General features: G+C 38.3%; 3 protein-coding genes across 5 annotated transcripts; 2 read left to right on the plus strand and 1 right to left on the minus strand.

Moving 5' to 3' along the window:
• Positions 1-5,439: 5,439 nt before the first annotated feature.
• Positions 5,440-29,837, plus strand: LOC119745165. The gene is made up of 13 exons (XM_038221390.1): positions 5,440-5,758; positions 12,402-12,547; positions 13,745-13,883; positions 15,243-15,335; positions 16,113-16,153; positions 17,493-17,976; positions 19,211-19,352; positions 19,824-20,114; positions 20,741-21,092; positions 23,177-23,507; positions 24,216-24,299; positions 24,970-25,092; positions 26,339-29,837. Exons 1-13 carry the CDS (start codon positions 5,440-5,442, stop codon positions 26,527-26,529), a joined length of 2,736 nt encoding a protein of 911 aa, XP_038077318.1. The 3' UTR covers positions 26,530-29,837.
• Positions 29,838-36,294: 6,457 nt separating this feature from the next.
• On the minus strand, positions 36,295-53,477 carry LOC119746499. The gene is made up of 15 exons (XM_038223471.1): positions 53,380-53,477; positions 53,127-53,216; positions 52,008-52,201; positions 51,471-51,631; positions 49,763-49,940; positions 47,630-47,795; positions 46,722-46,922; positions 44,842-45,082; positions 44,263-44,361; positions 43,453-43,653; positions 42,991-43,032; positions 42,766-42,840; positions 41,649-41,724; positions 40,415-40,483; positions 36,295-38,375 (listed from the first exon to the last, which is right to left on the minus strand). Exons 4-15 carry the CDS (start codon positions 51,551-51,553, stop codon positions 38,286-38,288), a joined length of 1,521 nt encoding a protein of 506 aa, XP_038079399.1. The 5' UTR covers positions 51,554-51,631; positions 52,008-52,201; positions 53,127-53,216; positions 53,380-53,477; the 3' UTR covers positions 36,295-38,285.
• An 8,476-nt stretch (positions 53,478-61,953) lies between these two features.
• Positions 61,954-70,712, plus strand: LOC119744848 (carboxypeptidase A2-like). 3 transcript variants are annotated; one of them, XM_038221021.1, is made up of 7 exons: positions 61,954-62,039; positions 63,981-64,866; positions 65,221-65,322; positions 66,768-66,940; positions 67,519-67,614; positions 68,903-69,001; positions 70,430-70,712. In XM_038221021.1, exons 2-7 carry the CDS (start codon positions 64,104-64,106, stop codon positions 70,610-70,612), a joined length of 1,416 nt encoding a protein of 471 aa, XP_038076949.1. In that variant the 5' UTR covers positions 61,954-62,039; positions 63,981-64,103; the 3' UTR covers positions 70,613-70,712. The 3 variants fall into 3 exon arrangements, with proteins under 3 accessions (XP_038076949.1, XP_038076951.1, XP_038076950.1); XM_038221023.1 differs by having other exon boundaries at positions 63,991-64,866; XM_038221022.1 differs by having other exon boundaries at positions 64,003-64,866.
• The last annotated feature ends 1,377 nt before the right edge of the window (positions 70,713-72,089 follow it).

The raw sequence follows: 72,089 nt of genomic DNA on the forward strand, positions 1-72,089 counted from the left end.
ACGTCTGGTTCTCTAAATATTTTTTTAAAAGGAAAATGATTAAAAAAACCTAGCCCGTTAAAGTTTGCACTTTAAGTTAATTCTTTTGTAGATTCCGGGGAAATTTAATACGAATTATGCTCGGTTTTTTCTTATTTTTAAATGAATATGATCAGGATTAACAACATCCCTTAAATAATAGCGTCAAAATATATTCCAAAATATATTCTAGAGTAAAAAATGTTCACAAAATAATGTAGGCCATGCGTTTTATTTTTTAAATACACGAAGAAGTAATCGTCCTCCCTTTTATATTGTCCCGGCCTCAGTAATACGATTTAGTATGTCTTGTTCTCTCGATTTATTTTTAAAGTAAAACGATTTCAAACACCCTAGCCCATTAAGTTTTGAACCCTCAGTTAATTCTTTTGTAGATTCCAGGGGAAATTTTAATACGAATTCTGCTTAGTTTTTCCTAATTTTAAAAGGAATACGAATAAGATTATCAACAGCCCTTTGACTTCAAACTTAATTTCAAAATGTATTCCGAAATAATTATATTCTAGAGTAACATTTACAAGAAAATGTAGGCCATGCAGTTTTATTTTTTAAATAAGCGAAGAATAAAATCGTACTACGAAAAAAAAACATCGGGAGCCCTACATTTAATGAATTATTTGGACTTGGAATATCATCCCCCAATCGTTTATTTATGTGCATGTACACAACACGGAGGTGAAATTTCACGTTCAATTCAGTTTCCCACATTTTTCGCAAAAAGTTTTCCCCTGTCTCTGAGGAAAAAAAAATGCCCAAATAAAATCTCAGCTCCGAAAAGCCTTTCCAGAGAATGATTGATAGCCGCATTGTTCAAATTGATACAATGCCACTCTTGTTCGTTACAAAGCATATATATTTGGGTTCAGCTGTAAGCCACCGAACTTTAAGGCCTTTGAGAACTTGCCGCCAGTAATTGGAAGATTCTTAGATGATAAACAGTGATGATAAGTATCTCAGCCAATGAAATGAGCCGGTTCCCGGCAAATAAATATGCCATTGGTTGCTTTCATCACGGATCGTCTGATTCATGAATATGACTTCCTTCCACGCGCAACTGGGAGTGATTAGCTATCTGAGCCACAGGTGCATGGCTGCATGCCCATCACATTCCAACCTGGTTGCTTAGAAATACTGTTGCTAGGAGGCTCCCCTGTGACGCCTGGGAGTGGACTGCCGGTTGCGCAGCCAGAAATCTTGTATGTGATTATTTTGAAACCTTGTACGTGAAAGCGGCAGCTCAGGAATGCTGCCGCTTTCGGGAAATTTGTGCAGGCAAAGTTTTTAATATTTTGGAAATTGGAATTTGGATGCAGTTTGCATTTCCGTTAAATTAAAGGTTGTTTTTTTGGTTTTCTTTTTAAGAAAATCGGAGCCCCCCCCCCCCCCAAAAAAAATACAAATAAACGATTTTCCTCAGGCCTTGACATTTCTTGAAGTGATTCGACAACACTTGCAGAATGCAGACGATTCATTTCGTCTTAAATTATTTTATAGCCTGCAGACTTCAAAAGAACATGGAAAAACTGGTAGTTAAACTTAAAGTGTATACAAGTGTACTAACAAAGTAAGTATATATGTGACCGCAGTTACCACACATTATACCGGGCAATGTGTTCTCCTCCACTGTCTTTAATTTTTTTTTCACAATGTCCCCGTACATACGGTGCATCTTTTTCCAGGGGGTGAGTCGGTCAGGAGGCGAGTCGGTCAGGGGGCGAGTCGGCTAGGAGGCGGGTTGGCGAGGGGGCGAGTCGGCTAGGGGGCGAGTCGGTCAGGGGGCGAGTCGGTCAGGGGGCGAGTAGGTAAGGGGCGAGTCGGTGAGGGGCGAGTCGGCCAGGGGGCCGGGGAGTTGACCTGACACCAAATGGATGACCACCAAAAAGCACGATGTGCCAGCTGGCTTGCTCCCGTCTAACGTTACAACTTTAGTATCGATTCTCAAATATTTTTGGTTGATCTTTACAAAAATCAGTATCTTTCCAAGTCACAAACACACTACTCACTAGGCGTGTAACTGTGAGAAGAGTCGATACTGTTTTTGTGATTGATTCGATAGTTCTGATATAAATATTCGGAAGACCACCTAGTCTGGTACCTTAACCACAATTTACCTCGACTGTCAACAGAACCCCAACTAGGGAGATATATAAGCAAACAGACGTATGACACTCAACCATTGATCTCCATATACACAGACTGGATAGGACATCGCGCCGTGTTTGTGCACGAATGCGCGGCCGAACAATGGCGGCGCGTTTACTGTCAGACGGGTAAACGCGCATTGTGCTTTCGGTAATCCTTACTTTTAGGACACCTCTATTTTGTATGAGTTCTGTTCAAGACTTTTGTAGATGACTGTTCAGTACCAAAGTGACTTTTGCAGGCTAAAGAAGTCTTTTTTCTTCAGACAAACTCATATGTTAGTTATAATTTGGAAAGCACTTTCGAAGAAAATGTGACTTTCCTACCTTTTTTTGCAGTTCACCATCTTGCTTTTTAAATTCATTTTCTGTTTTTTATCGTCGTCTTTAACCCCTCATAAATCAAAACCCTGCCCTCTTTCTACAAAATCAAACCTGCTGATATTCAAGAGGTGTCATTGCCAAATGTTCAAATGTGTCAATAAATATCAGAATGTCACTTTTGAGTGTCATTTAGTCAGCTGTTTTGGTGAGTCTTTCAACCTTATATAGGAAAGGGGTCCTAAAAGTAAGGATTACCGTGCTTTCACTTTGTTTACTTTGGAAAATGGATTGTTTAGTGTAATTTTTCTTACAGGAGGGAGTTCAAGCGCTCCTCCAAAACAATCTTTAAAAAAACCCTGAACGATGAAGAGTTACCCTCCAAACAGCTTTTCCACACTTTCTTGATATACACTTTCTTATTATGCATTTTCAAAATTCAAGAACCCCCCATTTCCTTTTCCCTTATTTTTTTTTAAAATCCCTTCTCCTCTCAAAAATGATTGTAAGTAAATTGCCATTTCATTTTTGGCACATTGGTCATTAGAGCACACTGAATTACTCCATCAATGAAATGAATAATTGTATTAATAATATGCCGAAATGACATCATATTTTTTTAACTGAACACTCACACGAGAAATTGTATGGAGATTCATTCAAATGATTGATATATTTATTAAAAACCCTGAACATAAACCAATTACAATCTAAAAGGTAAAAAAAACCTTAATTTTACAAAGTAATCAGTAAAAATTTCTTCCCGTCCCTAGATTGATCAGGGAATGACATCGTTTACCTCTTTGTGATAGTTTGTGAAAGGAGATGAATCACAAACCAAAATAGTACTATATAATTTTGTCAAAGAATAAATTCAAGCTACGCACGGTCTTGCAATTAAATGTTTAGCTATACTTCTGAAAATAAATATAATTACTTGTAAGTGTAATGGGAATCGTTTTTGTGAGCGAATATGACGGTGTTTATGGCTATAGCTAGTAATCTTATATAACGACGTACACAACATAATTTCAAACCGTTAAAGTGCTCATTGCTTTCTTCACCATACAAACTGTCAATAATGTGACAGTCATCTTGGGAGCTTATAAAAATACTTGCATTGAACTCCACAACTTCTTTCCAAAACCAAAATCAATCAATGTTAACAGTTCCACATCGTAAAAATTGATTAAGTCAAACGCGCAGATGCATATCACATCGCATGTTCCATTCAGTGGATGATACAGTCGATTCCATCCCTCCGTGAAGTTCTCCATTTTCGTCCGGCTCGGTCCTGCAGCTGGTGGTTTTTGCTATATGGCTTTGCTGAAGTTCTTTGTTTGATATGAAGGTCAATCGGCCAGTTGTGCAGTAAGTTAGCATAAACCATCTCCTCGGTTTCTCTTTATAAAGAAAAGAATAGAAACATTCCGGTAGGCGTTAAGCCAAGGCAGACATAATTCAATCAGATTTTGCATATAAAAGTTATTCGAATAAACTATCTTAAACAAGTCAACTTTTGTTCATTGCCATTGCCGGGTCAATCATGCACGTTTAGGCCTAGGTATGTCTTTTAAAGAAAAATAATGCCGACCACTGAGCATGACAGGCCTAAATCGCATGGAATTTGAACAGAATATCTCGCTAGCTACCACACAGGCCCGTCCCCTCAAACTCAGAGCGACATAATTTGCTTTGTCATTCCCATTTTCATATTTCTCCATGCCATGTTGTATAGGCCTCGTTAAAAAAACAACTTACTTGCGAATAATTGTCCTATTCTTCAACGCTCCTTACTTCCCGACTCCAGCAATCTAATGCTGAGCACACCTTGACTATACTCCTCGTCGATTTTGATCAATTTAGATCTCTGTTTCTTTTATTCTTCCAAAAATGACAAAGAAAGCGAAGAAAACCCAACTTCATTTCTTAATCCTCCATTCGAAAGTGTACACAATTCGAAATGCGAATTTGTGTTCTTTACCCTTTTCAAAATACGCGCGCGCGGACGCACGTTCGTACGCGATGTCCTATCCAGTCTGTGTATATGGAGATCAATGCACTCAACCACCGTCCACAACCATGCACGTTCAATGATATTTGTCACTGGTTCCCTATTACCCATGGTGGTTATTTACGAATACGTGTTGTTGGAACCAGCGGATGGGTTATAGTCTCTCATTCGTGCCGTTTTGCACCACAGTCACGCGGATATGCTAAAATTGGGCGGTCCCATAGAGCTGTATACAGCTCTATGGGCGGTCCTCATCTAGATGTAGGCGGAGCTTACAGTGCATTACAATAAAAAAAATTGACCGTTTTAGCCGATTTTCGGCTAGATTTGACAATTTTTTTTGTGGAAAACCGATCAAGTATTAAAAAAAGCAAGTTAAAGAATGCAAATTACTGCAGATTTCTGTAGTAGTCTTTTAAATTGTAGCCCAAAAAAAGCAATCAACAGATTTTTTTTGAAGGGTTCATTACTTAATTCAAGCAATATGCTCCAATATTGAAGCGGTTGATGAAGAATGTACAATTACTGCAGGCTAGATATGGAAGCAAAATTGTATCTTTAAGGAAATTTAACGTGTTTTTTTCAAAGGATATGTAAAAACATGTATGTCAGATAGTGAGTATATTGTTTATACTGTGTTTTGTGTAATTCTGGTTGATTTGTTAGATTTTGTTTAATCTAGCATAATTTTGAAATGCATCTGGCAGAATTTCGCGATTTTCATCTGGTCACCTACACTACAGCATAGCCTAATGTACATTTTGTACATGTACATGTACATGTACATGTACATAATGTACATAAACAAACGGCGGTACATGTGTACGTTTATATAGTACCCGGGGGCCGGCCGTACCTGTATACCACCACCCACGTGTAACTTGCCAGTGGAGTCCGCGTCGCGACGCGTTTAGCCAGCGAAAGATGGCGGAGCCTAGTGAGAAGGATGTCAACAATGCCTTGAATCGCGAAAGATATCGTGAAAAGTGGCATGACTACAATTTACGATCGCGATATTTGGACGAATTGTCGACCCCAGGTGATGTCAGCAAATTACCTAGGTTAAAGCGGTCGCGCAGCGACAGATACACAAAAGGAACTAGCGGCACTAGCAGCAACACGGGCAGCAGCACTACTGCCAGTAGGCCGAGGCCTACGAACGCAGCTACCCATGAAGGCGGAACCCATCAAGGTGATGGCAACGATGTACCGCTTCATGGCGGCTCGGAAGAAAATCGTTGTCGTGAGTATGAAACACTACACTAGTAATAGGCTTACCTATAGCTGTAATACCATGGAGCTGTAGTTATTTGGCATGCGTGTAAGCCCGTAATGCATGCTAGGCAGTTTAAACATGCACAGGGCCTCACACGTGTACTGTTGTGCACTGTTAATTTTAACCATGTAAAATCATAAATGAATACAACTTACAAGGCAATGGACAACCATGCACAAGGCTTCATACTTGTGTAGTGTCACAACCATGTAAAAGTAATGCAAGGCAATGGACAACTATGCAAAAGGCTTCATACATGTGTAGTGTCACAACCATGTACAAGTAATGCAAGGCAATGGACAACCATATGCACAAGGCTTCATACATGTGTAGTGTCACAACCATGTACAAGTAATGCAAGGCAATGGACAACCATATGCACAAGGCTTCATACACGTGTAGTGTCACAACCATGTACATTGTACATGTACAAGTAATGCTAAGCAATGGCCAACCATGCACAAGGCTTCATACACGTGTAGTGTCTCAACCATGTACAAGTAATGCAAGGCAATGGACAACCATGCACAAGGCTTCATACACGTGTAGTGTCACAACCATGTACAAGTAATGCAAGGCAATGGACAACCATGCACAACCATGCACAAGGCTTCACACACGTGTAGTGTCACAACCATGTACACGTACATTGTACATACATACAAGTAATGCTAAGCAATGGCCAACCATGCACTAGCTAGGCTTCATACACGTGTAGTGTCACAACCATGTACATGTACAAGTAATGCAAGGCAATGGACAACCATGCACAAGGCTTCATACACGTGTAGTGTCACAACCATGTACAAGTAATGCAAGGCAATGGACAACCATGCACAAGGCTTCATACACGTGTAGTGTCACAACCATGTACATTGTACATGTACAAGTAATGCTAAGCAATGGCCAACCATGCACAAGGCTTCATACACGTGTAGTGTCTCAACCATGTACAAGTAATGCAAGGCAATGGACAACCATGCACAAGGCTTCATACACGTGTAGTGTCACAACCATGTACAAGTAATGCAAGGCAATGGACAACCATGCACAAGGCTTCATACACGTGTAGTGTCACAACCATGTACAAGTAATGCAAGGCAATGGACAACCATGCACAACCATGCACAAGGCTTCACACACGTGTAGTGTCACAACCATGTACACGTACATTGTACATACATACAAGTAATGCTAAGCAATGGCCAACCATGCACTAGGCTTCATACACGTGTAGTGTCACAACCATGTACATGTACAAGTAATGCAAGGCAATGGACAACCATGCACTAGGCTTCATACACGTGTAGTGTTACAACCATGTACAAGTAATGCAAGGCAATGGACAACCATGCACAAGGCTTCATACATGTGTAGTGTCACAACCATGTACAAGTACATTGTACATGTACAAGTAATGCTAAGCAATGGACAAATATGCACAAGGCTTCATACAGTTCACCGTTGTTTCCAGGGGGCGACGTTAGGCTTGTGCGCATGTCCGTGCTTCAGCTTGTATAGAACGCCCTCTTGTGACTGAATTGTGTCCAGTCTTTTGCGTAAAAAAGCTCACCAGAGGACATCTTTTCAATCGGTTTTTTTATATTACAAATATTTTTTGGATATTCCAGATAAGGCCAAAACAAAAGTCTCCGGTTTCTGGTATGCGCGCGCGTTGCCGTAGCCATGCGCGTCGGCAAAATGAAAAAAAAACCGCCAAACTCACTGGTTTGACTGAAATCCTGCTGCTGCACAATTTTAACGTGTTTTTAGATTGGGTTATGGTCGAGAATAAGCTTTATGTGGCCTCTCTGGACTCCCATATATTTGCACTAGTCGGGCACCATTTGCAGTCATCAGCCGACATTTGAAGCACAAAAATCAGGTAAAAAAAAAAAAAAAGTCGCGTCGCCACACCACTTTTTGGGCAAGCTCCATACCAGAAACCGGAGACTTTTTTGGGGGGGCCTAACACTAAATCGACAGAAAAAGACTATTAATTTTTCGGCAAAGACATTTTATTACCCTTTTTAAATGTCTCAATTGGAACGAAAATAACATTCACGTTTTGTGGGATTTTTCGTGGTCAGGGTAAGTAAATTCCAAATCAAATAAAGTATCATTGGAAAGACTAATAAAAGGAGAATACCACTGTGGAAGATTTTTGAGAGCAAACCCTGATGGAACCATGTACGTAGCTATTAAATACATACGGTACACTAAATGTAAACAAACGGCGCTGTATGTGCACAAATCCAGTAGCAGACACTACGCGTAAATCCCTGGCCGTTCCTGTGAAATGTATACATGCGGGGCACCAGTCAATCAGGCGTTGGCGTCGTTGTTTGAATTGCGAACTCAGAGAACTGTGTTAAATTGTGCAGTTGAGTTCAGTGCGAAAACCACACTCCGGTTTCACTTTCAGTAATCCCACCACCCTAGAATCCCCACATTTGTAGGTGAATTGAGGGGTTTGCTCTTTTGAAATCACCGTTAATACAAACTTTTAAGTTTAATTGATGATTTCATGGCAGTCTTAATATTAGTTTAACTTACTTGATTGTCCAAAAAAAAGCTTTGTTTTGGACCCTTTTTTTCGCTCAGTAAAGAGGCCTTCGTTGGTTTTTTTTTCGCGAAAATGACGACATGGCATTTACAGAGATGCCAACCATTACCCTTTTGGAGTAATTATTAGGATTTTAAGGCACGTTACTACTCTTAAAAATTCCAGCTGTCCTATACGCCAACATTGTGGTTACTCTGAAAAGTACTGTGGTTACTCTTAAACTTGACTGTTGTCCTAGGTACATTAGCATAACTCTTTGCAGGAAGAATCATTACTATTTTGTAGTCTGTAAAGTTGGTATCTCTGCATTTAAAATTGTCGATGTTGATGCTAAATATATTTATTTTTGAATCTACTTTGGGACAATTCTCATGGCTTCAATAAATATTCTGCGCATCATGAGCAGTTTTTTGGAAGGCCGTTCTCAGTGTTTTATTCTATGAATTACGAGCTCATGAATATTAATTTTACGGCACAGCCCGGAAAAACTGGCGCATGCGCAAAAACCTAATGTCGCGCTGTGAGCCTCTGGAACAGCGGTGACACGTAGTGTCTCAACCATGCTAAAGTTATGTTAGGCAATAGAAAACTATGCACAACTTCAGTCCTATTATTAGCAAACACATGTAGTGTCATAACCAAGTACACTATTATGCAATGGATAGCCATGCATTATCATACACACATACTGTACACCATAGAGCTAAACAACATGTATTACAACATGTACAGTAGCTAGCTAGCTAGTGTTGCAACCATGTATCTAATTCTACCTCCATACAACCAAGTAAATTATGACAATGGAACCTTAGGAATGTTGTTGTAGTGTACTCTAACTTGGCACTGCATGCTACATGGCACACTTTGAATTTTTTTTGTCTCTTCTCTAGTGCCTTGCTAGAGTAATATTTTTACCATACCTCAAAGCTCTTTGCCCAAATTTCACACTAACTACTAAGTAAAATTTTATCATGCTCTCTACATTTATAAAACTTGAGTTTATGTACCCGCTACAAATTTCCAGATGAATTTGTTTCGGCATGATTTTACAATTTTATTTTGAAGTGAACAAATACACATTTAGAATGCAGCAAAATATTAATAATTCTTTTCTAACACACTTGAATAAGTTGAAGTAGAGTTCATGTGAGTGCAGAGATAATAATGATTTATCACAATTTATTAACTTTAAAGACATTCTTAAAAGCTAACAGTAACATGGGATTTTTTGAGATTTTATTGTCTTTTTCTTCATGTACATCCTGCCATTTTATTTTTGTGTTTTTGGAAGACCACTGTGGGAGTTTCTGTTCTTTTGTCCCTCAGGGGGGCTCTCCACATTCCAGTCCTCTGCTAAAGCAATTACCTCTAGCCCACTTGCAATACATCATTATTATTCATTACCTCTTGCACAGGAGTAGTTTATCTGATATCACCTCTCTGTTTATTCCTAATCCCCTGTGCATGCATGGTTTGCAGGAATGTGTCTGCAGCCAAACATCCTGTGGCCTTGATTTTTGTTTTAACCACCCATCCATCATGTGGTGTGCTTGGGAACACCTTAGTACAATCATGGATCTGTGTTTTATAGCTCCATGGTACAATCATAGAGCTAGGGTCCTAGCTCTATGGTACAATGCATGCAGTGTATTGCTAGTGTATGGTGTAAACAAAGGTAATCTGCTGCCTACTTGGCCACTACAGGGAACTCTGTGGACACTACAGAGCAGTGAAATTCATGCATCCCATAAAAACATGGCTTTTTGTACATTGTGTTTCTCAGAAAATATGCTCAGTATGATTGAAATGTTCAATGATAATGGAAGAAAAAAATTCTAAACTTCATGTCAGTGAAAAAAATTGCCATTATTATTGATGCCGAAACGTCAATACTGTTGTTAGTGGTAAAAGCTGACCTTAAAGTCCGGAAGAAATTTTTTGAAAACATCCCCAAATCAATGTATTCATTTCAATATCTAGGAATCCCTTTAAATGGATATTTCATAAGTAGTTGAACACTATATCATCTCAGTGCAATTCCGTATTTCAGCTTAATCTGTTGTTGCAAAAAAAATACAAATGCTTGTGCTTAAACACTGCTTATGTTCTACACCTTGAACTATCGCCAAAGAAAATTGTGATTTTTTGCTGACTAAGCAATTGACAACCTTTCACAAGGCTTCATACATGTACATGTGTAGTGTCACAACCATAATTATCCAAGTAATGCTAAGCAAGGACAACTATGCACAAGGCTTCATACATGTGTAGTGTCACAACCATGTACAAGTAATGCTAGGCAATGGACAACCATGCACAAGGCTTCATACACGTGTAGTGTCACAACCATGTACAAGTAATGCAAGGCAATGGACAACCATGCACAAGGCTTCATACACGTGTAGTGTCACAACCATGTACAAGTAATGCTAGGCAATGGACAACCATGCACAAGGCTTCATACACGTGTAGTGTCACAACCATGTACAAGTAATGCAAGGCAATGGACAACCATGCACAAGGCTTCATACACGTGTAGTGTCACAACCATGTACATTGTACATGTACAAGTAATGCTAAGCAATGGCCAACCATGCACAAGGCTTCATACACGTGTAGTGTCTCAACCATGTACAAGTAATGCAAGGCAATGGACAACCATGCACAAGGCTTCATACACGTGTAGTGTCACAACCATGTACAAGTAATGCAAGGCAATGGACAACCATGCACAACCATGCACAAGGCTTCACACACGTGTAGTGTCACAACCATGTACACGTACATTGTACATACATACAAGTAATGCTAAGCAATGGCCAACCATGCACTAGCTAGGCTTCATACACGTGTAGTGTCACAACCATGTACATGTACAAGTAATGCAAGGCAATGGACAACCATGCACAAGGCTTCATACACGTGTAGTGTCACAACCATGTACAAGTAATGCAAGGCAATGGACAACCATGCACAAGGCTTCATACACGTGTAGTGTCACAACCATGTACAAGTAATGCAAGGCAATGGACAACCATGCACAAGGCTTCATACACGTGTAGTGTCTCAACCATGTACAAGTAATGCAAGGCAATGGACAACCATGCACAAGGCTTCATACACGTGTAGTGTCACAACCATGTACAAGTAATGCAAGGCAATGGACAACCATGCACAAGGCTTCATACACGTGTAGTGTCACAACCATGTACAAGTAATGCAAGGCAATGGACAACCATGCACAAGGCTTCACACACGTGTAGTGTCACAACCATGTACAAGTAATGCAATGCAATGGACAACCATGCACAAGGCTTCATACACGTGTAGTGTCACAACCATGTACAAGTAATGCAAGGCAATGGACAACCATGCACAAGGCTTCACACACGTGTAGTGTCACAACCATGTACAAGTAATGCTAGGCAATGGACAACCATGCACAAGGCTTCATACACGTGTAGTGTCACAACCATGTACAAGTAATGCAATGCAATGGACAACCATGCACAAGGCTTCATACACGTGTAGTGTCACAACCATGTACAAGTACAAGTAATGCAAGGCAATGGACAACCATGCACAAGGCTTCACACACGTGTAGTGTCACAACCATGTACACGTACATTGTACATACATACAAGTAATGCTAAGCAATGGCCAACCATGCACAAGGCTTCATACACGTGTAGTGTCACAACCATGTACATGTACAAGTAATGCAAGGCAATGGACAACCATGCACTAGGCTTCATACACGTGTAGTGTCTCAACCATGTACAAGTAATGCTAAGCAATGGCCAACCATGCACAAGGCTTCATACACGTGTAGTGTCTCAACCATGTACAAGTAATGCAAGGCAATGGACAACCATGCACAAGGCTTCATACATGTGTAGTGTCACAACCATGTACATGTACAAGTAATGCAAGGCAATGGACAACCATGCACAAGGCTTCATACAGGTGTACAAGCACTGAGCATTGCATCATTTGACTGTATTAACTACCATTAGACTGGAACTTGTTCTTTTTAAATTTCAGAATATGGCCACGGTGAAGTAGAGGTACTTGAGGCACCTGAAATCTACCGTCAGTTGCTGTTAGAAACTAACTCCATCTCCCCATGTGATGAGCACTTCACAAAGTTTCTACTGAATGGATACAATTCTGAAAACCACTCAATTGAGGTAAGTTGATAGAGAATGTATGTCCTTTCAGAATTGTAAGGTTTTTACAAACCTTACAGAAAGACCAATTGAAGTTACTGTAGCACAAAATTCTCATTTTTTTTCCGAACTCCAAACTACAAGTACAACTTCAAGTGGTCTTTCTACAAACATTACAGTTCTGAATGTACATGTACATTGTATGTACAGCACAAGGATTTAAATAACAAAATTTCAGAGACACGACCGTAGCCTATGGCATTTTGCCTATAAACATGCACTAAAGTACAACATTTTTGCTTGCACGTTCAGACTTCAATCAATTACGGCATAACAGTACAACATTTTTAATGAAACTTTCCCATGATCTGATTGTATTAAGTAAAACTTAATCAAATTAAAAACAATACACAAATGACTGAATTGACCTATCACCGTTTGCGAGGTAGCCACGCCCCTTAGACAACCCTATGGAGTTTTTGTACACTAATTTTTTTTTTCACGATTTTGTGCATTCCGCGTCCATTTGTATATCATGTAATTGGACAATATTTCACAAGCTGCGTTGACGCGATTCTACCGCGATAGGTCAATTGTGACAACAACAAAAATTAAAAAAATTATAACTGATTGGTTTTGATCTGATTACTCACAGTTTAGGAAGTACAAGCAGGGGCGGATCCAGGTCCAAAAGGGGGGTGTGTGATACTTTTCAAACCTGTTTGTGAAGTTTTGTTATGACACACCACCTCACAAAGCCATGGCGTGGGGTTTGTGCACCCCCATGCGTGTCCCCCTACCCCAATGGATCTGCCCAGAAACTCAAATTTTGAAAAGACAATCGGAAGTAAGCAAAAAAGCAAATGTGCAATTAATCACTGAAGAACAAAAACAGGTAGAGAAGTTTAATGAAGGGTATTTTTAAGTGTAGATGATTTGAATTAAATAAATGAAGATCTTGTACCTGGTACTTTTAGAATATGCAAAATGCATCAACAAGTATGGTATAGGGTGATCGTTTTGGTTTCCACTGCAAAAGCAAATCCTGCCGTTCAACTCACCCTGTCTCACGTGATAAGAAATGTCACTGTGCTACAGTGTACAATTTGGCCCCTACAGTGTTCTTCCTGTTAACATTAACATGTTGAATGTTGTTTTATTGAATTATGACTAAATTGTACTGCAACATTCTGAAATTGTCCTTGTTCAAATGTGCAGGGCAGCAGATATGTAATGGTAACCAGGAGAGCTATGTGCTTCAGTGGGACCTGGAAGTGGGCGTTCTACTGCTCCTGTGATCCAGCAAGGAGTCAAGTGCTGCACTCTGCCTCAGAACATGTCCAACAGAGGAGTCAAGGTTGAGTTTTTTAAAAAGTATTTCCTTGGGGCAGAGTTTGTCATTTGTAGCTATTAACATGTAACTAATTATAAAATGTTTGTTGTTGAGAAGCTTACCTGATTAAAAAATATTAGTGGCACTAAATTCCATCTGAAAATGATCCGCTGCCATTTTGACAAAAACAATTAAAAAAATTGCAGATTCCAAAGATGTGTCAAATGACACATTTCTGGAAATTGCCGGCAGTAGTTGGTTTGTAATTTGGTAAATCTGTGAGTAGTGCACACAAGCTTAAGATAATGAAAAAGTAAAATGGAATGATATGCTGCTTGCATGAATTACCCGCGCTTTGTTTGGGCACTGTGCATTTGATAGTGGCCAATTACGGGCATGTGTGGTAATGCTCTCCTCGCATAATATTTGAGCTTGCAACTTTTAACCATTGTCACTTTTTGATGATTTGCAGTCCTTTGTTGCAAAATGCAGGTACATACATGTAACAAAATTTTCGTAAGGTTTTTAGATAAAACTGACGTCACCATAAGTTTATCAGATTCAAAATGATGACCCCTCTAATGAGTAAGGGCTTTCTTTTTATGCAGTGTTTATTTCTTCACTGTGTGTCCCCACGGTCAAATGGCTACAGTGGTTGACTCATGCAAGGTGGTGTGCAGTTTGAAACCAAAAAGGGGACCATGGTGGTACATGTGTCTGAATGCCTCAGATCCCTGTTCCCCAAAGAGCCGCTTTTGTACCAATTTCATTGAGATTTTTGTTTCTGGGACCAAGGAATAGTACTGAGGGTCCCACAATGACCAGAATCACCTTTTACCTTCACCTTCCACAACTTCTAGAGTTCTCTTGTCAAGTCATCATACACATTTTGGGGTTAAGAAAAGTGAAGACAAATTAAATCACAAGTTTATGGGAATGTTTCCCTGAGGGTACCATTTTTAGTAGTTATTTTTTATTATTATTATTATTAATAATAAACATGGTATTGTACCCTTCATGAGAAAATTTTATTCTTATACCTTATGGAGACACCATACATTTTAATGTCTCCCTAAAAATCATAACTCTTATTTGTGGGTGAATTTTAACGTTATTCAATACAATGAAGGCTTGATCCATTGCTTGTCATGGGGGAAGGATAATGACAAATGATTGTCAGATTTTTTGGCACAATCCTGTGGAAATGTCTCCCAAAGGGAATTTTTTTTGTAATTTTTATTTATTTTATTACTTTTTTTATTATTTTTTTATTTTTATTATTACTTTGTGGTTCATAGCCCAAATGTGATGTGTAGATGTTATTGTAATTATGACTTAGTGTTACATTTGAGTGGCTAAATATGCGGAACATTCTTCTCATAGATTTACCGGGATGTCTGCACATTGACTGCCTTGCTGGTATCCTGGTTAGATTTGACGAAAACGTTGGGATAACAGCTCACCATCAAAGCCAAGGTAAACCTACCGGTACATCACCTGCCATTCCAAGTTTACAGTTGACTTCAGTTATTATGAATACAGCCACTGTAATACAATCTCTGGTTAAAGCAGACCTAAAGACTGGGTCCCAATCGTGTTTGTGAAATATGCGACAAACATTAATATTAACTAATTGTATACAAATGACTCTGAAATGCTAAAGAAATAAAGCTACATTACAAGGCAAGAATTAGTGATTTCGGGATGGGAAAATACATGGAAATTACTGATCCGGCTCCTAATAATTACCATGTCAACCAAGTATATAACTTTGTAGATGCACTGATCTTCTATAACGGTGCATTTTGAACTAAATATAGCTTCCGTAAATAGCAGTTTTGTTAATATTGTAAATGGATCTTTGGTAATACACATTATCTGGCAACCATTCAAATCTGAAAAAAGTTTTTAAATTATGTTTCCAGTTAAAAAACTTTAAATGTTGAGATTCATGAACATGTATAGAGGCTTCCAGTTTTTTCAATATCTGTCCCTTATACGCTAAAAGTCCCTCTGCAAAACAAATAATCTTTTTTGTCCTTGCATTCAAGTATGTTCTGTATAATGATCAAATAAGAGTACATGTATTAACCTTGATTTGTAGTGCTTTATTCTTGAATCAAATATTTTCTCAACAATTAACTGAATGTTGTTTGTTACAGACGCATATACCTTAGAGCACTTGTATCAAGAATGTTTTCCAGTGTTATGTGATAAATTGTGAACTAAAATTGTTTCAATATTTTCTTTCAGACCACAGCTATGCACACGCATCTGGCCTTGAAGAGGATGTGGTAAGTGGTGATGTTAGTTTCCTGTGTTTGGAGTTCTTGTTGGTCCCTCATGGTTCTATGTTTCTTGTGAAAAGTGCCTAGCGCATTTCAAGGGCAGAGGGGGTGTTTGTTGGGGATGAGGTGTCCCCCATGCTGCTGCTGGAGACCAAATCGTCGCAGAGCTGACAAACCAGCAAATCAACCATTTTGGCAATTTTGAGATTTTGTCACTTTCGTGGTTTTAAAGGTTGCTCTTTTAAGTATTTATGCCAAAATTCTTAATTTTTATTTGGATTTTGAGATTCGGAGCCCGGCCTGAGGCCAATCAGTCAAAGTAACAAATCCTTAATATGACATAGTGACAAATACAAAATGTCCCTGGTAACCAGCTAATGTAAGGAGTGCATTCAAAGTACAAACAAATGATGTGCTACTGTGGTTGTCAAAAACGGTGACTTTTTAAGACTAAATTCATTTTGCACTTATCTTCATGTATTATGATCAAAATAACATTGCATGTTTCATGTTGAATGCGTAATTAATATGCAGTGCGAGTGCGATCTGACAAACTGAGATTTTTGTAATTTGACAAACTGAGGAATACATTTATGGTTGAATGAAAACATGTGGGACAACTGACCTGATGGATACTACATTTCCTATTTTATTTTGAATATACACCAAAAGGGTTATTATCGAAACATTAGGGACGCCCAGAAAAATGCCCAACTTCAAACGCGAATTACTTGAAACAGGGATTTTGCTTATTTGTCGGTATGTCAGCTGTGCGACGAAATATTCCTGTAATCTATTTCTCAGGTCTCTTGAGTTTATTAAGCTGAAGAGAGCTGAGTGAGTTATAGTGTTCTATTCATTGGTTTAATGGTGTTATGTAATGTCATTGTTTAGAAATGCCAGTGGAAGCTGAATCTCTTCACCTTTTAGTGTGAATAATAAACTTGAATTTTGAACTTCAATCATTTTGGATGGTATGCATCAATTCCAACTCATTAATAAGGCCAAACAAAATATTTTTGCTACCTGATTTTTACAGCTCTGGTCCTGATTTATTTTTTTTGGGGGGGGGGGGGGAATGAGGGAAAAAATTTGAAAACTTTCAATTACTCCCTTTACTACACGCTGACACCTGCATATGATCGTACGCACCAGAAATGCCAAAACAAAATATGAAGTTTCCTATCGACCTAAGGTTCCTACCCTATTTTTAAATGCCAAGGTATCGGACACACAACTATTATTTTTTTTGGCCTAATATTTACCCTTTTAAGTGTACATATAGATATATATATTCCTATGCATTGGTAAAGAAAGGTTGGGTTTTTTTTTCCGTATGCCACAGCAAATTCCTCCCAATCTCAATGATGTGTGGCCTGTGTGTGGAAATCCACGTGCTGCGGTCATTGTTACGGATCAATCATTTGCCGTCATTGACATCGTGGGCAATGGGTTGAAGTGTTTGACATGCAGGAGGGGCGATTGTCAGCACATCAGTAAGATCAAGGATATTCTTGAGCAAGTGACAGATTTGCCGGTCTTCTTATTGGAGATGTCTGCTCTTTTGGAGTCAACTTCTCTTAAAAGGAAAGCAGGAGCAGGATCAGTGGCTTCCTGGAAGCGCATTCCCTTTCAGCTTGAGAGCATTCATCTACAAGACATGGTTGCCAAACCTGTTATGCAACGGGGTTGTACAGTCAATGGCAATCTTCACCTGATTCCCACACCAGGTGGTATGTGCGCATGCTGTCACGCATCATGGAGTAATGACATCTACCTGAAGGGTGAATATCCTGTTTTCACTCTACAGTCAATTCATCGAGCATCAGGTATGAAAAACATGTTATTATGTACATTAATTGTGTCCTTCCCCTCTCCAAAAGTTGTATGTATATCACAATACATTTTTTTTTAGATGTCAGAATTACTTGATGTCGTTATGTATAAAGGGTCAACAATGTTCCATGCTTTCATTCCTATAGAATTACGGTATTGAAGTGAATACATCACGTGCACAGAATGTGTGTAAAAGGCATTAGCGCGTGATTCAGCCCATGAACCAACACGCGCGCGTACTCCATTCGATTGCACTACTCTAGTTCTAAATGACGTCACACTTCAGAACTCTATAAATCCAGCTTCAGACATAGATGACCTGCAGGGGACACATTGATTGATTCTTTTGGACAGCATTTTAATATAAATGGTGTACATACAATGCAAGTCAAAAACCAGGCTCGAGATAAATGATTTTTTGGTTGTTGAATATTGCAAACACATACATGTATCTTAAATTTTAATAACAGGTTGAAGGAGTATTTTGTTGGATTGAGAAAAGAAGTAATAATCTGTCATTGATCAAGCCAAACGACGTGAGAGCAATTTTAGTAAAGCAAGTCGTGCTTGGTGTTTACTGATTGCTACCCAGTATGAATTACTCATGTTTTGTTGATTTTGACAAAGAACATAGTTTTATAACTTTAAACTTCAGAATAAACGGTTGACTTGCCTGTCTGCACGATGCTTAAGTCTTAATGACTGAGTACAACATAAACCTTTTCAGTGGGAAAAAAAGAAGGCGCTATATGCAGAACTTCACTTTAAAAAAATGGTCCCAAATTTTTGTTTTATTTTTGTTTTACTCACCCTGTATATGTGTTCATAATTTTCACCACAGTAATCATTTATTTTAGCTTCCATTTTGACTCATACTGTATGCATGCAGAAATAATGTCAAAGATTGGAAGACGAAATGGTTTTCAAAAGGGGCATCATGCATATCTAGTCAAACATTTTAACATTTTAAATACGTTTTTATGTAACACCGTTCGGCACACTATCTGTCAACATCCAAAACCTTCAATGACATAACGTTTCAGGTCTGTACATCTCCTACAGTAAAAATTTTGGTTCACAATGTAAATTCTACTACACTGTTCAATTCCAAAGAAAATTAATTGTGAATTTTCAACTTATACCATTTCATGTACGAAGTGTGTAGATCAATTTTATGTCATTAGTTGTACATCAAATTTTGATTTTGAGGAACCATATTGTATTTAGTTTTCTTCAGGAAGTGCAGCAATGAGATGTGTGACTCTGAACTTCAATATGATGGCTTGTCTGACTGCCTATTCAACATGACAACCTACTTGATTGACCACTCCGTCCTGAGACAGTACATGTACCAGTTTCTGTATGGAAGGTGTGCATTCCTAGAATTATTTGAAAGGGCTATATAAAGACCCTCATCCTCCCGGGACGATCAACTGGTGTTTTATTTTTCTTGGCCTTAAAGAGATTTGAAAACTGGATCATTGCAGCACATCACAGAGCAATGTTCAATGAAAGCATGAATGGCAATACAAGTTACTATAGGATTAGGACCTCTGGGAATTTTGCCATGGGTGATATACGATCTCACGTTTGGCTCAGGATGTAAAAAAAACCCAAAAACATGTTTACAATATAACACAATGACAGCCATCATCAAATTCCTTCTGTATAACATGCATGTATGTACAATAATGAAATATTTATGCACAATAATGAATTATTTATTCATTATTTTCTTGTAGTTGGTAGTATTCATTGCAAATAGAAACTTGACTGTACATGGGCATCTTTCTGTAAGTTGACATTGCAAGAATACAATGTATTTCATCTGTCTCCTCAGATCACCCATGTTTGGATTTTACAGTGTTTGGGTGCAAATGCAGAATGATGCTGGACATAGCTCTTTTGCATCACAACTGCACTACAACAAGTTTGTATGGGCATGGTATGGGTTCCTGCGTCTGCTGGACATCGATTACCACGAGCAGTTTATCTGCAGGGAACAAACGTGTGGCGCACAGCCAGATATAATCATCTGTGATGCTACCCACCTTTCCCTTCGCAAGGACCTATCGCTGTGGAAGGACAATGTGCCGAAGGCTACCAAAGAAGCAAAACAGTCGTCAAGCAGATAAGGCTTATAATTGTGTTCTGGACTCTAATTTTTCCAGCTACTTTATTCAGTAGTTTTGTTGTAAAGAATCATGATTCCACAAAAGAGTTCACTTACATTACAATACAGCTTATATTAGTTGTAATAATAAAAACAAATAATAATAATTAGGGGTATTTATAAAGTGCAGGTATTCACCATTATTGATTGCATCATTATATTACCCTTCTCATTCGGCCAACGAAACATATTCCAAAGACCATCCCATTTCGCTGCATAGTATACAGCTCTTTGTTGCAATTTAGGCGCAAAGCAGCTAAAATAGGAATGGGGAGAAGCAATGTGTGACAAAGCGCCTTGTCTAAGGGCACACACACGATAACCCCAGGCTGGACTTGAACCCACCACCTGTAGGATTACATCATGAATTCAATGCTCCAAACTTTGATGCAACAGCACTCCATGGTAATCCTGTGATTCTTTTAATGCCAATTAATTAACACAGAGTGATTCATGCATTTGAAGGCTTTGTCTCATTTGGATTGTGTCTCAACTGGAAATTGTATGAATTGTTCATTTGACATTACGCTTAGCTAGATGATTTAATGTTCATGTGAATTACTTTTACTGTTTTCTCTTTATACTGTTTACAGAAAAAGCATCTTTCTGGTTGACACCCAAACAAGGAAGTTGTTAAAGAAGTTTGCCCGATCGTCAGAGGCACATCCGTTTCCTCCCAATGACTTCCTGATGCTTATTGATGGATGCAAGGAACATCAAGGCAGCCTACTCCCTTTTCTGAATGAGCTGGGTTCAACTGGACATGCAACAGCCCCACCTGCAACTTACAAACCGTTATTGCAAGCTTTGTCTGCAACTTCTCCAGTTTGTGGACTGCTCCATCCAGAGGCAGAGTTATTAGAACTGTTGGAGAAGATGGCTCATGGATTTTCCCCAAGAAAAGACTTAAATGCTATGGCTATTCTCACAAACAAGGTTAGTGCTCCATTGTAATATTAGCATAAATCCCCATGCAATAGTTAGATTACGTAGGTACAGAGAGATACTTATTAATGAGGTATAACAGTATGGTGTATTATTTGTTAGTGTGCATATTTTCCGTTTGATGTAACTACAGTACTCAAAATCTAAAGAAAGGTGCTTAATAACTACATGTACATGTAACTTGTGAATGATGAATACTCAGCAAAAAGCATACTATGTTCCTGATTTAAAATTCAAACGTTTTTTAATGCAGCCGATTGCAACTATGCAATCATGCTCTGAAGCAAGGAATAATAACAAATATCCTTGGATGTGCATTGAATCAATCACAAGTTTTTCCTGAATAAAAAAAAAAAATATTATTACAGATATCTCCAAAAATGTGTCATCTTATAATTATCTTGGAAATGTCATTCTTTTATTGCTTTCTTCAAAATGACAACATGCTAGACAGAACAATTGCACAGCTCTACAGAATTATGTTAACCATCTCAAAGGGTGGAAAGAAATGGAATAGGAACCTACACACATACATGTACCTTGGATGGTGGCACTTTTCAGATGCACGTGATAGTTTAAACTGATAGTGGAGTGCATATTTTCCTTTTGGCTGTTTTCAGTATTCTTGTGAATGGATAAGAGCAAATAGTGCATTGAATATCCAGGGTGGTTTGCAGTTTGAGCAAATAGCAGTGGACTTTAGGGAGCATTTAGGACTCATTGAAGAACTGAAGAATAGTCCTAATAACTCAGATATGGCTTCACATTGTTGTCATAACAGAGTTTCAGAAAGGATAAATGGAAACACAGTACAAGGCCATACAAGAACATGGGATTCATTCATTCATTCATTTCCGTTTTATGGTTTAAAAAATCCAAGGACTAAAAATATTTGGTTTCAGCAAAACTTAATATTTACAATGATTGTTAAAAATTATATTAACGGTAATATTCAAACAAACGTGAACAGCAACAGTGACATGCATTACAAAATAATGGGATGAACGCATTGTGCTATGTGAAAAAAAACTGATGCTAATGAATGAAAAAAGAAGAGTTGAAGGTGGTCAACGTACATCATCGAACTTTATTGAAACATGACATCGAAGAGATTGAGGAATGATTATGTGGGAGAAGTACTTTGTACATGTAGGTAATAGAAGATGAGATATTGAATTCTGTCGTAGGCCAAATTAAACAATTTACATGTTTTGCGTTCCTGCCCGCTTCTATTTTGGAGGCCACCTCTTTCCTTTTTTGTTAATTGTAAAAAATGATACATTTTAAACAATGACATCATTTTGGCTTGTTTGTTGCATCTAGCCCTTATAAAGCTGGTTTGTCATTTCCTGAATTCAAGTGATGGTCATTTAAAAACAAAAACTGGCGGCCATCTTGAAAAATAGCCCGGTCTGGCAGCCATTTTGGAGGGGGGAAAAAGGGCATCCTCCCTTGTTTTTCAAAAAGGCATGATGCTAAGCATTTTTTTTTACTTGGCCTTAATTGATGTGTACATGTTTCTTTGCTCAGATGTCAGTGCTGACACCTAGCACTCTTAAAGAAGTTTTCAATGGCTTGCCCGTGCTACCAGCATTCAACTTTGTAGTTAAAACAGAAGAGGAAATTACCAAGTGCTCAATAGTTACTCAATATTCTTATAAAACTTAAAAGTTTTCTATCACACAATATTATCTAAAATATGTGATAACTGATAAAATGCCGATTTCGTCTTTGCCAATTTCAAGAGCTACGTTTAGATAAAAAAAATACTGAAATTGCTCAATGCATTAAAAGAATATCATCATTTAAGCACAATGACCCTAAAACCTGTCACATCCCAAAAATGCAATTTCAAGAATCTTCATCACTCTTGTCTGCAAACATCACCTGAGATACAATTGTAAAACCTCAGTTTAAAAGTTAAAAATGATGAACAATGTCCTTTTGAAGGCCTGTCGCCAAAAAAGTGGATGTTATTTTGGAGCTTCACACAAATGTAAATACATTTTTAGGGGTTTGGGTTCATCTTTTTTTGACTCACCCTGTATATTGTTGAATTGATATTTTGTTCATAGTGTCCTATAATAGCTGACCTCATTGCATCGGAGCAAGTTCTTCCTGAAGTACTCTTTCCTGTCCTTTGTGAGCTGCTTCGTCTGGCAGTAGCCCCATTTGAGCAGTCAACTTCTTCACAATCTCCTGCTGCTGTTCAGGCTGAGAGAAGCACAGACCACCCACCACCAGACGACTTCGATGGCATGTGTTTTTGGCCCCATTTCCCCCAACAACGGTTAAGGCCAAAATATGCAATGGATGGCTTGAAGACCACCAGGACCAGTTGCAGGAAGGATTCCAAAAATTACGGGAGAATGACACCTGGAGTATTTGCTGCTTTCTGTCCCCATGGTAATACTTGCACTCAAATTTATTGTCAATGAACAAGTAATGCTGGGTAGGGGAAAAAAACAGCCTGAAAGTCAATTTGAACCAGCAATTATGATGCAACCTACCACATTGCAAGCACAAGGAACACATTGGGAAATCCAAAACATGTATTAACAGCACTGGCAATAATTTGAAAAGTATTGTCCATGTGTATGTTTCTCTAAGAATAATTTAATGGGCAATCATAAAATGTACAATCTGCCAAAGACCAAATTTCTCTACACCAAAGCCGACTGGATTACCCTAGTGGTAATTACAGTCGTTTGAATAATAGTAGTAATATGTCTGGCTCCATGACAATGCAATGGGATAATTTAGTATTACTGTGATTGATACTTTAATGAGAATATAAAGTGTGATGTAAATGCGATAGTTTCTGGTTTCGTGTGGCTCTCACAAGATTTTTACCTGTTTTTTTGAAACTTTGATTCCACTTATTATTACAAAGCATAAACAATGTTCCCCATTTCCTGTATTTCGAAGACTTTCTGTTCTGGCAAGGTTTTCATGAAGTTTTGCTTCCCTCAAAGGCCAAATTATGCCACAATTCATAGCAGTCCTCAGGAAACGATTATTACGTGACAACATTCTGTTTGCTGTTTAAGTATACATGTACACATAATCCTATCTATTTTATTAAAGACTGTCTTTCATTTTGTATTTGTTCAGGAATCTGTTATGGTTTCGAAATTATGAACCAGTTTGAATCACCGAATGTGCCCTTCACTTTGCTCCTCACACGATTTGAGACACGTAAGTAGTGTTTTCCTCAACAAATCATAGCTGTTGATTTAATAAGCCTCCGTACTGATGACGTCACACTTTGTTTACATGTGCACTTTCCTATGGAGCCAGTGGGGGCCCACGGTCAACTGAGCACCATAGGAGAGCGCACACGTAAACGGAGTGTGACGTCATCAGTACAGAGGCTTATTCAGTCATGATTTATAACTTACATTGACATTTGTAAATTTGCACACAACTGAAGATCATCGATTTGTTTGCAGCACCTAAACAAAGGTTTAAGAAAACAGTCCCTATCGTTATGCACCGGTAATCCTCCTTGGCCTTTATAATGATTTTCACTTAATTACGATGAATGTATGACACTAAAAAAAAAATATTGAAGTGAAATTGTTTAAGCATGTTGCATTTTTGTGGAAGCATTTGTTTGTTAACATGGGTGACTTGCGAATAACACTCAATGAAGGCATATGGTAGCAAATCTGCTTCTTCAGACTTTTTCTTATGTTACTCACTTCATGCCTGGTATGGGAATGAACTCAAATGCACACTACCAATTCAGTTGCAACAAGCGGTCGCTGAACACACATTCCATGGAAGCAAACTGATCTTTTGATAAACCTTAAATTTACATTATTGTTCTCATCAAATGTATGTTGGTTTTTTTTTTTTTACGTAGCTCCAAAGATGATTGTGTATGACAACGCCTGTCATCTTCATGCCTACTGCCTAAATCGGGAGCCTGGCATGTTTAAGAAGACCAAGTTTCTTATCGACAGACTACACTGGCCCAATCATACTGGTAATTCTTGATTGTATATTTTTTTTATTTATTTATTTCTTTTTTGATGACTGTAACACAAGTGTATTCCATTCAGTTGGAATCATATCAAATATTTTTACGGATAATTATCAATGTCCACTTTCTGACACTTAAAGCCACATCTTACTCGCATGAATGTGAGTAATATAAAACAAGAAAATACAAGAATGATGAAAATACAAGCCTGAGAAAAAAAGAAGAAAATGCCAAATTAACGTCATACTTAATACTTTTAGGCATTGCATGGTGGAGTTTCAGTATCATTTCGGTTTGCGGTAACACTTTGTGGTAATAAATTCTGCTTAGAAGACAATTATTTAGTTCTGATAAGAACTTGTCCTGCTTGTTATCAACTTCCACTAAGTACTTTTAGTTCTGATAAGAACAGTCCTGCTTTAAGTTCTATTAGAAGTACAACTACTTGGTGAACGTTGATAATAAGCAGGACAAGTTCTTATCAGAACTAAATATCTTCTTAGCAGTAGTTATTATGACATGGTGTTACCGCAAACCAAAACGATACTTAAACTTAATACTTACAGTAGTGCAACAGGTACACTGTTCTACAGTGTAAATCACAAAATAGAGTGAAGACAGACAGCAGATATTCAAACAATGCTATTTGTTATTTGAAATGAGATATGAGAAGAATTTCACGGGTGTGAAATTTTAGTTTTAGAGCTGATTTCGCCTTTTTTTTCAAGAATTTCAGCTTTTTTTCCCTCACTTGCTGTGTACAAAAGTATAGTTTTTTTTACACCTTTTTCAGCTATTTTATCAGTGGTCACTCACACCCTTGATTAACAAGACCAACGATTTTAACAGTAACTGGTGCAATCCTATGGGTCACTTGGATAGCAAAATAACCTTTTCATCAAGAGAGCCTGGAAGATGACGATTATTGTCAGCACTAATCTTAAAATTATTTTGAAGCTGGAAAGTGGCCCTGCCTGAGGGATTCATCCTTATTTTGTTCAATTAAACTTCATTACATAAGCTGATAGCAATATTGCAATATAGAAATCATAATTTTCTTCATAGGGTTTCCCTTTACCTTGTCAATGTGGTCTTCAAGAATGAAGTCCCATAATTTCCCTCTTGTTACCTCTTCATCACATACACAAGTACCCACTTCATGTCTGTGTGCCTGATCAGTGCATTTCATTTGTCTATATCTTTTCAGTAATTTGAATTAATACATTTCTGTTTCATATTCTTTCATCAGCCTGTTCCGTTGGGTACAAACTAGATGGGTACTCAAAATACAAGGCGATAAACAGCCAAGTTGCCGAACAGATGAACTCGTCACTCCAGCGCATCAAGGTTCAGCTGTCATATATGGCTCAAGACAATTTTTTGTGGCACTGCAGATTTTTTTTGTGGGGGAAGAACATGAAAAAACAAAGCGTTCATTAGAATATGAGAAGCATATCTGCACTTAAGTGTATACATGTTACTTGGTGGTTTTAGAATCCAAGGGTGGTCATAAAACCTATAGGAGAATGTTTATTATATTGCTGTTTGTTTGTTGTGTTCTATTGTATTTTTATTAGGTGTAAATAGTCGAATGGCTTAGACCCCATTTTTTACAAGATCGTGAACGACTGGTCCAAAGCACCAACGTGGCAGATAGATTGTTATAGCCCTAGAGAAGATATTTTTAAGAAGTGGCACCTGAACATCTTTTGGGAAGGGTGCCTGATGTTCATAAATCATCAACACTTGCCATGTAATATGTGTTTTTTTTGCCATGTTTGGGCATATTTGTATTTTTTTTTTTTACTTTTTAAAAAGTATATTTTGGTGATCGTCCTTACACACCCTACTTCAATTACATGTAATGAAGCCCACAAGTGACTGAATGATAATGTAAACATGGTAAAGATCTGAAATGACTTCCATTATACTAGTTGGCTGCATTTACCTCAGTTGTCTCCAGAGATCATCAATTAGTCTTGCCAAATCTCAGTGTTTATGAGCTTCAAATTCACCAAGTCGCTTACTGGCACAGTTACCCTATTAAGACTTTATGGGAAATCATGTAAACAATGCTAATATTGTTATATATAGCCCAAAAAGCAGAAACAGGGAAAAAAACTATGTGTCCGTAAATTAGGCAAAAAGGTAGGTGAAGGGTTGCTTAACAAGGGAAACCTGAACAAGTTCAAGGAAATTCCCTAAATTATTGGTAAGAAAACGTTTTGACGTAGACCTAATTATTAAAAACAACAATAATGTCTTATATTGCGGATTTCCTAGAACTTGTTCAGGTCTCCCACGTCAGGCAACCCTTCGCCTAATTTTAGCACTATTTACGGACACCTGATTTTTCCCCCTTTCTTGTAGCTAAGTATCATGATACTGTCCTCAATCATATGATTTATTTTTGTGAGGGTAACAGTGCCAGTAAATGACTTTGTGAATTTGAAGCTTGTAAATTCAAACTTTTGGCGAGACTTGTTGACGATATCCAAGGAAAAAGTGAATGGGCACAACTTTAGGGTATAATATTAGCCATTTGGGATCTTTATTATGTCCTCGTATCATCCAGTCTGTAGTATGATGCAGAAAACGTTATTTAAGTAAGGATATGTACCAGTAAGTGGAATCCCCAAAACATACTTTTCACTATATGTGTATTTATATACCCAAACATTGCCAAATATGGGAATATATTACACTGCAGGTACTAACCATTAGCGATTTATGCAATTTAAGCACCATTCCCAAAAGAATTTCAGGTGTCACCCCTTCTAAATATCTTATGTTGGGGCTATAAGAATAGCCAACTTTAGTGGTTTGAACCAGTTGACACGATTTCGACCTTATGCCACCCAACTAAAACGTGTTACACTCGTAACCCTTTGAAATATCGAATTGCACACTCACAATGTATACATTCTCCCTTCAAAAAAAAAAAAATGATGCACACTCGGGTCCTCCCTATGCTTAACCCTAGTCATGTCGTTGGTTGCGCAAAACTTCTTTTTTTTTAGCATTTGATGTTTGGGGGACGCCAAATCAAATTGCTTGGTGTGATGCATTTTGTTTGCGTGGTTTTCTTTATTTTTTGTTTGTGTCAGACCTCTGTATCATGCCATTTATGGAAAGTGAAAAAAAGGAAAATCAAAAATCTGACGGTCAGTCTGGGGTGGGGGCTGGCAGTTGCCCCTCTGCTTGATACAGTTGCTGTTGTTCTTGGGTTTGGCATCTAATCCTTTCATTCCTTGAAGAACATATTTTGAGTATGACAGGATAATTTTTCTTGATATTAGTTGTAAGTTTTACCAGACCTTTTTTGAACAATATGCACTGTTAATGTCTGATACAATATTTGAACAGCATGGACTGTTATTGTCTTGTTGTCCATAAAGTATTATTCTCTTCCAGCACACACATTTAGATCATTGTGATGTGATTTGTGAACATGTAATGAGGTTTGTATGTAAAAAAAAGGGTGTTTACCTATTGCAAAATACCCACCTTGGAGTCAGTGGTAGAAATCAAAACACAAAAACACACATGTTTGCAGGTGTGGCTTTGTTGAATTTATTTATTAGCGTGAAGTGCGTGATTACTGAAATATATTTGGTACTATACAAGATACAGGAAATTTAATGCATCCGAATCAGTTATATCTTGGATGCTCAATTTTGAAAAGAAAATAAAATATGAAAGATTTCACTTAGTGAATTATTCTTCAAGATGTAGGTACTTCTCCAGCATCAAGTAACTAGTTTGCTGCAGCTACTTGACAACAGCAAATAATGGAACGTATAGTAATTTATGTACCCCATATACATGTAGCAATAGGGATTTGTTGGACTCTGCAACTCTGTATTTTTTTTCTGTATTATTTCCCAATATAGTATGAGTATTTTTTTGCAGAACACTCACCAGATTCTCTTTGCTCTGATTAATATTTTTAAAAACTTTATTAATATGCATGTACACATAAACAGGCATGATTATTTTTATTGAGTTTTCCCATGGTTATAATTGATTGAATTTGAATGAAAGCAAATGGATTTGGATGCAAGACAGATTGATTTACAAATAAAGATTATTACATGGTGTCATTCCAAACGTTATATTGTACATGTACATTTCTACCACGTAAAGCTATGATTTCGTTTGATTGATAGAATAGCATTGTATCCAAACATAAAGGTGATTTGTCAAGTATGACACAATCTTTGATTGATGTATATATTTAGTATACCAGGGATTGTTGTACTACTCAATGTGGTGTTATAACTCAAGTATACGAGAAGAACCAAATCACATTAGTTATTAGATTTTAAGACAATGAACATTATCTTCAGTGGGTCATTAGAGACACGCATCTGTTCACGCACATAAAACCTCACTTGTAAATTGTAACCTGATGTTAAACTTCCTCTCAAAACCTTTGTTTCATGGGGGGGGGGGGGGGGTGTTACTGATCTTGGGATGTATGTTATTTCCAACTTTGTATCAACTAATCTAATTAAAACATAATGTTAGTAATATGTCTCACACTGTGTCACTTGTTTCCATTGAACAAACTGTTGCATTTAAGTTCTTGATAAACAACAATAACAAACCGTAATTTGTTATACTTTGTTTTCGTGAAATGTATGTAATTTAGTTAATATTTTATACTACATGTACATGTATGTTGTTATTTTAGTATTTACTTGATTATTAAAACGAAGATTGCACAATAATTCTGTGGAAACACACTTCTCAATATTGCCTCTGTGTCTATCTATCATGTTCATCTCCACTTTACAATTTTTTTTTAATTATCTGTGGCAGAGATGCACTCTTAAAGGGTATTCGAAGGGCAGGGGCATATCCATGGTGGGTTTTTTTTTTGTAATGAAGATGGTGTGAAATATTGTGTGAATGTGTCCAAACTTTGCAAACAACGATTTCTAGTTGCAAAATAATTTGACCGTAATAAAAAAAGTGGGAGCGGATGGGTCGAGCCCCGATTCCAGCGTATGTATAGATCCGGATTTCTGCACTGCGTAAGACCATCCTCCCCCAGGACTGTGTCGACTCGACCAATTTGTAAACACCACTAGAGGTCTTACAAGCCTACAAACTGTAGGGACAGCAGTTGCAAAGTTTTGTTTGTTTGTTTGTTTGGTTGGTTTGGGGTTTTTGGGGGGAGGGGGGCCTTTGTTGCTTGATTCTATCCTTTTTTGAGGGGGGGGGGGTCGTTCAATAATGAACAAGTAAATGCAGTACTAGTAGATTCTCATGGCATGATCATCTTTTCACATATAGAGGGCGCTATTGACAAGTCGTGATACTTCTTATTGAGTATTATGGAGGTTGCCATGGCGCGGCGGTGGAGAGTGTACATGTATCTGGGTTATAAATTATGAAAAAAAGGAAAATTAAGCAAGAAATTGTAGAAGCACTAGTCGAGATTTAAAGTTGACACTGAACTTCTTGGTTTTTGTCATTTTTCATTTACTTGATTTGAATATTACATTAATTGTTTGTGTACGATGTCTTTTTACAAAAAGTTTTCGGATTAACTAGACTGCTGTTTTACTCTCATTAAACGCCACACCAAAAGAAGGAGAAACGTAATTATTTAGCAAGGCCGGATCCAGACAGCATTTTTTTTTCGAGGTGGGGAGATTTTTCTGTCCAAAATATTGTGTACGCAATGGCTAACTTTTTGCGACGTTAGGCTACTCAACAACAACAACAAAAATTTCGGGGTTTTTTTTGGGGGGGGGGGTGTGGGGGCATGGCCCCTATTTGCCAATCCTCCTAGATCCACTGTTGTCATTTGGAGACCGGAAACTTATTACATAAACAGAATAAATATAAAAAGTAGACCCAAACACAAAAGAAATATATTTCATATTTAAAAAGTCGCACCACAATAATTAATACTGGTAAGCTAAAAACAAAAAAACAATCAATGGCTCAATCCGTTTAAATAATCGGCTCCACGTCCACAGTTAAACGGTATCGTATTAAACTTTAATTCGAAATGTAGTGAACACCTTCAATGTGTTCATTGTTTTCCCATGCTCAGACAAAAATAGTAGACAATCCATATTTCTTCTTCTTTGCTTTGTTTTTGGTGGTTTTAGTTTAGAAAAGGGTTCAGACCCCCATTGCTCAAGCTGCCATCAGTAATAATAACAAAGCACAGAATGAGCCATTTAGGCCTGGCATTATTATAACTCTTCTTTTTTTATAATTATATTATCGCTTTAATTGAAATTTTGAAAAATCTCAGAATATCACTCGTTTCTTTTGACAATTCAGAAAGAAGACATTTTGTAACAGTTCGATGTCAAAGTAAAAATTTGTTTTCAAAGACATAAATATCAAGTTCATGTATGTTTGTTTCCGTTTTATTTGCAAATCTCACGAGAGTCACTTGGGATGCAAATTCGTATAAAACCACTGCTGTGCAAAGACGGTCTACAAGGCTATAAAAAAATAAGCGCATTAAAAGCTTCATACCATTGGCAAATCTTTTCTGAAAATGATAAGTAAATGGAAATAATGATTTATTAAATATGGCACGGAACTTATAAGCATAGTGCATAGTTTCTTGTTCACAAAAGAAACAATTCCATTGCATTAAAAAACATTTCACGTGAAGATTACTGCAAAAGTTTCCTAAAAGTCTAATCATGTACGGGCCTTTGGGCCAAATGGTATTTTCAAGAATTTAAGTGAAGACGTAGAGTCGATTAAAACAATCCATAGACCATTTATTTATGAAATATAATGGGGAAACAACTGAAAGCATCGGGCTTGTTAGAGAGTGGCATTCTCAACGAATTTGAGAGGCCGTCATTGTCTACAAACAATAGATGGATGGATGGATGGATGGATCTCCTATATCTCCGATTACCCAGCCCTTTTCCCCGGCACATTTGTCTCCTATATACCCTCCCCAACGCTACACAATAGCGACAAAGCAACCATCAGTGAGCGTATGAGCACCCTTTTATAAAGAGCAGAGTCCCCATGCACCGACAGCATCTTTGCCACATTTCCGCTGTCAGCATCCAACATCCTCACCACGCCCACTGATCAGTCTCCTCATCCTCACCACGTCAAATGATCAGTCTCCGCATCCTCACCACGTGAAATGATCAGTCTCCTCATCCTAACCACGTCAAATGATCAGTCTCCTCATCCTAACCACGTCAAATGATCAGTCTCCGCATCCTCACCACGTGAAATGATCAGTCTCCTCATCCTAACCACGTCAAATGATCAGTCTCCGCATCCTCACCACGTCTAATGATCAGTCTCCGCATCCTCACCACGTCAAATGATCAGTCTCCGCATCCTCACCACGTGAAATGATCAGTCTCCTCATCCTAACCACGTCAAATAAGTCTCCGCATCCTCACCACGTCTAATGATCAGTCTCCTCATCCTCACCACGTGAAATGATCAGTCTCCTCATCCTCATCACGTCAAATGATCAGTCTCCTCATCCTCACCACGTGAAATGATCAGTCTCCGCATCCTAACCACGTCAAATGATCAGTCTCCTCATCCTCACCACGTCAAATGATCAGTCTCCTCATCCTCACCACGTGAAATGATCAGTCTCCGCATCCTAACCACGTCAAATGATCAGTCTCCTCATCCTAACCACGTCAAATGATCAGTCTCCTCATCCTCACCATGTGAAATGATCAGTCTCCTCATCCTAACCACGTTAAATGATCAGTCTCGCATCCTAACCACGTGAAATGATCAGTCTCCTCATCCTCACCACGTGAAATGATCAGTCTCCGCATCCTAACCACGTCAAATGATCAGTCTCCTCATCCTCACCACGTGAAATGATCAGTCTCCTCATCCTCACCACGTGAAATGATCAGTCTCCTCATCCTAACCACGTTAAATGATCAGTCTTCGCATCCTCACCACGTCTAATGATCAGTCTCCGCATCCTCACCACGTCAAATGATCAGTCTCCGCATCCTCACCACGTGAAATGATCAGTTCCTCATCCTCACCACGTGAAATGATCAGTCTCCTCATCCTCATCACGTCAAATGATCAGTCTCCTCATCCTCACCACGTGAAATGATCAGTCTCCGCATCCTAACCACGTCAAATGATCAGTCTCCTCATCCTCACCACGTGAAATGATCAGTCTCCTCATCCTCACCATGTGAAATGATCAGTCTCCGCATCCTCACCATGTGAAATGATCAGTCTCCGCATCCTCACCATGTCTAATGATCAGTCTCTGCATCCTCACCATGTGAAATGATCAGTCTCAAAATCCTCAACACGTGAAATGATCAGTCTCCGCATCCTAACCACGTGAAATGATCAGTCTCCTCATCCTCACCATGTCAAATGATCAGTCTCCTCATCCTCACCATGTCAAATGATCAGTCACCTCATCCTCACCATGTCAAATGATCAGTCTCCGCATCCTCACCACGTGAAATGATCAGTCTCCTCATCCTCACCATGTCAGATGATCAGTCTCCGCATCCTCACCACGTGAAATGATCAGTCAAATGATCAGTCTCCGCATCCTCACAATGCCCAATGATCAGTCTCTGCATCTTCACCACGTCAGATGATCAGTCTCTACATCCTCACCACGTGAAATGATCAGTCTCCTCATGCTAACCACGTGAAATGATCAGTCTCTGCATCCTCACCACGTCAAATGATCAGTCTCCTCATGTTAACCACGTCAAATGATCAGTCTCCGCATCCTCACCATGTCAAATGATCAGTCTCCGCATCCTTACCACGTCAAATGATCAGTCTCCTCATGTTAACCACGTCAAATGATCAGTCTCCGCATCCTCACAATGCCCAAAGATCAGTCATTGCATCCTCCCCACGTCAGATGATCAGTCTCCGCATCCTCACCACGTGAAATTATCAGTCTCCTCATGCTAACCACGTGAAATGATCAGTCTCCACATCATAACCACGTCAAATGACCAGTCTCCGCATCGGTTGTCAAGTCTATATACGTTTAGTTTGTCTCATTGTTGTTTTGTCTTGTTTTCTCTATGATTTCGTGGGCTTTGTAGGGGATGCCTAAACACAATGTGGATGACGTGATGGGGCTGGAATTAATTGATTACTAAATTATTTCACAGCCCCTAGACCTGACTCACACTGTCGAACAGGAAGATGTTATTCTAGGCTAAATTATATCACTTCGCTATGAGTCGCACATATTCCCTCTTTTATATTTCCCCAAGAATACTACAAATATTATGAATTGATTATTAATTATTATTATTACTGTTGTTTTGGTATTATTTCTGGTAATGAAGAAACATGTAGAGAAAAGAAAATGAGATTTACATTTCTAAATGTGGGAGGAAAACTTCAGAAAAATATTATGTGGTGAATAAATAAGTAATGTGAGCGAAGGCCACTTTAAACGTACAAGGAGACAGAGCATTATTGATTCACACATACACTTTTTTTACAGCAGTGATTATATTAAGAAATAATAAGAAACGTTGTAATCTCTTGCAAATGCACGTTATTGCAGAGGAAAATCAAATAGTCTTCAGGTATCAGTTGCAGCGTAGCCACGGTTCTGAAATAGGGAAGCTTAGGGTAGTTGTGGTAAATGTGTGGGGCTGGATAGTGGAGGGGCGCCCAGTTTTATTCGTGATAGACAAATTATTGTCACCACACACTTGGCCTCCGTAAAATATAACAGATGGGGACCAAATTCAGCGGGCGCTGTTTAGAACCAACATCATGGTCAATGTCAGACTACATGTATTTGCTTTAATAGTGCTATTTGCTTTAGTGCTAAAGTGTTATTTGCTTCAAATCGCGAATAACAAAGTTGTCGAGGAAAAACAGAATAAAACATGTACAAAGGGTTTGTATTTTAACATGCTAATCGTGATAATATGGCTAATGATAATATTATTAATAGGGGGATGGGGTGTGCGCCCACACGCCCCGGGTTACGCAGCGCCCCGCACACAGCTTGATGATTAACTTTTGTTGTGGGGAAACGACTCCAATATCAGTGAAACACAAACTTTTTAGACTCTGAGGTCTGTCCACTCGCGACATGGCCATTTTTTTAAAGGTTATTGCAAGAAAGCGAGAATGAAGAAAAAACAATGCCTTTCGGTAAAAAAAATCAAGTTATTATTTATTTTCATTTTTTTTTTTTTTTTGTGCGTGTGTGTGTGTTTGCTACAGTTGATTCCTTGTTTAGTTTCGTAGGAAAACGATGGCTCCACAACTGAAATTTGTCTTCTTTATTTTTCGTCCAGGCCTAAGGCCAAAAAAACCCCCATAAGTCTCCGGTTTCTGGTATGCGCGCGCGTCGCCGTAACCATAACCATAAGCGTCGGCAAAATGAAAACGTTTTTTTTTTCATTGAAATTGAAAGATGATGTCGCAAATCCGCCAAACTCACTGGTTTGACTGGAATCCTGCTGCTGCACAATGTTAACGTGTTTTTAGATGGGGTTACCATCGAGTAAAAGCTTTATGCGGCCTCTCTGGACTCCCATTTGCACTAAGTTTAGTCGGGCACCATTTGCAGTCATCAGCCGACATTTGAAGCCAAAAAAACCCCTTTTTTGGCCTAATATGTTGAATTGATGTTTCGACTGCTGATGATCTACGAGGTGACATTACACACCCTTTTAAGACGGCATGTATTGCTTATCTTGCATTGTGGATGCTTTCCCAATATTCCACAGTGTTTAGACTTAGTATTTGGATCATGGTTTCGATACATTTTCATTATGGTTAAGAGTTGATTTAATTCGACATAACGGTTATCCATATTAAAACACCCCCTCCCCCAGTCACACCAAACACTTGTCAGTACACACAATCCTCATATTTCCGCAGGCTAGGAGCGTCATAGTGTAACTTGCATTTCATGAATTCTTTTTAGAAAATGTTTTTAAAAAAACCCAATGCTATGTTTTTTTATTTAAACATTTTCTAACAAAAAATCATGAAATGCAAGTTACACTATGACGCTCCTATGCATAGTTTCCAATTAGTCTTGCTAAATGTATTTTTGTTACACACTCGGGACAAATTCAAAAAGTGGATTTCCAGTTTGAAAAGGTAAAATCATAAAACCATTTGGGATTCTTATATTGAAAGCTTAAAACTTCTTTTAATGAACCACATAAAATAAGGAGACAAACAGTCAAGCTGTTTCGGGTATATTAATGGAAAACCATTTATTCTAAGGCTACCATGAAGGCCAGACCAATCCACATATAATTGTAACTACATCAAAGAAATAAAAGAGAATCCTCATCAACGGGATACAAAATGAGACAGAAAAATAAAAGGCAAAACTGTTACAAAATGTAACGAAACAAAGGGGAGGGAGGGAAGAAAATTCTTGAAGTCAGTGCTGCTGCGACTTGAATATTAAAAACATCTCTGTCACATGGCAAATACTTTTAGATAAGTTTCCTGGGAATTAAGTTGATCGTCTAAAATTTCTCAACAATTCTAAACATCGTTCCTATGTACAATACCTCCTGTTGACTTGCTTTTGTTTCATATCCAAATATCCAAATACCTTAGATGTTATGCTCATACACAGGGGAGATCCTTCTGGATTGGGAGGGACCCCGGAGGATATTTCACGATTGTGGACACTGGTTCCAGAACCCAGATTAAGCCTCTGTTAATTATATAGGCCATAAAAAAATATACATTTGTACAAGATAACAAATATGTCATATTTCCATCAATTTGCACCTTTCGATCAAGAATTACCTGAGAGAAAATAGTTAAAAATATGAAGTACTAGGCATTTGTACATATGTTCAGAATGTCAAACAATCTGTGTAGTTTGTCATGGTTGATGTCTATATGACTTTCAATTTGAAGTTACATATTTTTGAAACTTGCGCAAATCCGGGCAGGCATGACATAAGACCAATATCATGCTGTGATTTCATTTCATAACTAAACACTTACCCATGCAAATACATACACGTAAATATTTTGTGTAAACAATATAATATTTATATTATAGTACATATATTTTCGAACACTTGGTAAAAAAGGTAACAAAAGTAAAAAAGGTTCTCTGTTGTAAAACTTTGATGTCCAAGAGACAAGAAAAGTCATAGCGGCTGCACACAGTTAATTTTCTGGGCCAACTGCATGTGTATGCAATGAAAATTATTTACGGTGTACACACCTGCTTGACACAGTCGAGTGAAGTAAGGGAACACTCAAATTAATATGCGATAGCAGAAAATACTTGTATAAAAATTATATACAGAAAACACTGTAGTGTAATACATTAGTTATTTTCATGGACATGAACTTCTGCTCGATGAGATAGTTTAAGCGGAAAAGTACACATGGTCATGTGCAGAGGCCTTGGCTACTATTCATACTTCAAGAGACCGCAACTTTAAAGCTGAATGTTAGGGACACTTTCACCATTCTTGATGCAAATTTGCTTTCTTTCACATTGGCTTAATTCAGCTACTTGATATACAGTATTACACTTACTAGATCTCTAAACCAATGCAGATGTCATTTAAATATTTCAAAACAAGCCCGCCTACATTGCTAATGTCATGGAAATTCGTTTTGCAATGACAGTTTTGAGAAGTAGGAAAAAGGCTTTTAATTACAACGTGTTACATTTTATAAGATTTTACAATTACATGTACCAAGTCACAGTTTTTGTGTGATTCTTTACACTCGTCTTTGTCAAACAAAACAAAGTATGCATGGTGCCATATCTGAAAGGTCATTTCCATACAGAGTGTATGTACTGAACCAAATGACATACTTGTGGGACAATGGTCTTGAAGCATTAAACCTTTAATCACTGAAAAAGCAATATACGTATCATCAAACACTTCTTAGAAAAAAGATTATTACCAGACTTTGTAATTTCACCCAAGAACCGCTTTCCGAGTGTTTTCTTGAATACATTAGGTTTCACTGAGCTTAATTCATCCTGCGTTTACATTGTATTGAATCTGTTCTCACAGGTGTGAAGAAAGTGCAGAAACATTAGGTGGTTCAATTTCATTTATTTACAGCACAAGTGTCTTTCGAAAAACTTACATTTAAAAATTCTCCTACAAAGAATGATAGTACTGTCCTGATCCAAAGTTATAGAGACAACTGTAATCGGGCCCTCATTCATGATACCACTCCAATGCCTACGAGCTGTGTCCATGTACCAAGGTAATGAGCCTCCTTCTCATCTTCATTCCATTTGTGCAAATCTTGCCCAACTCATCTATGCCTCCCTGCAATAATAATGTAGATAAAGACAGGCTCAAAAGTTAGATAATGAACTACATGGTTAAAGAGAATGTCCAACATTTGCTTTTGCTGTGATTTTCAAAATGGGAAGGATGGATTTAAGGAATTAGTATTTTACAGCAAATGTTTTGTGTTCGTAGATGCTGGAAAAAAAACAAGAAAAATAAATATGTTTGTATTTTAGTTCCCTGACTAAACATAAATTGAAATGGAGCACTTATAGACTTGGGGAACTGTAAGGTCAGGGACCCAGTCTAGAAGGCTTGTACCCATTCATAGATGTGTAATCGATTGCAAACAAAATTCAGACTAACTAAATGTGGTAATTTGGTGCAGTATTTGAAAAAAGCTCAGGTTCTTTCCAACACTGGTCGGCCGACTGCAGCGTTCAAAATTGATCTTTTCTTGAAAATGTGAGCACACCAGGTAAGTCTAGTCAGGTATTTCATAATAATTTGGTAGGTTTTTTTCTGTGTGTTTGCAAACGTTGTATGTTCCCTTTTAAGGAGCAGTGGTGGGTCCTTGGATTTTTTTAAAGGGGGAAGTACATTAGTCCGAGTAACTTGGACACAACTTATCGCCTTTTTTTTTAACATCTGGACATGGTCTGGCGTTAGTAAGGTCCAAGCTAATACCGCGACCTGGACAACACCGTCCCAAAAACCAACAAAAAACATCAGATTTCACCTTCAAAACGGCCTCCAAATTACTGCCACCTGAGGTACGAGTAGACATCGATGATTAAGATGGTTGTACTGAAGTTTACTTACGATCCGGAAAAAAGTGAAATTTTCCGTTCATTTCGGAGAGCTCCCCTCGTGATCTTGAACACGTTAAATTTTCGATCGTGTTTAATGTTTGAACGACGCGATTTCTTCTTCATGCCCAGCGTACATTCGATGGTCCCCGTATCCCGAGTGCGATTCCGTTACCGAGCGCGCGCGATGCATCGATTATGATAATGAGTCACGTTTGTAAACACATACATGTGCATTTCGAACAGTAAAAGGGAATCGGGAAACAGCTTGAACTGGTACCCGCCATAAAAGCTGCGCTTGTTCCCGACTCCTTATTATCGTTTGAAATGCACATGTGTTTACAAACGTGATCCAGTCTACTCATTATCATAATCGATGCCTCGCGCGCGCTCGGTAACGGAATCGCACTCGGGATACGGGGACCATCGAATGTACGCTGGGCATGTAGAAGAAATCGCGTCGTTCAAACATTAAACACGATCGAAAAATTAACGTGTTCAAGATCGCGAGGGGAGCTCTCCAAAATGAACGGAAAATTTCACTTTTTTCCGGATCGTAAGTAAACTTCAGTACAACCATCTTAATCATCGATGTCTACTCGTACCTCAGGTGGCAGTAATTTGGAGGCCGTTTTGAAGGTGAAATCTGATGTTTTTTGTTGGTTTTTGGGACGGTGTTGTCCAGGTCGCGGTATTAGCTTGGACCTTACTATCGCCAGACCATGTCCAAATGTTAAAAAAGGCGATAAGTTGGGTCCAAGTTACTCGGACTAGAAGTACATGTAGTATGACAAATTGTACTCCACAAAGGCTGTGTGTGGGGCTGACATGTGGGGTGGGGTAGGTTTTACGCTTTACAGAATGAGTAACAGTACATATCAGATGGGAGCCAAAACAAAAGTCTCCATGCCAAAGAATTAGTAACACCCCATGAGAAAATCTAACCTCTCAGGCTTTTTAATTCCTTTTTTTTTAATTGTTGGTGGGTATTATCAAATTTCTGGGGACCTTCCAAAAAGGGAAATCCAGTCCCGGCCCATGAGGCCCAATCCCACACCATCACCTCCCTTCATTCAAACTACATGCAGTGTATGTATTACATTAATGTACAAAAATCAACAGAGGGGCGAAAAGAACAGCCAAGAAGGGAAACTATAAACTTTCAGAATAAAATAATAAAACCTACATCATACCTATAACAACATTGTTGTTATTCACAGACCAGTTTGAACAACTATAAGTAGAAAAAATATGATTCATGCTTACATTCAAGAAAGCTTCAAAGTTCGCAAGAAGGAATACGCCACAGTCGTGCATGTTGTCTTGCTGTTTTACCTGCAGAATTATAATAAAACAGACAATTTTATAAATACCATAGCTTCAATTACAGCTGGGTACGATACACAGTTTGGCAATGACAATAAACACTGATAATTTCTACCTTAGTAAACATTTAAATTCCTTCCCTTTAGTATCTCCAATTTGAAACAAATTTGATTCCTTTTTAACCACTGGACCGCGGATGACAGCTATAGCCGCAAACCCGTTTGCAGGTGAGTCATGCAAGCATGCAAGGAGTGTCTCAATCCATAGATGGTAGTGGACAAAGGCCGGTGTGCAGTCATGTGCGCAAGCCAGGCTATAACGTTGCCTCCAAGTGGCTAATTTCCTTTAGGTTTTTGATTTGGGAAACTTGATAGATGAAAATAATGTTATCTTCCAAAAAGAATAAATAAATAAAAAAAACCCATTTTTTAAATTAATGGCCAACTTTAAATACACGGTGCTGGAAGCACTTCAAGTATAAGACTGATAATATAACCGATCCTTGTCATTTGATTGGTGGAACTCACATTACTTGACATTTGTTATTACTGCCATTCACACCGCGGCTCAAAAAGTACTATCCGCCCATGGGGAATGGGAAATAGTATTGAACAGTTAGGATCATTCTTGTTCCATGATGCAGTATTTGTGTGCAAAGGCATGCTGGTGTGCGCGTTCAGCATTGCGCGTAGCGCGTATTGTTCCAAAGAACCAGCGCTACAGCGTTGGGTTCAAACATTTTCGTGAAGGGGTGGTTTGGAAGAGGAAATACATTTTTCACCAATTTTGTATTGAAAAGAATGTTCAAATATATCAAATGACAAGGATCTATATGTCAGTTATATAAAACAAATATTGAGTGGCTTTGAATTGTGAAATGGGAGGAATATTATCGCTTGGTACAATCTGGACTTTTCCAGTTCACTTGGCTTCACCTCATGAATGGAAAAGTCCAGATTTTACCTTGCAATAAATATCCCTCCCATTACACACTGATCCACTCAATATTTGTATACTATTCATGGTGTTCCTTAAGTAACAGTGAAGTGAAGAACACTGTATAGAACTTACTTGGGAGGTACAAAAGAAAGTTAAAACCACTCCCTGTAAACATGATTCACATGCCTGCCTGTTTGTTTTTGAATTTGGATGCTTTAATTATAGAGAGTGTTACCTTAGGGGCTTCCATGCATAGTGGCTCTTCATTCAATGCTTTATCAGCAGCACAATGAGCGATCAAGTCAAGATATCTGTTTTAAGCAAAAAATAAATCAGCATTCAGATCAAATTTGGACAGGGAAATAATGTAGTGGACAAACAGGATGTATCAATACACTTCCTCTTCCCTTAATCTCTAACTACAATACACAGATAAAGAATATGAACAGTAGCCACAGTTAACAAATTTGCTTGTATATAAATGTTACTGTACCAACCACATAGGACTGTTATTTGCATTGTCATCAGGCAAAATTAATGGTCTTAATCATGTGTTTTTATTCCTGTATATTCTAATGGCTAAGACATCTGGTCTAGAATGCAGAAGGTCATGGGTTTGAATCAATTTATCAAAAAATAAAAAGTAAATCAGTTTCGTATTGATACTTCTTTAAAGATACTATTTCTAATTCTAAAGACTTCTATATGTATTTTTTAAAACTTAATGTCATTAAGTTCATTTAATTTAATTTAACTGATTTTCTGTGTGTGAACCAATTTAGTCAGGAGTGCCCCTTGACAGAGACTTTATCTCTATTGGGTGATGGATCCTTTGGGAGCCGTCATGTTCCTTTCGCTTTCTGTTGTTGTCCTTTAATGGTACTGTATTGTAATTTGTATGCATTAGTTTTTACTGTTTATCCTGAAAAATAAAGAAAATGGAAATGAAAAAGAAAAGAATCCCGCCCGAGTGATCTGGATTTTAATCTGCAATCTGCAGCGCTCAAAAACACAAATTATGGCACTGAAGAGTGATTAATGTTTGTTTGGGCAAAATTAAATCATAATTAAATCAAATTGGAAAACCAACATCAATTCAACTGAAGAAGATGTCAGTATCAGTGTCATGGATTAATTTACTCACACATGATATACAATTATTTGCTACTGTGGTAAGTTTGCATTGGTTGTTACTGTATGGCTGTTAAGACTGTTTCTATTGCTCCATGGTTAACGTGAACTGGCATCCTTGAACTATTTGACAATCTTTCAAGCAAGACTTGGCAATAAGGTCACAACATTGGTACACTTACAAATCTAATATAAACAATGAAATCAAATCTGTACACCACCTGCAAACAAATCTGTGCAGACTGTTGTATACATCAGCACCAAGAAATCCATCAAGTGAGTCCAGAATCAGCAATCTTTATAAAAGAGAGGAACATGTTAATAGATTTAGGGTTGGGTAGTCAGCTTACATCTTCATGCAATGTATGTTATTGTTGGTTTCATTGATTCATGTGGTATGCAAATGTAACAAGTGAAAATGAACAATAAAAGACTATATAACTCACGATTTCGCTTCTCGTTGGACTATAACGCCAACCCAGTGATTTCTGTGTGGGGAAAAAAGAAGCGGCACAATTGTATTGTTAATGTTTAGATACAATTGACAACTTATTTTAACACTTATGTACAGTCATATTTCAATAATGTTGGAAAAGCATCAGGAAACATTATACAATCTGCAATCAAGAGAATACATGCATTACAGATGGATGTTTGAAACAGTATATACAGTCTAAAGTATATCTAGACAGTCCAGCATGCAAGCCAGCAAGCTAGCAAGCTAGCAATTTGCATCACAAAATGTAAGTGGACAAATCAGATGAACATCAAGCAAAATATTTAAAAGCAATAAGGCTTAGGTGTTTCCATACAAGGCATTGTAGGTTTACATACATGAAATAATCATACAGAAATTAAAATACAGAAATATTCAAAATACCGCATTTTTGTTCACAAGTGGCACTTACCGAGTACAAACTGGTAACAGCAGGTTGCCAGTCTGCTGGATTCTTGGGGCAGTGATGCCCACTGTTCGCAGATGCTGCTCCATCCTTGGCACAGCTTGGCTGAGTGGCAGCTTTTGCAGCCAGCTGTTAGGCTGCAAAAGCTGCCCAATGAAGTAGGGCAGGATTAAGGCATCTGCCCCATTTGATGTCTTCATGAAGTGTCTAAACACAAACCCAGAATTTGTGATGTAAGACATACTTTTAATTGACATGAAAATATAAACTATCAAATTTAATTAAAGATGCATTTTTGATAGATGCTGTGTTTCAAGCACTTCATACAGGACAATTTCTTATACTTCATGCATCTTATTCAAAGGAGGTAATTAGGCTCAGTATATATAGCAACTTCAAAATGTCCTTGTCCCTGTGTGGTATGAATACTGGGATGAGGTACAAGGTGTACAATTGGATTCAAGTCTGACAAGACAAGTGAGGTGTGAGTAGATTGAATTGAAGCAAAAATAATATGGATATCTCAGCGTACGATAGGCGAGCTGGAAATACACAATTTCCTTTCAAATGTACGCAGACTGTTCTCCTGGCCTAAGAAATGTTTTTATATATAGATATTTTTACAGCACACCTGTCTTTCCAAAAAATAGTACTGCTTACTTCTTTCATGAACTGAATTAAATGTGCTTGCACATGTACGCTTTTAAGAATTGGTAGGCTGTCTGGAAAAGTATGTGGGAGTGGACATCAGCAATAAATCTGTCAAAGAGAGCCACTAATTATCAGTGTACAGAAAAGTAATTGCTGTGTTAGTACCTCATGAAGAAGTCAATGGCATCACCAGAAAGGTCCTCTCCATTTCTTAGGCGATTAATGTCTCCCACTGTAATTGTGGTCCCATCAAGCTTAGCAACACTGAATGAAATAAACCAATAAAATTCAATATCTCCTGTATTTCTTGTTATTCCACAAGTGGGTTAATGATACAGTGTAAATTATACCAACATAACATTAAAAAAGAACACGACTACACAAAAACAAACAAATGTTGTTTTTGCAAATAGTTAAGCATTCACCCATTGATTGTGTTTGTTTAATCTTAACATTTTTGGGATATCCTTTTTTGTAGCATCAATTATTTTTCACTGTGGTTGTTTTATGCATGTGCACAGACAAATAAATGTACAGGTTTGACCTTAATCTTTTTGTCAATAGTCAGCCAGGCTACTGACACAGACTCCTAAGTAGTCCAGTTAGGATTTTTTTGGGGCAAGTGGGTTACCAATAAAGTCAAACCCTGAATACAAATTGTTCCCGAAAAAATAAATTTCTGAAATGAGGTATAAAAATAATACTTGATTTTTGCTCACACACCAAGACACGAAACAACCATACCTGGTGGAGCAATTCAAGGAGCAGCAGACAAATGTCATGTTTTCTGCTGCAGCATGAGCCACTCCGGTGCACAGGCAATGATACCACTTATGACACTCATCGCATTCAATCCATGTATCTAGGTAGTGTACATCTGCCTGGCACATATTCATTGCCCCCAAGCAAGCTGTGCAGAAATTCTCGGCCACATCCCCCAGATTGAACTTCTTCCCCTTGTGGGCAGCGCGTCTTGATTGAGCACCTGAAATTTGATAACAAATATACAAAACCATTGTTAATAATGGCTTAGATTCACCATTGAGCAACGAACAGTTCACGTACAATACAATGTTCAAGTATTAAAACAACAATACCATCTGTGTCTGAATCTGTATACATGTAATTTTCCTCCAGCAAAACAGCTTCAGCCGCAACCCTCTTGAGTTGGCGTGGCGGGCAGGGCTAGAGGGACTAAGGGAGGACGTTGATGTTGCACGAGGGATCAGTGAGGGCATTTTTTAATTGATCCAAACTTTTAGCATTAATGACGTGGGAAGGCAGGTTATTCCAGTGTGTGATTGTAGATGGATAAAAACTGGTGCTGTAGATCTTGCTTTTGGCATGAAGTCAGTAATATGAGAATTGGTGAGACCTCCTGTGTGTTCTTGTTTGTGTGGTGAGACTATGCCCAGCTTCAATGTCAACCAACCCATGAACAATTTTGTAGAGCATGATGATATGTGTCGCCAGTCTTCGGAGCTGAAGGAGTAGCATGGCAGTAATGGAGTTTCTGGTGGAATTGTTGCAGCACATTAAATCAGCCTATCTTTGAATGCTAAGTTTGCAGTTGTTTCCGTTCTTCGTCAGTGTATGGAACCCAAGCGCAGACACCATATTTCAATTTGGGGTGAACTAAGGACCGGTATAAGCGGCTACAAGGCTTGAGGTTACGACCGATGACAGTCAAATGAAATGTCCACTATGCAGGGTAAGTAAAAAAAAGCAAAACCCAAATGTCGGGACCATTGTTTTAGTGAAGTTCTGCATGTACATATATAGCCCTTTCAAAATCTGGGATACGAAAACCCAATTCATAGGCTTTCTTTTAGTACAAAAATCATTGAAATCAATCATGTACTTTTCAAACCACCGTTTAAAAGTTCTGTCCACAAATCACAACAAGGTAAGTGTTCTTTCAGCAAAACGAAAAACAAATCACATAGGGATATGTTTGAATTGTTCTTGTTTTCCTGAAAGAACATACACCTTTTTTGTGGTTAGGGTTTATAATTCATTAACTTGAAAAGTACACAACTGATTTGAATGATTCTTGTACTAAAGGAAAGCTTATGGATTGGGCTTTTATATCCTGTATTTTCAAAGTACTACAGTCGAATTTCGTTAGTACAAACTCTGTTAATACAAAATTCTGGTTATAACAAACATAAAGCCTTGGTCCCGACTGTGCATTTATGTGCACAATGAATGGAACTGATGTTCCTCTTAATACAAAATTCTGATATAACAACCAATTTGGCTAGGTCCCAACGAGTTTGTACTAACGAGACTCAACTGTACATGCAAAACTTCACTAAAATAATAGTCCCTACATTTGCTTTTGAATTTTTTTTATCATCCTGTACATATCAATGTAACTTCCATTTCATATTTGATTGTGTGCTTTTAATACATTTTCAGCAGAAAAGAAATTGTAGAAATATTTATAGACACATGCAATTACAAAGACAATAACCATTCAATTTTTGTTTACAAGGAAATGGAAGAAAAGGTGAACAAAAAACAAATGAATAAAAGAAGAATGATTAGCAACACCTGTAGGGTAACAAATATAGTCAAAGAGAACATCAAAAATGTTTTACTAAACACTTTGTGGTACTTACGACGTGGAACGAGGGGGACAAAGTGGTTCATGGCTCCAGACGATGATGCTTTCACCCACATGACGTGCAAAAGTGGCAAGCCATCCTGCTCTTCACATGCGCATGGGTTTAGAAGGGTATCATACCCCGGGGCACGATCCTCTGAGTACTGCTGGATGTATACCCCTAGAAACCCAGCTGCAAACAACACCTGAAGGATGCCTAAAAAGTCAAAATACAAAGAAGCAAGACGAGAGCCAAAATGAAAAAAAGAGATATACATGTATCTTACTGCAAGTAAAATACATAGCAACTGAAACACCCAAAAAGAAACATAAATATGTGCCTTGCAATATATTTGTTGGTATACATGTTGGTCATGTATACATGTCCTACATGCATGTATTCTCCATTGGAACTTTTAGGACTATCTTGATCAACCACCTAATTGGCATTGTATTATAAGATTTCAGTATTTAATGTAAGATGAGCTTTTGGCATTAACTTTTTACTCCATGTATAAATACAACGATTCCCCCCAAAACTCATTCCCTCAAAAATCTTTGATGAACATATCCGATGAGCATCATAAATGTTGCAGTGAGGTTTTTGGTGACAATTGAAAATAATCATAGCACGAATTTGCATTGTAGATGTACATGTACGTGCTTCTGACATTTGGTGACAGAGTGTACTATATGAAATTTTCAAAATGTACATAATTATTGCCTTTGACAAATGAGCCCACTGTTCTAATGCTGTCATCTTCCCTTGAGCCCTTACCAACAATATCTGTCCGAAGGCTGTTCAGACCTTAGAATCTTGTTAATGATGTTGCAAAGCTCTATACATTGACTACAAATATAGATAATCGTGGTCGTTTAACACCTTTAGAACAATTATTATAAGTTAGCAGGGCATAAGCTTACCAGAATAAGACTGTATCTTAGCCGTGGAAGCAGCCTGGTCCTGCACAGTGTGGCATATAATCTCCTCCACAGTCCAGTCTGCAATGGATGTGCCAGGCGGAGGATGTGCACACATCATGTGCATGAAAGCACAAGCAGCCTGAATACTGCCACACTCTTCAAGATACTGTGTAAAACAATAAATACATAACTTACAGGCTGCTTATAGATTTCAGGTTATATCTGCTAATTGTTCTTTTCTCGAAATTAACTTTCCAAATACACAATTTTTTTTTTTAAAAAGGGACATACTCCACGGGCACCGGCATACTGCAATTTTGTGAAATACACTTAAAAAAAGGTCATACCAGTAATTAAAAATGCAATCACTTTGTTCATCACTTTCAATAAACTTCTCTACTATACAAATATCATCTGCTTTGAGAGGTGCAGTAAAACTCCTGAGGTGCTAAACATTCTATTTTTCTCGAGGCGAAGCTGATGGAAAATAGCATGTTCCATGGATCACAGAGGGAGGCTAGTTTTACAACACCATGAGATAAAGCATTCAATATTTACATCTCTTTCATCAATTCTGCTTGATTTTAAGCGCTAACTGATTAATTCAATCTAAATACAAATTCAAAATGTAATTAAAATTGAACACGAAAAATGGTGAAAGTTTACTTGCACTTTTCCAAACTGGCTTCAGAAATGTTTGAACCCAGCTCTGTAAAGTGTGTGCTTGTTGTATTGTATAGTACTTTGGTTGCTACGGGTATAGAACTTTTTGCCAATCACAGCAATATAGCAAAAATAGCAAATGCTACATGACTCGCTCTAAGGAAATCAAGATGCAGAATCTGTGGGTGAGGTGTTATAATAAAATACACAAATACAGATACATGCTTTGAGGGGTGGACAGTCCATATTCACTTCCCTAAGAACTGGTACTGGAAGTTCTCCTCAGAAACGAGTTAGTCAACTTCCAATACATCGACTGGCCACCCCCCAAAAACATGTTATATTTGTTTTATGCATACAATACTCAGTTGCCTTTTTTTTTGGTGGCAGTATGCACTCTTTGGAAAAACTTAATTGTTAATACAGTTGTTTGCGGACAACTTTTTTGTACCCGCAGAGGATGCATCTTTATTGCCCACAAATATTCTCCAGTTTGGCATCACTGAGCTTGGGAAAAGCATACTACGTGATAAACACTATGCATACCATGATAAAATAGTTCACAAGAAACTAATCAAATGACAAAAATTTTAAACTAGATTGGGCCCTATGATTTATTAAGGGAATAAATATGTGTTTGGGGGTGTTACAACTCTCTGTTTAAGACCGGTGGGAAACAGGATGGGTGATTACCCGAGGCAAAGCCGATGGTAATTACCACCCATCCAGACTCCCACCAGTCTTAAATAGAGTTTTTAATACCGACCGAACACAAAACAAGCCAAAAACTAGACGTTGCCAACCATTTAGTTTAACCATTTTACTTCATGTTTTACCAAACACCCCTCCAACTATAATATGGGATGCCCATCCCCAACTCTTTACCTTATAAGGACACTGGCGTGCGTGTCGCGCGTACTGCGCGATGTCGCGCAAAACACAGCTGGGCTGGTGTAGTGTAAATTTCGGACCATGAAATCACTTACGTGAGGAATGTGAACGTTCAACCAATGAAACATTAAAAGGCACCATGGGAGTCCAAATTTCATGTGACACTAGAAAAGTGTTTAAGACCAGCTAACCATGTCTTTATCATCCCTTTAAAACCGGCCACGTGACGGGCTTTCGACCAATAGGAATGTGTAAACTGTCATTGGTATTTATGAACAATGCATAATCAAAATGTTTGAAAACGGTTTGAAACGGTTTTACAGTGAAAAAAATAAATGTGATTTGTAAAACATCACCAAATTAAATCATTTAGGATTTAATATCAATTGCTATTTTGGATGAGCTGTATCTATGAAAGTTGGGTTAATAATTTCAAATTGCACAAGTGAATGTCAGTGTTCACTGAAAAAGATGTAAGGTTTTCAAGAGGTTTCCCTAGTTGATATAGTGCAAAAGTTGTACTTAAAAACAAGTGCCTTGTAGCCTTGGATAATTTAATTTATGCATAAAAAACATTACCATAGAAACATAGTGGCTTGCATGGCACACACCATACACCGTTGCTGCCAGGCGAATAAACAGCGTGGCCTCCTCTGTTCCATTCACCAGGACACTCAGGGAGTGGAAAAGGCAATCCCCATCCCCCGTGCTATAGAGAGCAGCAAAATTCTTTGGCAGTCTTGCTAGCTTGGACCGCCTGGAGTTTGTGAATCAAACAGAAACTAACATTTAAGATACAAATATTTCATAAACTCACACGGGTAGAGCTTGTAGAAACAAATGGTGATGCTTAAAAAGACAAGTTAACATTAAGTAACTCAAAGATAAATAAGTTAATGAAAGAATGATCGGAACAAAGTTGGTTTATTTTATTACAGGTTTCAGTTTACAGATCTTTTAGATCTGTGCAATTGTTATTCAAATTTAGGCCCCTGGATTTTTTTGTATGAAATCAGTTTGTGCATATCTTAACATAAAAACCACAAGAGATTCTTCTTTGTTGAGTTACAAATGCAGAGTGATGGGGCATAAATTCATAATTCACTAATCAGTGAAAGAGAATGTACATTGTACTACTAACAGAGAAAATTGGAGACAGTAATTTGAAAATGCATTTTTTTGCCAACACTGGTTTGCCGACCAGCCTTGGAAATTGATACAAAATAACAATTTTTCCTGTAAATGTCAGCGTACTTGCAATGATTTTGCAGGATGTTTGAGACTGTCATTTATAAGAGACCAGCAGGATATCTTGCATAGTAATTTGGTAGTTTTGTTATTGTTGTTTGAAAATGTTGTATATTTTCCTTAAGTTGTATTATTAGAACATAATTTTACAATATGCTTACTAACAGTCCAGTGTACAGTAGTGAATACCGGTACAGAATTAGCTCGTAGAGAGCACAAGTACATGTATGTTCATCATAAAGTTATAAATAATTTATGGAAATATAGAAAGTGTAAGTGAATGTATTAATAACACTAGGTCACAGCACTTGGAAACAGTCATGTCTCATGAAACAGGACTAAACGATTAGGTAATAAAAAAAAAGATTGATTATTTTCATATTCTTCCTCACGTGACTTCAACTCTGATGCATGCAAATTGAAAATGGTTTGAAATGTTACACAAAGTCGAACTCTATTTGATGCCACTGGAAGACACCCTTTCTGAAAATGACTTGTTCTCATATTTTTAATTAGATTTTCTTTACTGAAAACTTCTGTAATTTGTTTTTATGAGGTAATACGGGGTCCAAAAATAGCGGTAGCTAGCTAGCCAAATGCTAGTCAAAACAGTGGCGGGCTAGTCAAACTATTCCTTAAGTAGCCCGGCTGGCGAGTCAAAAAAAAATTGGGTCATGGCAAAGTAAAAGGATAGGAAGAAATAAATCATGAAATTCAGAAAGCAAACCTGTATCAACCTGTACCGTTTTAAATGGTTTCATTTTAGATACGTTTATTAAAAACATCGACAAAATTATAAGATTTGAGACAAAATTATAAGACTAAATTGCCTAAGATGAAATCAGTTGGAAATGGGTAAAAACGATTTTACTGACAACCTATTTTTGTACCTAGGTTTCCTTGTTCGATCACATCTGTATTCACATCACGTACTTGCGTGAGACCAAAAAATGATAACGACACGAAGATTCACCAGTGTTTCTTGGTCTTTCATTAAATATGTACATTTCAATAACATAAAAGAAAAAGATAACCCAACCTTTCATCCACTTTGCTAGCAGGAAAGTCTCCCATGCTGATGTTAGTGTTGATCTGCTCCTTCTTATCAATGACATGAGGCATCAGGTCATTGCAAACTACTTGTAGGTCTGCCCATGACAAAGCCTCCAAAGTGGTCAAGCAGGACCTGTAGTCTCTCTTCTGTAAAACGAGAAAAGTATGGAAGTGGGACATAAAATACATCTCCATTTCCATCTCCATAGGTTCAGTCAGCAAAATATCCTGTCGGGTACATCAACGCTAACTTGCGCACTGTGTGTGGAAATAGCTCCAAAAGTTATACTAACATGTTTATGATTCTATGCACCTCATGTTGACTATGTTGTAGAGGCATAGAGCAGCCGAAGATGTGGCCACATATTAATGATGTTTTATTGGGGCCATGGAGATTGTCTCTGAGTAGAAAACCTGCTGACCAAGGCCCCTTTCTTAATTAACACAAACTTCTTGTGTAGTATATTGTTTAAATTTTCCGAGAAATATTGACAAGTGTCAGACCTTGGGTACATCAACCAACCTTGAATTTGTGGAGAACTCTGTCAGTGACAGAGGGCCGAGGTGGTGCAGGGGGAGGTTTTTTACTGGAACATGTAGGCCTAGGCTGATCCTTTTGGCCGCTGGGACCTGGGCACTGTTGATTGGTACCATCAGAAGACTTATATGCCTCAAGCACTTGAAGAAGCTGATGGCACTTGAGTTTAGTGCCTCCACCTATAATTATTGGACCAGTAACAATAAAAAAAAAAACATTTAGCACCTCACCTCTTTGGAATTCATCTTAACTTCATCAGAATATTATTTGTAAGGCACTGGTTTCAATACATGCAAAATCTGACTCTAATGCAGTTTATGACCGGGCACATCAGACTACATGGTGCAAGCATCTGGTGCTCCATGTGCTGGGCAAATCAGGGAAATTGCTAATTGTACATGTATTAGTTTAGAGGTGGCCAAGAAGCACACTAAATATGTGCTGATAACATGAGAAAAATGGGAAGAACTACTAATAAGGAATAAAGCGAAATAGATCTGTTAGAGATTTTACATAAAATATAAATTAAATGTGAAAACAAAAAAACATTATATTGTCTAATAACTGGATTTTGCAAGGTGGCTGTTACACATGTATACACCTATATTAATTGAACCTGATGGTGAGTCAAGATGTCACAGTGGTTACTGTCCTCGCCTTATGTCACTGTCCGGGTTTGATTCCTGTTCCATAGTCCCCATATGTGGATTCATTGGGTTTTTGGTCCCTACCTGCTGTTCCATGGGTTTTCACCAGAATATTCGGCTTGGTTTTACCTCCAACCTCTAAAACTGTCAAATGTTCTTATTGTTTCCCTCTCAACCAGCTTTTTTTAGAGCCCCTCTAACGGCACACCGCAAGTGTGTATGTACACTGATTTTATCCTGAAAGTGCACAAGGCCAAAGCTAAGCCATAGTTCATAAAGGATGAACCGGAAATCATTCTAGGTCTCCCCAACTCTGAGGGGGTATGTGCATGGAGCCCATAGTGTGCGTTACCTTGGTTTCTTGACCAGAAAATAAATTAGTAAAAACCATCACACAGCTCATGACCGAACATAGCACTTTTCACTGTGAAAAACATGATAAAGGGTTACTGCAGACCTGAAACCCAGTTTGGTGACTGGAATGGCACTTCATCACTAGGCCACCAGGATGGCTTGTTGCCAGGATTCTGCCAAAAGCCACATAGACCTGTAATAAGTGAAATTAATTGGATTAAAATAAGACATGTCTTAAATATGCAAAACATGACATAAATGACATATTTTCAAATGAACCAAAGACAGTGTGTACATATTTCTTAACAGAAATCACTTTGATTCTTTTTCCACACAAATAGCCGAGGTTTAAATACCTTTGGGATTGCAGATCTCTGTCAGAATCCGTCTCAGAGAGGCAACTGGAAGACTTTGAAGGTCCACACCATCAACATTTACACCAGTCCAGCTATTAGCTGCTCTCTTGGTCTCAGTACCTATCATGAAAATAAAAGATTATAAACTTGTTTGTTAGTGGGGACCATGATGTTTTAGTTGAAAACAATTGTTTTGTATCATTTGGCCCCATTTTGTAAAGCAGTAGATATAACCAGAAAAAAAACAGACAAAAAAGACAGGGAAATTCTAGCTTAGAAAGAAAATAGCAATATTTTATCCTACTTGTTGGACAACTGCAATAAATGCCAATCCTAGCTGCCACTTAATTAAAAATGATTACTGATTTGGAGTCTCATCATTGACTGATTTTGAAGCAGATGGGATCCAAAGATGAACGCCTGCATGTTCTGGTAATGGCTGCACAAAATTAAAAGTATTACAAATGATAGAGAATGAAGACCCACCCTTGAGGCTAAAGGGCACAGGTCTCATGAAGGCTGCCTCCGTAAACTTGTCGATAACTTCCAGGTCCTCAGCAAAGCCACGCATGAAGGAAGGACCTGAAAAATTATATGAATGTCAAATTTCAATGAAACCTTGAACTTGCATTGCATTAGGGGAAACATAATAATGTAAAAAACATTTTACAAATCATGCTACATTTGTAAAAGTTCTTACCTCCCCATTCAAGGACTCCCTTGTTCAGCCTCATGATTACGAAAGGCGCAACAGTCGAGCCTTGATTGTCAATCCATTTTTTGGCCTGAAATTTGTAAAAACAAAATGATATCAATTTTTTTTGTAAAAATGGGGTAGGGGAGATGTGTCATGCCCGGCAGAAAATGCCCCCACATTAATTGGCTGCTCACCATGAATTAGATTTTTCCTCCAGTAAGGCCTATTTAGCATTTTAAAAATTACTATTTAGTATTTAAAAAAAAATGAAATCAAAGGTTTAGCCTTTATCACTTAAATTTATTTTATAAAACAGGACTTTATTTGTACTATTATTTGGTTGATATAAATAATGGTGAATTATATCAAATAAATCATTAATATACTGAATTCAATTTTGATTTGTGCTTAATAATGGTGTTTTTTTTGGGGGGAGGGGGAGGCGTTTCCCAGGCAAAATGAGGGGTCTCGGGGTAAAACCACCCTGTAACAGCCTTGTCATCAAACTGTTTTGCAGCCCAAGTCATTTCCTCCAAAACAAATTACAAAACCTCAATATTTGAATTTAATACTATTTGAATTTAATAATCGACAGCCATATTTCTTTTTGCATGAGTAAGTATTGCTATTACAGTCCTACCACAAATATTAAGCAATGCATTGTGTGAAGTGGGCCGGTGGGGGGGGGGGGGGGGGGGGGGGATGCAGTGCCACGAACAGAACTAAACATAGATGTAAGGAAATGGCAATTGTTAGGGAATGCCTGAAAAATAGCGAGCATATGGCATGTTCTCAAGAGAACAAAGTAACACCTCAATGGTGAATTGGGTGTACTTCTATTAATAAGTAAAAATGACTAGAAATGGTTAAAAAAAGAAAGAAATGTTTTAACACCCACCCAAGTACCGGTATAGGCCTACTCTCGTGCTCTAATGGCAGAGCTTCATCTATAGCATTAGCCATTATTTTATATTCAGCTAAAATCGTGTCAAATGTAAGAATGTACAGATAAAATTTAGAGTACACAGATCAGTGCATCTAATAATCAATTGTTATTTGTACTTGATTTACATGTGTTATTGCTCATTATTATTTATATCAGGCTTCCGGCGGTAAAAATAAATCAGCATATTGTATGCTTTCATAAAAAGTTGACTGCAATAAGATTGTTATTGCAGTCAATCCGGGCATTTTCACAGGTTCCCGCTAGATCAAGAGCATAGAAAGTCACAGTTGTCAACCACTCAACAGAGTGAAGCGTGCGCATACTGCCGAACACGCTGCGCGCATGCAGGCGCAGAAGGCCAGGTATAGGCGAACTGTTGTTAACAATTACAGTGGCAGCTTCAATACGTTTGATGTAAACGAAAAAGATGTAATGAAGACAGTGTCTTGAATTGTGCTTCTTGCAGATCAAGTCGGCCTGATATAAATAATAATAATAATATTGGATGGCCTTGAGGTGGATACAAGAATATATTGCACTCGCTATGACAATATTGCACGAGTCGAAAGCTCGTGCAATAAATTCTTGTATCCACCTCAAAGCCATCCAATATTATATAAATATTAAATCCTTTGAAAACATATGACTATACTACTGTGAAACCTGGTTTTTTTTTTTTTAGATGTGGGTGTCGTTTTACCCTGAGACCGGCCAAAAAAAAAAACGGCATAAAAACGCTGGCAAAAGTTCCTCCCTGAAAGGCGGGGAATTTTCCCTTATTAATATAAGGACCATTATATAATATCTGCACATGACAGAGAAAACATGTATTGCATAAAACCACACATTTGTTTCCTATATGTGGTACTGAGATATTGAAAAAAAACCTACAAATCAGGCATCTTCACTCCAGTTTACTCAACCAACTTTAATTTTGGGCCAGCCCAGTTCCTTATTATCGAATATAACTACCATAGGTGAGTACAATCTGTAAAATGTTGTGAATTATACTTGTTGCTTTTATACTTTCATAGCACTGTCTTAAATCTAGAGACCAGCTAATAGAAGTTTGAAAGGATACACCAAACTAGACTTACGAATGTCAAATCTATGCCAAACTTTGATTTAAGTCAAAACGCATCTGCACCCCTCCGTATTTTTTTATTCATTGCATTTTTGAAATTTCATTCTAGGATTCATTTTCATTACTACATGAGACCAATTTGAGATGTTAAAACCCAAGTTTCTATCATTTTGTACAATTATCCATAAAAAATTGGAATTTCTGGTATTAGTAATAAATCAAATCTAAAAAAATTACCCACAAGCACAACTAGTTTCCCTTTAAACCTTGAAAATTGATATGAGAAACTACGGTACATGTGCTTTTCATACATGTATACTTGAATTATACTATATGGTTCAGTCTGGATGGCAACCTTCCCAAATTGTTTTCCCTTTTAATTTATGGCAAGATATCCTGTAATAACACAATATCAGAAATTGAAATATTAGCCTACCGTATCCTTCAGTTTTACCCACTTTCTGCGATTGTACTGCAGATTCCTCTGTATAACCTGTTATAAAAAGCCAAAGCATCAATATTGTATTAACAAAGGCATTCTGCTATTGAAAAGTACAATGCAAATGTTTGGTCCCAGTTTAAAATAAAAGATTGCTTTATTGCAATACATGCACAGTTTATTTGTTAATCAATGTGCCACCAGGAGGGATAAACCTAATCACTCAGCACATGGTCAGAACAAACCACAAAAAGTGGAATAAACGGTTGAAAAATAGAACCGCTACCTATTGGGGAGGTTATTCAACACCTTCCCCCAAACCCAACATAATTTTTTGCTACTGGTCAGGAAAACAAATTAGGTATGCCCGGATGTATAAACTCATATGACAATTTTTGAGACTTCTGTAAAGAAAAAAAAATGTAAAAACCATGACAAATTGATAGAACATGACCCGGATGTAATAGACCCAGATGCATTCAACCATGTTCCTTGCTCTATGATTCAACGGATTACACTTCCCCCTCACTGCACTCATTTGCATAAATTATCATTCAATCTTAGGTGCCAAAAAAGGTGCTGAAGAGGATTAGAATGCAGACCCCCCCCCCCCCAAAAAAAACCCCTCAAATTGTCCCACAGTGGTCCTACATGTAGGAACAAATAAATATTAATTCACACTAAAATAACATGGTAAAATAATTATACATAAATATAGAGAAGATCATCAATAATGTGAACATGCTGAAAATCAAAAACAATGCAAAATTGGGGAAGAAGCCAAATCAAATAAGGCAGAGTAGGTATATTTGGAAATTAGAAAATATCACTAAAACTTAAATTAGTAAGAAGGGGAAAATAGTTAGAAGAGTGCCAAAAATAAGATTCAAATATTTCACTGGTTACACATAATTTTCAAAAAAAGATATACACTTTTAGAAACCTATTACAAATGTCAGATAAAACACATCAATACAAATACACACGATTTTAAAGATTATTTTTAAAGTTGTAGGACAATTTGTTCAAGTATATCTGGTCACAAAAGGATGTTCTAGAAAAAATATTGTTTCGTAATTTTCCTGCAAGCAGTGGCGTCACCAGACTTTTCAGTCTGGGGGGGGCACAGGGGGGGCACCAGCATTTGATGGGGGGGGGGGGGGCACTTAGGTGGATACGGATCGCCGTCCTGGGGGAGGGGTCTAAGGGGAGGGGGTGCCCCCCTCCCATTTGGAAAATGTTCGCATACGGAGGATGGGCTAGATGCAAAATGGTGCCACATTTGATGCTAAATTCGATCTGAAGATATCTCAAGAAATTGCTATTTTTGAGGTAATGATTTTAACAACGCGCAGAATTTTGCAGAGGATAGGGGGGCACCAGCATTTGATGGGGGGGGGGAGGGGGGGGGCACTCGGGGGGCACTAGGTTTTCCAGGGGGGGTACGTGCCCCCCCCCCCCTGGCGACGCCACTGCCTGCAAGGAGAATAAATGTCAATGTGCTTCAGAAACTGTCCTTCCTAGTGTAACTGTAACTTGTAAGGACCCTGGAGGTTTACTCATCATTTGCATAGCAGGATTTCACACATTAAAACTGTTTATTGTGTGTTTTCCTGTGATAATAGTACCACCTGTTTTGTACCAGTAGTGTGAGAGGAAACATTTTGATACATGTTGTTATGTGGATTATTAGATTAATAAAGTTATTGGGGAAAAATTACTTCGTATGGTATTTTGTATGATTAAATGTTTTAACATAATTTCATGTTTGTGTCATAACAATGTTAAAAATAAATGCTCAGTATAATAACAACAAATGTGTTAGTGAAAAACTTTAAAAACCAACTTTACATAAAAGGAAATGCTTTCAGCAAGCTGTCCATCAACTTCAGTATGATGTGATGAGGAACAACAATTTTCCTGACCATTACAAACAAAAGGGCCATACCATAAACCTACATGTGGTTACAACTCCGATTTACAACTACCGGTAGCTAGAAAATCCCCTGTTAGTTCACAAAACTTGTGTCCAGAAGTGCATGACCCTCATCCCTCTCTACCCCTGTGAAAACCACCCTCCAAAGAGGAGAAGAAACATCTAATAATCAATGCAATGTGGTTCACTGTTTACAAAAAGAGATCTGGGCTTTGGCCTCCCATTGGGAATTGGTTGGAAGAGGCTGATTAGAAAAAGAAGATTATTTCTGACAAATAACAATTTTTTTAAAAGGCTTTCGACTTTTCGATAAATTATGGAAATTACTACATCAAAAGGCAATCACTAGTGGGCTCCACTTATGTATGTCGAGCATAGTCGGGGATTGTCACTTCAATTTTGCCCGAGGAGTGGGTCAGTTCCAAAGTGACAATCCCAACGTCTTGCCGGGAATGAGTGGTGCAGGGGGGAAATGTTGGTTATATACTGACAGATTTTGTGTTCCAGGTCACATTTTATATTTTTTTTTCTCGGATACTTGGCCTCCAAAAATCAATATGGGGGGGGGGGGGAGGAAATCATTCTATATTACAGAAAAGTGTACAAATGTACAACTACATGTACCCCCTCACCAGTTGGCTCTGTCCGTATTTTGTGCACAAACGGACAGTTTATCAGTGTCCTCGATCCTCCTATTTCTGCGCAGATAACGCTCTGCAACCCAGTAGCTTATAGGGAATGAACAACATTTGCTTTTGCTGTAATTTTCAGAAATACATGTAAATGGATTTGGAGGATTAGTATGTTATAGAAAATATTGTTAAACTGACTTGTTACATGTTTTGAGCTTGTAGACGCTGGAAAAACCAAGAAAACCTATCATGTTCTTGTAGTCTGGTTCCCTGACCCCATTTAAAATGAAACAGGGCAATTGATACACTTGGGGAATTGTAGGCTCAGAGAATCAGTCTAGCAGGCTTGTATCCCTTCGCAGGTGTGTAATCAATTGCAAAGGAAAGTCAGAATAACTAAATATGAAAACTTAGGAACAGTTTTTTGAAAAAAAACCAAGTTTTTTCCAACGCTGGTCGGCCGACCAGCGTTGGAAAAATACAGTTTTTCTTGAAAATGTCAGTGCACCAGGAGCCACGATTTTAAAGGATGATTTGGACTGTCAGTCCCTAATAATTCAGTGAGGTATTTCGTGACAATTTCGTAAACAATCCCTTTAAAAATAGCAAAGCAACCACTCTTTCCCTCAACAAAACTCACATTTTTGGCTTACGATCATCCATCATACCGATTAACAAAATGAAATCTCTTTATGGTGGCAGCAAGCGGGGAGTTCCAACAAGTGCAGTTTTGGCATTGTAGAAAAGAATCCTGCCAAATTCTACCATGGAACGCTTCATAAAAAGTATGTGCTGTCCAGACCATGTAACTCAATGTAAATATTCTGTTTTTAATAACTTAGACTTGTTGGCTTTATGAAAAATATATTTCCTGAGCATTTCAAACATTATTTCTTTCTTTTTTCTTTCATTTTTTCAATGCCAATACACTTTTCGTAATTTCAGGATTATTTCAATATCCCATTTTGGAGATTTATACAAAGGCCTATATTTACATATTTACATATTAACCAGATTTATACATATTTACCTATTAAATGTAGATCCCAATGATATTGTTATTCTGAGCATCCCAATCAACAGAGACAGTTTTTAAGATGTCGGATTTTAAAACTTATGGCAAAAAAATTCCGAAATAATGTAAGAAACGTGTCTTTTTAGTTGCACCGTAAGTTTTCCCTTGTAGAAACTGAAAATTTCTATGACATCTCAACTATAAATATACTGACGATATTTGGCGACCAAGAAAGGACATCTTTTGGTCACATTTTTGACTTCTGCAGGCCCGGAAGCATGATCTGCCTGCATTCAAGCATGATTCAAGTTTGTACTTAAGTATTTGGCTGTAGAATTTGCCTGAATTTCTGGTAAAGCCTTCAATTTCCACTTTTTTTGGGCCGCTGGTTAAAGTTCGTGCATCAAAGAATACGATCCCGGTGAAAGTATGTCATTTCTTAGGATACACACCTTTCAAAATAAAGGCGAGTGCGCAGAAATAGAAGCGCGTAGCTTTAGAAGGTCTGACGATATAATTTTAATGTTAGCCAATTCAAAGTACGTACATGTACATGCAGGCCTAGGCCTACATGGTTGTAATTGGCAACAAAACCGTATGCATAATTTTTTTTTACTGTTTTCCCTGGATTGATGGCAGAACAATTTGCAGATCCGTGGAAAACATGTTCCCAGTATAGTTGCACTGTTCTTTCACAAAAATTTTTATCTTGCTGAGTGATATTCAAAATAATTTCATCGCCACCTATTTTGGGTGATGATGAATGCATACACGTGGATATTTAAGTTCGATACAAAAAGGACAGTTCGAAGCTACTGCTAGTATAGGCTATAATTTTAATTACGTGTTTTCTACTCAGCATTATTCCGGATGTCACTTTCTCCCATCATATCTCCAAAAGACAGTAAATTGCAAACAAAAATCGAGAACCTGCAATTCAGTTTTTGCAAAAAAATAATGTGAAAACGCATTCGGCTTTCAAAACATAATCAAGACGAGGTGTCTGGATACTCTTACCATTCTATCCTTATACCGGTAAAGGATTAAAAACTAACCTTGGTCTTGTTTACGGCAGGATTCGATTTTGGTGCTTGGTCCGTTTTGGGTTCTGATGATAGGCCTAAAGACGGAGGCGATTCAACATCATTTCTTTCTGACTCTGACTCCGACTCTGAAGACATCTTCAGAGACAGATTAACATCAACGAACTATATGACAGTTTACGTTAGAATGTTGCTTTTTGCTCAAAAGTGGATGTTTTTTTTAATAAACAATTATGCCGGGTCAAACGATCCAACCTTGCTCCATGATCCAACCCACTCAGTACTGCACCGGAGATGACAACCACGTGCGCGCTTTGACTTATATGCCAAGGCTTTAACATGTGTGCACGTCCAGTACATACAGTACACGTACGTAGCAAGCATGCACTGTCAATCACAAGTGTCAAAAAGCAGTGAGTTTGAATATTCATAAAAAAGTAAGGTAGCGCACTACATCTGTCCGGGATTGGTGGGGCCTGATTTTTAATGAATATTCAAACAACAAAATCAGCTTCACTTTTGTGTTTTCCTCCAAAACATAATGTCATGGAATAAAACCAACTTCACATTTAAAAATGAAACTTCCTACCCTTTCCTACCTAATATGTCTCCTGTCGTCATACCATCTTTACCTACCAATTATTCACGACTCCTACAGGAAAATATACACACTATAGTAGGTAAAGACGACTGAAAACAGACTAGTATTGCTTTGCACATGCGCATTTGGAGCGCAACCATCCGTGGTTTAGCTTCATAGGTCGTGATGCATAGATGCCTCAACTAGGTACAGGTGGTGTCGGTGTCGATGGTGTGCCAAAAGCCTAGCTAAAATTCGCTAAATTATATCGATGTGTGTAGATAAATTGTAAGTTATTTCTGGTTGTCCATTCTAACGAACATATGCCTTGAGAGTTCATGTATAACCGTACGTTAGTAGGCCTACCACTGCGTTTTATTTCACGCAGTGGCTATTGTTACGGCAGCCGTAACGCATTTCCCATTTTCTATCGTTACGGTAGACTGCAACCTGGCAACTTTTATAAAAAAAACATGACAAGAAAATATAAAATTAGAAGGAAAAAAGTGAATTTGAACTTTATGAAATTCGGACTTTATTTCCCTTTTAAAAAAAATCCTCCAAAGCCTCAGGTTAGAAAAGGAAAAAAATTCGAGTGCAAAACTGAGATTCGAACCCGCAACCTCGCGGTGCAAAATCCTACCCTCTATCGGCTGAGCTGGCGCACTGCTCGATAAAACGTGGAGAAACAAATAATTATATACCCGCGTGCGTATCAAAAAAATATCGTAGAGGGCGCTAAACAACGAGTGCCGTAACGATAGCCACTTCGTTTATTTTAACGTGATTCAGTTGCGCCTGTGTAATGTGTGTGCAATTATTTTATGGCCATGCATTTGTACAAATGCACGGCCATAATAAAAAAAAAAAACCTTCAGAGCTATGGCTATGCTGTATGCATCAAAAAGAAAATTTAGGGAAAGAATGTTGCAACCTGATGCCACTTTTTTCTTCATAAATCATCTCAATGAAGGTCAGTCATTGCAAAAGTGATGAAAAGGCATGGATCTGGGACTTAGAAACATTTCCAATTTTAATGTTAGGAAATTCTTGACTCTCCATAAACTTTGTACACAACCGCTGCAATGGCGTCATGTTTAATTTTTTTCTGAAAAATACGTTACAGCCAAAATAAAAATAGCCACTTATGTGTAGCAGGCTGCTATATAATTTACACAATTTTTCAAGCTTGTTATAGGGAAATATAAATTTTAATATTTTGTTTTCTTCCTTCGCACTGTGTTTGTGTTGGAGAAAAATAGTCTGTATTCATTTACTAGCACAACCCCTATTAAATCCACTGCTTGTAAGTTGTAGTTGGACATTGTTTTTTGTGCAAGACCTGGTTTATTAGGAAACCACTTTTAATGTCAGTTGTATCCTGTATATTGTTGATGTACCCTAACGTGGCGCGGCCCCTAACGTGGCGCACTTTGATTTTTCGGCTGTAGCGCCTAGCTAGAGCAAAAGTTTTAACTGAAATTTTACAGAAAGTGAAATTTCATCAAGTTCTAAACACTCCCGTTCATAAATCGCGAGTTTATTTACCTGCTACAAAGTTAAAAGAAAATATTATTTTGGCGTGATTTTCCGATTTTATTTTCAAGTGCAAAGTGAACCCTTTCAAAATGCCCCGAAAAATAAGAAAATAATTTTCTGACAAACATCTGGCTGGGTATGTAAGTAGAGATAATAATGTTTTATCAGAATTTATCAAGTTTACAGAAATTCTTAAATGTTAATTTGGAATTTTCCGAGATTTATTCAAGTGCGCCACGTTAGGGAACACTCCGCCAATTTGTGCCCAATTTCCGGACGCCACCGTTTTTGAATTTCGGCTTAAAGTTTATGAAACTGAAATTGTTCACAGATGTTAAATAGCAGGCATTAATAAGGTCAAAGTACCAGTATTTCACTGCATGAATTTGAGGTTTGTCAACAAAGAAGTTTGGCAACACTACACGAGGAAAGTTGGGTAAGCTTCGAAGTGCGCCACGTTAGGGAACACGACTATACACCTCCATTTTGACAGCACCTGAATCAAGGAATTTTTATAAATATTCAAGTAATTTAACCATTCAACAGCAGTACACTGTGACTCTTCAATCCCCCCCCCCCAAAAAAAGTAATGAATTAATTAAAGTTATGAATATAATTTTCAGTCATAAGAAAGTAAAGTAAAATTGCTTTACATATTTGCTTTTTTTTATCCATTTCGTTAATCTCTAGGTTTATACAGATTTTCCTACAGTTTGCTGGATGATGTTAAATGGAGTCGAGCTGATTGTATCGCGAGCAAGATGTCCACTGATTTCATCAAAAAGGACAGCTGGATGAACAGAACCAAAAACCATGGCAACCGATAATTTGACAGTGCGCTTGCCGCAGATGCTAAGCCTCCTTCAACAGAGCAACCACAACTCTAGGTGGCGAGATCGAACAATTGCTCCCTGCCTCTTGTCAAGAACATGTACATATAATTGGCTGTGCAGATGCCTTCTCACGGTATTGCTGTTCCTAGGTCTTCCCAATTTAAGCAATGTTCATGCGCGAGATGTCAGGCCCCAACGGGAACATTACACCCCTAATTACAACTACTACCACAACGTCTCACAAATCGGCACCCAGATCCAAAAGCTAGTCGCCAGGAATCCAAACTACATCAAGTTAGACCTGCAGTACAAGTCCCGCAGTAGCATCCCTCAGTACGTCTTGCACATTTCAAATTTCTCAAATGCGAGGACGGAATCCGGGTCGTTCAGCGTCAGCATGGCGAAACCCAAGATTTTGTTGTCGTTCGGGGAGCACGCGCGGGAGTTTTTCCCGGTCGAGAGCCTCTTCTATCTCCTGAACAACATCACCCGCGGTTTGAGCGCTCCGCACGGTTCTCCCACGGAGAGCTTTTCTCGGCTGATCCTTAGCCGCGTTGATCTGTATGTCATTGGCATGGCCAATCCCGACGGGAGACGGCACATCGAGAGGACCAAGAACTTTTGCTGGAGGGGGACCAGCGTTGGTGTGGACCTGAATAGGAACTTTGACTGGAGATACGGTGGGAAAGGAAGTTCTGGTGACCCGAAGGATGAGGAGTACAGGGGGCCATTTGTTCACTCTGGTGAGTTTAGAAAACAGCAACGTAATAAATGTAAATTCCTTGGTCCGGATCCGTTTCTTAGAGCTGCATGTATGGTTGTAGAAAGGGTGTGACATTATGTCTCATCACTTGCATCATTTTCATCACAGCTTTATCTTTTGAATTGGCAGAAGCAACTCTCTAAGTTGAACGTTTTGTTGTTTACACCTTGAGCCTCCCAGTAGTAACAATTAAGATGCAACAGGTGTTTGAGTGTGTGGGACCTGGTTGCATTCGGCAGCCAACACCAGCAGCATAAAGTCCAAAAACTGTCGCAACGTTACCCACATGTAGACCAGGATTTCTCACAATGAAAATTCTCACTTTCCTTTGCAGAGCCAGAATGTCAAGTTTACCTGGACCTTACGTCTCTTCACGCCTTTGATGCCTTCCTGTCACTACACTCAGGGATCAAGCAAATATACATACCATTTGCAGGTATTGAAAAACAATTTATGCTACCATTACCTTAAAATTACATTATTCTTGTTTTAATTATACATAATAACATGAACTTTTATAAAAAATTAATAAACAACATTGGCAAGCATAAAACAAAACTACCAAATTATTAAAAAGGTCAGTGTAACAATATTTGCCATAACATACTAACCCCCAAATCCATCCATTTCTGAAAATTACAGCAAACGCAAGTGTTGTATAAAAATTATTACCTTTAAGTATGCTGGTTTCATTATGTTCTAGACTTGGAAAGGAGGGTCCGGGCACTAATCTTGAAGTGAGAGCTATACATTGCTGGTTTGCATGCATTTTAGTACACATTAACCCTAACTCCCCAGCCTAATTTACCAGGAACCATACCCATTCTGGCAAATTCCAACACCCACGTGGGAAATTGTACACACACACTGTTGGACTTAGTTTCTGGAGGTATGCCAACCCCAGTGTAAATGACCATCAGTTTAGGGGTACTGTACCTATCCCAACAGATTTAAACAAAACCTGCTGTTGAACTTTGATGGGTTGTGCTCGGTTAGGGTTAATGCACATTAAGAATCACTCCATACATTGTACCATGAAAGTTTTCTACGTTAAAGGCAATATTTGACTCTGTCACTAGTGATGGCACACCATTGATCTGGCAAGTTGTAGACAAGTCCTTAAGCCTAAAGTCAAATTACAAGCCTTTCAAATGAACTGTGACAATGGCATTCCTTTATCATTGTTCATCCCCTGTGACTTGTGACCAGACTTGTTGTGATTGACTCATGATATGACTTTTGACGCACTTGACTACGTCTCTGTAAAAAGGCATTTTCACACTACCCAAGATCTCTGCATAGGACCTGGTCCAAATTCAAGAATTTGGGAACCCCTTCCACGCTAGCAAGAATCCAACAAGGCTTCTTCAGAGGTCCAGCCCTGGCCCTCTAGATGGATAAAATTCAGCCCTGGTTGGGACCAGGGTTGACAGGCTCCATCTGGGTAGAAAATGCAAAAACTACTGCTGACTTGTGTACAAACTGGTCTAAGTAGGAATGGTATGCTTTGTCATCCCATATTTGGTTGGACCCAGTTCTGCTCACGGTGAACCTTGTTGATTCAATACTGGTTGGTGAGAAAAGCCCTTTTTAACACTAAACCCTCCTCAATCCTCCAAAATCCTCAGCGGTTTTAGAGGATTTTGGAGGATTGATGATGAATGGTGTTTGAAGAAGAGGATGATTTTGGAGGATTGAGGATGAATGCATTTTGAGAGGCAGGACTGTCTGATGATTTTGAAGGATTGAGGCGCTGGGTATCCTTCGTTTGAACATAATGTGCAAAATTTTGGAGGACTGAGGAGGGTTTCTAACAAAAGGTCCTAGGGGGTTAGTTAAAATTGGACACCTGATATTATCTAGAAAATTTTTGATTTTTAGATTCAGAATCCAAGAAAACCAATGCAAAGCCTGTGTACTTGGATGAGCAGTTGGATATGGCTCAGATGATGGCTCAGGCTACCCAGAATGCCTTTTCCTATGGCGTGGCTTACAACCTCAACGACTACCCAGCAGATGGGACAGTGTTTGACTACATGGCAGGCGTCAGAAAGGTAGAAATCCGTTTAATTATGTTGTTTCTCTAAGCTTTTAGAGAAGAAAAGGCTGAAGAATAATGGGGAGACAATCTCCTCTTGGAACACCCTAGGTGTGTTGGGAGTGTGTGAATTTAGGGGCTAATCATCCTTACTTGCAACTGAGAAGCTGAATTGTGAAGGACATGGCTACAAGATACTTGAGCCGAAGACATGTAAAGGTGCCTTAGGCTGCCGCCCTACGACCCATGTTTGACTACGGAGCACAGCCAGAGATCAAAAGTGTGTTTTGCAGAGGGAGGAAAACTGGAGAGCACAAAGAAAAAAAGCCTTGTGGTACAGGAGAGAATCAACGAATAAATCTACTCATATATGGTCCGTGACGGGAATCGAACCCGGGCCACATTGGTGAGAGGCGAGCGCTTTACGCTCATGCCACCCATACCACCATAAATGCTTGAATCTTGTGAACCTATGTGAATGCACACGCTCAGATTATTTTTCTCAAACTTTCCATAATGTATATCTAGATGCAAGACATTTCTATGAGACAGGTGTTTGATGTATCGTTGGAACTTTTTTTTCCTTCTTCTCAGATTCCATTTTCGTTTGCCATTGAGTTATGGGGCGAGGGAGACAGCAATAAAGTAAAATGCTTTGACCTGTTCAACCCTTCCCATGCGACTTTACAGGTAATCAAATCATAATGTAGTTATAGTTATTCTGTAGACTTTCTTGATCCAGTTTATTTATATTTATTTCAATATTGGGTTTTGCCCTTCACTGATGTACTTTCATAAGCACTGTGTACTTTGGATTGTTGTCTGAGAGATTTGGAGAAAAAAATCACAAATTTAATAAGAATAATAATAATAAGTGATGCTTTTATAACACTTTCCACCAAAAGTAGGTCTCAAAATGCTTCAAAAGTTCAGCAGGCCATCAGACCACTTTCCTGCAGATTAGATCAGCGCAATGTGGTCTCTATCCTCACAGGTACCCATTTATACTCCTGGGTGGAGAGAGGATATTGTAGTCAAGTGTCTTGCCCAAGGACACAAGTACCATGTTCCCAGTCAGGGTTTACTCAAATGGGACTCGAAATCACAACCTCCTGCTTACTAGTGCAGGAGTCTAAACCACTAGACCTCCAAGCTCGCTGGTTTGAACCGGCCAGCTCAGTGGTGGAGTTGTAAGACGTCCACAGTAGTAAGCAGGAGGTTATGGGTTTGAGCCCCACCAGAGTAAACTTTCAAACAAAATTCTTGCCAGCTTTTGGACAGCAGTGAGTGCAATACAAAATTGCATTGGTTAAGGGCATAACTCAATATTGAATTTACATCTTTCTTAAAGCTATAGTCCATCATTTGCAGCTATCCGAAAAGTAACTGGCGTAATTATTGTTGAAAAACATACTTGGTTGAAAGATAGTAAGGGGACTAAACTCCCTGTGAAATTATTCTTTCTGGCAAGCTGTCAATTTGAAGAAATCAACAAAAGAAGGCCTTTCCAATGGTGCTTCTTAAGACGCACCGTAGGAAATTCAAGTTGGTAGTTCATTTTGTTATTCGGCGAAGCGCGCGCCAGCATTTGCACGACGCATACATGCGCGTGGTTGCAATAATTCGTCGGATTAGTGCGCGACATCGCGTAGCTGCAGTCGGCTCGGTGAGAACGTGTATCGGACGCTGATTCAGGCCCAATTCAAAACATGATTCAGCAACTTTTGATTTGAAATCGAGATCCTAGAATGCTGTTTTTCTCGGAATATACAGCTGAAGCTGAGCTGAAACTTCGTCAGGTTAGTTGTTCAGTACCCTTCTTTAACATTTCAGCACTTTTGTTGCTTCAAACGAACAAAAATGCACAAATTACAAATGATGGACTATACCTTTAAATACTCGTCAATATTCTGTTTCAGTTATTTTCTTGAAGCTTCACCATCTCAAACAGGAGCATTTCTCAATATTCATATTGCAGGGTGCACTCCAAGATATCATGCCCATATACGACACGCTGTTTACATACATGATTCACTGGAAAGAAAAACAAGTCCATAAGTTGTTTCACCAAGACGAGGTAAGTGTGTAAGAAACTTAGTTATGGCTTCTGACTAGCGCCCCTTGAGTAAAAAGATTGACGAAAACTGGGAACTGCCAATGTAGGGTTGGATAGCTCAGCAATCCGGAGGTCATAGGTTCATACCCCACTCCAGTCAATATTTTTGTTGAACTTTAAAATAAAAGAAAGTTAGTGCTATAGATGTGGTCAAATAAACAATAATCAAATCTTCCCCTTGCACTATTGCACTTTAAATGATAATAAGCGTTACGAAAAAAAGGAGAGTTGTTTTTGGAGAGATGGGCATTAAACGTATTCAGCGCAGTGAACAGGTTTATCTAGATACCAGCGCTTTATACGTTTATATTTTTGTATATATTATGTTATATGCATAATGTGCATTAAATCACGTAATATGCATAGAAAATTAAAATTACCATGTAAATAAATCAGAATATCAAATCAAATCAGAATACCAAAAGCTAGCAATCATCCAATTTATAATCATGTAGAGGGTTGTGCATCGGAACCGAGCACCCGACCATTGATGTCAGGAACCGGTTCCAGATTATGAGATTCGGTACCCATAACCAACTTTACAAATTACTTCTCAGAAACTTCTCAGACTATGTTTGTGGGCAATTTTCAAAAATGAAAACCAAGCTACATGGGAGAACAAAACATATTTCACGTATACGACACTTGCAAAAGTTGCAGTTTACATGATAAAGCTATAAGCTCACTGTGCACACATATCTTGCTGTATTGACGCACCAATGTGGTAGTGTTATCTTACTAACCTTTATAAACAATCTGAACAAACAACTGAGATTTGAATTTTGGGGTCTGGTTTCTGTAACAGGTACCCAGGTACCCAATTTTTATTTTTTTTTCAATCGGATACCCGGTTCCTGTACTACCCGTAAATGCCCACCTCTAATGTAGATCCTGCAGTATGTTGGTCCATTTGTGCAAGCAAATTAAATTTCATGTCATGAAATTCACTGGACTTAACATGTCTTCAACTTTTACGCTATTCGCAGCTGAACTCAGATTTGATTTGTGACCAAATTTGTTTGGTCAAGAAGCTCAGCCTCACCAGTTTTTAGAAATGGAACATAGAATCTAGAAATTGAACAAAGAATGCCATGGTCCAGTGGTTACGGCGTTTGACTCATGTACGATCGTGCATGGGTTCAAACTCTGCCAGGAACATGGTGTTTTGCTCTTGGGAAAGATACTTCACTGCAATTGCCTCTCTCCACCCAGGAGTGTGAATGGGTACCTGTGAGGGTAGAAGACCGAATGTGCGCTGATATCGGCTGCTGCGTGGTCTCGTGGCCTGATGAACGGGGTATAATTGTAAAGTGCTTTGACAAGCGCTAAAATAAGCGATTTATAAGTATTACAATTTATTTATCTGATGTGTATTTTATCTTTTTTCAGGAGCCTGAGTTTGGTCTCCCATTTGGCTACATTTTAGTAGCCATCACCTTCTGCCTGTTTGTTCTGATGCTGTGCCACCAGTACAAGCCCTATGGGTTCCACTTCTACCAACGGAAGCGGGTCGTCAGCCTCCGTTCCCTCAGCTCAACGTTTGCGGCCGCCAGTGGCATCAAGATGACATGATGACAGTAGGAGAAATCCAAAGTGCAGTACGTCGCTAATCACTCCCCTTAAGTAATATAATAAACGAATATTCATAAAGTGAACATATTCGCCAGTATTGGTGTGATGCGAATGATGCGAATATGGAATACGAATGCGACTCGGATGAACTAGCTGGTTATATCACCATTTTGTGTGGTTATTACAACTACATACATCTTAACATTTTGATTTGAAATCCACATCGCCCATAGTGTGCCAGATGAAATATTTTTGCAAAATGGTGATTTTAACAAAAAAACTTTTGCCGAGTTGCATACGTATCCCATATGTATGCCATTTCTAACCCTCCTCTTGCTTAAGAGGTCACCAATGGTCAAAATTGTCTTCCTCACCTTGACCAGTATTGACCCATGTAATAACCAGGCTGACAATGCATGTTTCCATAGGAGGGCTAATGGTACTTATTAATTCAATTCGTCTCCGACACAACGAACTGACACTCTGTTGCGCATGATTGCGCGGCACACAGGCGTAGTTTAGAGAACCGGGTTATTTTTGTTTTCATGAACTGACACCCTGTACAGTGCAGCACTCTTAGTGCGCACTCCGTACATTGTAGTTTTCACAAACTGAGACTGATCTTAATTTCACCAGTTAAAACAGTATTTAATAAACATTTTGTGTAAGCCCAAAAGTATACAAATGGATTAAATTCATGTGAAACCTTTCAAAGCATTTTTCTCCGTCCTCTATTGCCGCAAAATGCTTGGGAGTCAGTTCCTGAAAACGAAAATCATCATATTGTGCATCAGTGTTAGTTGTGCCCACGCACTACCGGGTGACAGTTCGTGAAACAGAAATTGTTGTTAACGCGGTTTTCTTGAACTGACACCCACTTGCGCATGTGGCACCCGATATCATGGGCCTCTGGAGTGTTTTGCACTAAGTATTCATGAATGTCAAGAGCTTTAACCTGCTAAAAGGATGGGAACAATGAACCACTGTCAACAAAAAAGTTACCATTCATAAGATGGAATGTTGCATCAGGGTGATGTAAATCAAATTAGGTTTTGCCCTTCACCGACGTATAAACACTGTATACTCAGAAGTTACCGTTGACAAAAAGAGGCATCTGACAATAAAGTGCTGCAGTTTTACAATTGAAATAACATCACTGTCATGTGTGTACGTGCGAAGTTTATTATTTCTTTTCGAATACTCAAACCGGCAAAATTCTATTCGAATTATCGATTGATGATCGAATATCCAAATATTTGGGACAGCCCTACTCCTCATTGAACCTCATACAAGTTTTCCAAAGATGATCTTAGCTCTTCAGGGTACATCCAGCTCGCCACTGCCATTTCAGCCAAAACAGCTAAAATCTACCTCTGCCCTCACAAGGACCCATTTATTTTTGGATGGGGAGAATCGATTAGTGACAAGTGTCTCACCCAAGGAAACACACACACCAAAACGCCTCAGTCTGGACTCG

Source organism: Patiria miniata, unplaced genomic scaffold (assembly GCF_015706575.1).
Source record: "Patiria miniata isolate m_02_andy unplaced genomic scaffold, ASM1570657v1 HiC_scaffold_7, whole genome shotgun sequence".
Lineage (NCBI taxonomy): Eukaryota > Metazoa > Echinodermata > Asteroidea > Valvatida > Asterinidae > Patiria > Patiria miniata.

Coding starts and splice junctions, on each gene's coding strand:
- LOC119746499 (XM_038223471.1), bottom strand. CDS start 51,553: ATGCCTCATGTCATTGATAAGAAGGAGCAGATCAACACTAACATCAGC. Junction 46,923..47,629: donor TAAGATACAGTCTTATTCTG/GTAAGCTTATGC, acceptor TTGACTTTTTAG/GCATCCTTCAGGTGTTGTTT. Junction 38,376..40,414: donor ACTTTGAAGCTTTCTTGAAT/GTAAGCATGAAT, acceptor TTATTATTGCAG/GGAGGCATAGATGAGTTGGG.
- LOC119745165 (XM_038221390.1), top strand. CDS start 5,440: ATGGCGGAGCCTAGTGAGAAGGATGTCAACAATGCCTTGAATCGCGAA. Junction 13,884..15,242: donor TGTCCAACAGAGGAGTCAAG/GTTGAGTTTTTT, acceptor TTCTTCTCATAG/ATTTACCGGGATGTCTGCAC. Junction 25,093..26,338: donor ACACTGGCCCAATCATACTG/GTAATTCTTGAT, acceptor TTCTTTCATCAG/CCTGTTCCGTTGGGTACAAA.
- LOC119744848 (XM_038221021.1), top strand. CDS start 64,104: ATGGCAACCGATAATTTGACAGTGCGCTTGCCGCAGATGCTAAGCCTC. Junction 65,323..66,767: donor AATATACATACCATTTGCAG/GTATTGAAAAAC, acceptor TTTGATTTTTAG/ATTCAGAATCCAAGAAAACC. Junction 67,615..68,902: donor CTTCCCATGCGACTTTACAG/GTAATCAAATCA, acceptor TTCATATTGCAG/GGTGCACTCCAAGATATCAT.